The sequence below is a fragment of the Podarcis liolepis genome, assembly GCF_965112155.1.
Source record: "Podarcis liolepis genome assembly, chromosome: 4".
NCBI classification, from domain to species: domain Eukaryota; kingdom Metazoa; phylum Chordata; class Lepidosauria; order Squamata; family Lacertidae; genus Podarcis; species Podarcis liolepis.
Genome location: NC_139558.1, coordinates 73,766,181 through 73,838,269, shown reverse-complemented (window position 1 = coordinate 73,838,269; position 72,089 = coordinate 73,766,181). Strand labels below are relative to the sequence as shown.

General features: G+C 44.5%; 1 protein-coding gene and 2 long non-coding RNA genes across 3 annotated transcripts; 1 reads left to right on the top strand and 2 right to left on the bottom strand.

Annotated features, from left to right (window-relative positions):
- Positions 1-21,107: 21,107 nt before the first annotated feature.
- On the top strand, positions 21,108-41,914 carry DPT (dermatopontin). Its single transcript, XM_083500881.1, has 4 exons — positions 21,108-21,447; positions 27,638-27,763; positions 38,167-38,274; positions 39,955-41,914. The coding sequence occupies exons 1-4, from the start codon at positions 21,149-21,151 to the stop codon at positions 40,025-40,027; spliced, it is 606 nt and encodes a 201-aa protein (XP_083357007.1). The 5' UTR covers positions 21,108-21,148; the 3' UTR covers positions 40,028-41,914.
- LOC310705919 lies at positions 27,721-38,144 on the bottom strand. The gene is made up of 3 exons (XR_014525525.1): positions 36,685-38,144; positions 35,392-35,622; positions 27,721-27,810 (listed from the first exon to the last, which is right to left on the bottom strand). It is a non-coding gene; the product is annotated as an uncharacterized lncRNA (long non-coding RNA).
- LOC310705916 lies at positions 41,184-53,592 on the bottom strand. The gene is made up of 2 exons (XR_014525520.1): positions 53,549-53,592; positions 41,184-42,196 (listed from the first exon to the last, which is right to left on the bottom strand). It is a non-coding gene; the product is annotated as an uncharacterized lncRNA (long non-coding RNA).
- Positions 53,593-72,089: the final 18,497 nt, after the last annotated feature.

Genomic DNA, 72,089 nt, shown 5'->3' with positions numbered 1-72,089 from the left:
CCCACCCCGGGTGTCGGTTAGCCTTCGTTCGCCCCTGATGAAGGCAGAAGCATGGCTGCTAGGTCCTGAAACTGGCAGTTGGGAGACATTCCCACTGTCAAACAACCTGTAACGTCAGAAAGTTCTTCCTGATGTTTAGTCGGAATCTCCTTTCTTATAACTTGGAAGCCATTGCTTCAGGTCCTAGCCTCCAGAGCAGGAGAAAACAAGCCTCCTTTAGATATTTGAAGATACCTATCACATCCCCTCTCAGTCTCCTCTTTACCAGGCTAAAGCATACCCAGCTCCTTCAACTGTTCCTCATAAGGCTTGGTTTCCAAACCATTTATCGTCTTGGTCACCCTCCTCTGCACACGTTCCTGCTCGTCAATATCCTTCTTAAACTGTGGTGCCCAGAACCGCAGTCCTATTGCCCAACCTTCTCCAATCTGTGGCTGGTTGGAGTTGTAGTCCAAAATTTCTGGAGGGTGCCAGGTGAGGAAAGGCTGCTATTGGCTATTTTGTGTGTGTGTGTGTGTGTGTGTGAATTTCATTTGTGTAAACAGCCCATTATATATACATTATATATTCATTTTTCCAGTATAGCATCTATTTGTTGATGCTTGAGTACATTGGTTTTTGTTTTTTAGTATTTCCAGGTAGCATCTCATTGTGGAGAACTTTGAACATGACTTTCCCTTCCTATTGTACTGATGGAGATGTTGCTGGGAATTTTTCTGACCCTTATAGCTTTTACACTGAACTCTATTTAGATCAAAGGAAGATAAAAAATCCTGTAATAATTTTGTGTTTTTTTCTTTCCTGAGGAAGGTTTCTGAATGGTGGTGATAGCAGCTGGGAAGCCAGTGGTTTAATCTTTTATGCCTTCTTTATCTGTAAGTAATATTTCCCCACTGATTTCTTTCTGCATCATCAGGTGACCTTGACACTCTGCCAAGTGAGGTGAGCACAGTTAATAAATATTCAATTTTCCATCATTTTTGCTGGGTCAGAAAATGAACCTTATAAAGATTCAGTTGAGGGTTTATTGCCCAATTCTCCCTTTAGAGAGCATTCTTTTTGCCTTGGCAATGGAAAAAATGCAGGTAGTTCGAAAGCACATCAAAAATGCAAGTAGATAAATAGGTACCGCTCCGGCGGGAAGGTAAACGGTGTTTCCGTGCGCTACTCTGGTTCACCAGAAGCAGCTTAGTCATGCTGGCCACATGATCCGGAAGCTGTACGCTGGCTCCCTCGGCCAATAAAGCGAGATGAGCGCAGCAACCCCAGAGTCGGCCACGACTGGACCTAATGGTCAGGGGTCCCTTTATGTTGCTCCATTAGAAAAAAAAATACAAAAACCAGCGACCAAACTTTTTAAGTTCATCTTTCAAGAACTCATCTTAATTCTCGATTCAAAGTCAAAAATCCCACCCCACGTGTTTTGCTTAGCATCTGGCCTGAAGAAGAATTCTAGTGAACCTGAAAACTAGCTCACTTCTTTTTAGTGGAGATTGTGTTGCTATTGCTATTTGGATTTTTTCAGCTATGACCCTCTGAGCCATCTAAAAACGACAAAAGGAAGTGGCTCATAGTAGGTCCTCGTTTTATTTTCTCTTTCTCCTTTGTAGTAAAATGTTTGAGCAACATGTTGGCTGGATGGCAGCCAAATCACTCTGGTAGTAACCTTTTAGCCCCTTGAACCAAAGGAGCGGGGAGCGAAGCAGAAGGACTTCATATGAGCTACAGGGTGTCAGAAATTCCGAGTCTGAATGAGAAAATGCCGAAGCCACAGGAAATTCACCTATGATGAGTCACTGACTTGTGGAAGAACGTGGGAGAAAAGAACTGTTCATCTTCACGATTTGCCTCTCGTCCTCTGCTGTGCTGCCTTTCTGTCATCACCCTCAGCGCCAGTTGAAATCAGCTACAGTGTGTACATATGAAAGAAAGTGCTCTTTTGGCTTAGGAAACATGTGACTAATTGTGACTATGAAGGCTGCAATCCCAAACCCACTTACTAGAGAGTCCCCCCTAAACTAATTTAGAGTGGTACCTTGGGTTAAGAACTTAATTCATTCCGGAGGTCCGTTCTTAACCTGAAACTGTTCTTAACCTGAGGTACCACTTTAGCTAATAGGGCCTCCCGCTGCCGCCGCGCCGCAAAATATTCTCATCCTGAAGCAAAGTTCTTAACCTGAGGAACTATTTCTGGGTTAGCGGAGGAGTCTGTAACCTGAAGTGTCTGTAACCTGAAGTGTCTGTAACCCAAAGTACCACTGTACTTGTGAGTAAACATGTATAGACTTTCATCATAAGCTGATGGTTTCTGCCTATAAAAAGCAGTGAGATCCTATCTATAAGCAGTGACATAGAAGCCAATTAGCTCACTTGCTGTGGATAACTATAGTTTGCAAGCACTCAAGAGAAATACGAAGCAATATGGAAGAGGGATGATTGTGATGATGGTGATAATTTATTTATCATTTATACCGTGCCCATCTGGCTGGGTTTCCCCAGCCACTCTGGGTGGCTCCCAACAGAATATTAAAAAACACGATAAAACATCAAACATTAAAAACTTCCCTAAACAGGGCTGCCTTCAGATGTCTTCTAAAAGTCAGATAGTTGTTGATTTCCTTGACATCTGATGGGAGAGTGTTCCACAGGGCGTTCCACTACCGAGAAGGCCCTCTGCCTGGTTCCCTGTAACTTTGCTTCTCGCAGTGAGGGAACCGCCAGAAGGCCCTCAGTGCTGGACCTTAGTGTCCGGGCTGAACGATGGGGATGGAGACGCTCCTTCAGGTATACTGAGCTGAGGCCGTTTAGGGCTTTCAAGGTCAGCACCAACACTTTGAATTGTGCTTTGAAATGTAGGTCTTTCAGGATCAGTGTTATATGGTCTTGACGGCCACTCCCAGTCACCAGTCTAGCTTCCACATAGAGGCACCATAGCCTGCTCCACCTTTTCCTTTGGGAATGAAAGCCTGCTGCAGATACAAATGGTCTAGCCAAACTTACAGACATGGATTATCTCTCCATAAGACTTCTCCTGTACAATATTTGAACCTTGAGCTGTATTTGTTCCTGACTATTTGGGGCACAACACCAAAAATAGGCATTGTGCCCATGGAGGAGAAGGTTATCACTAGCTATGAGCCATAATGGTTATGCCTCTGAATGCCAATTGCTGGGAATCACAAATAAGAGAGTGCTGTTATGCTTATGTTCTTCCTGGGGCCATCCCATAGGTATTTGGTTGGCCACTGTGGGAAGATGTTTGACTAGATGGTACTTTCATCTGATCCAGCAGTGCCTTTTTATGTTCTTCAGTTCATACACCCATCTTCTACTTACCGTATTTTTCGCCCTATAGGACGCACCGGCCCATAGGACTCACCTAGTTTTTTGGGGGGGAAATAAAGGGGGGGAAATTATCCACCCCCTAGCCGCGGATATCTGCCCGAAGCGCGGGGCACTCTGCTTCAGCGTGCCCCACGCTCGGGGCAGCAGGCTGCTATCCACAGCCTAGGGAGCCCTGCGGGAACTCCTGCGGGCTCCCCAGGCTTGCTGATAGCTTCCTGAAGCCTGGAGAGGAGAGGGGTCGGTGCGCACCGACCCCTCTCGCTCTCCACGCTTCAGCGAAAGCCTGCATTCACCCCATAGGACGCACACAGATTTCCCCTTCATTTTTGGAGGGGAAAAAGTGTGTCCTATAGGGCGAAAAATAAAGTATATGTCAATGTAATGTAACTGTGAAATTATCCAGTTGTATGGGAAGTACATGAAGAGGTGTACTGGAGAAAAAGTTGGCTTGAATGTGACAAATGAAGTTGAATGTTTGAAGATTCGGAACAGATAAAAGAGAGTGGTGGAGTCTATACACCTATAAAAAAACACACTGTGAAAATGTTTTTTAATTTTTTTTTTGAAAAGTGGATTCAATTTGCCATAGCTCACCATCACCATCTAGTGTCACATTTGTATATTGCTCTTTACAACACACTTAAAACATTTTATTTGCAGTTGTGTAGCTGAGTCCGGTTTGCAAGTGTTGCTTCACATCTGCATTATCTTGAGAGGCAGCAGGCTACGGCTGGTGTTATTCTGTGAGAACCTTCTTTCCAACAACAGTGGCAGGTTTCCCATATGATTCATGTCTCTCCGATTATGTGTCTTGAGGGGCATTTCATTTTTGGAAGCCACCCTTGGTATGTTGGGAAGTGTGACAAGTCCCCTCATTAGCTGAGTTTCCCAGCTGTTGAAGTGAACAAAATATTACATTGGTAAGCCGCAACTGTCCAAAAATTATGACTAAGCCCTTAAGACTGAAATAGGTTTAGATCTTAAAGATACAGGCACCTCAGTAAATATACTGGCTCACATCCTTTCACTAATTTGGGTTTTCTTTAATACTGAACCTCATTACTTTGCCAAGCTTTCCTTTTGTTTTTTCTTTTAATAAAACCTACTTTTTATTATTATTGATTTATCATTAACACATAACCATGCAAATAATAAGAGAACCCTAAATGGAGCATATTCAGTATAAAAAAAAAATTACAGAGATGCAGTTACATATAGCCATGATTTAAAGATGTTAAGATTGCTGTGTAGTTACTACTTAAAGTTATAATAATGCTTAACATTTGTATAGTGCTTCCAAGCATTGCAAGCCCTTCACAAGCCTTATCTAGTTGTAATCTACCTATAAGGCAAGTCAATATCATTATTTCCTCTACTACAGATGGCTGAGAGAAGATAACTTGCCTAAGATCACTTAAGTGAGTTCATGGCAGAGATGAGGTTCAGACAACAACAACAATTTATTATTTATACCCTGCCCATTCCTAATAATAATAATAATAATAATAATAATAATAATAATAATAATATATTTATACCCCACCCATCTGGCTGGTTTCCCCAGCCACTCTGGGCAGCTTCCAACAAAATATTAAAAACAAAAAAAAATCAGACACTAAAAACTTCCCTAAACAAGGCTGCCTTCAGATGTCTTCTAAACATCAGATAGTGGTTTATTTCTTTGACATCTGATGGGAGAGCGTTCCACAGGGCGTTCCACTACCGAGAAGGCCCTCTGCCTGGTTCCCTGTAACTTCGCTTCTTGCAGTGAGGGAACTGTCAGAAGGCCCTCGGAGCTGGACCTCAGTGTCTGGGCTGAACGATGGGAGTGGAGATGCTGCTTCAGGTATACTGAGACGAGGAACTTTCCAATTCCTAGCTGAGTCTCTTAACTACTACACTGCACTACAGCAGTTTACAAAAAATGTGCCAAGACTCCTCGAGTTTTTATGACAACGGTTGTAACGGATATCTGCTGCCACTGTATTATGTTCACCCTACTGGATAAAGATCAAATCATATGTGTTGCTCCTCCCACTTCTGCCTCTGGCCTCACTCACCATTTGCATGTGGCCCCTGAAAGGTTAGGGTGCAGCCCTCTGTCCCCCATCCCTGCTGTATAAGCACATGATGCTCAAACTGCTGGTGCTGCTGCTCGCGTGAGTGTTGGGAGGACCGCTCCCTTTCTGCCAACTCCATCTGGCCTAGGGGGCGGGGCCTGCATTCATCGCCACAGCATAAGAGGCTTGGGAGAGACCTCCGGGACACGACTGCTGGTGCTGCTGCTCGCGTGAGTGTTGGGAGGACCGCTCCCTTTCTGCCAACTCCATCTGGCCTAGGGGGCGGGGCCTGCATTCATCGCCACAGCATAAGAGGCTTGGGAGAGACCTCCGGGACACGACTGCTGGTGCTGCTGCTCGCGTGAGTGTTGGGAGGACCGCTCCCTTTCTGCCAACTCCATCTGGCCTAGGGGGCGGGGCCTGCATTCATCGCCACAGCATAAGAGGCTTGGGAGAGACCTCCGGGACACGACTGCTGGTGCTGCTGCTCGCGTGAGTGTTGGGAGGACCGCTCCCTTTTTGCCAACTCCATCTGGCCTAGGGGGCGGGGCCTGCATTCATCGCCACAGCATGAGAGGCCTGGGAGAGGCCTCCGGGACACGACTGCTGTTGCTGCTTTGTGAGTGCTGGGAAGACCGCTCCCACTCCTGCCAACTCTATCCGGCCTAGGGGGGCGGGGCCTGCACTACCATCACAGTTTAGAGGACAGAGCAGCTACCGGCAGCAATGGACAAAATAGTTTTAAACGTTTTAATTGCTTTTAATTTGCAGCACCTTAAATGGGGGTTGTTGTTTTTTATAATATTATATTATTTCATTATCTGCTGCAAATGTTAAAGATGTTTATATATATTTTAAGGTGTTTTAAATGTGCTTTTATTGTTTATTTTGTTGTACCACTGTGAATGGTGGTTTTTATTTATGTATTTTTGTTTGTTCCATTTTGTTTTGTTTTTGGGGTTGGGCACTGAGTGGGGCGGGGATTGGTTTTGTTTGGGCATAATTGTTTTGGTTGTTTTGTTTTCTATTTGTAAATGGAGGTTAATATGAGGCTTGGGATTGCTACCGTGGTGGGGCGAGGGAGGTATGGCGGTGGGGGCAGATGTTATAGGCGAAGGGGATCGAGATATGGATATGCTCGTACCCCTTCCAATCTGCGCCCCATCCCGAGAGACGAGGGTAGGGTGAGCAAGGATTACTCACCTCCTTCACTGGTGTTGTGCAATGCCAGGTCTATAGGCAACAAAACCGCTACCCTGCGAGATTTCTTTATCTCGCAGGGAGTTGACCTGGCTTGTGTGACGGAGACCTGGGTGCGCGAAGGGGTAACTGTTACCTTACGAGAGATGGCGCCCCCGGGTTTCTCCGTCCTCCACCAGTCACGGACTGTGGGCCGGGGGGGAGGGGTGGCAGTATTAATCCGGGAAGATTGTTCTTTCAGGGCTCTACCATCGCCATCGATCCCCGGCATTGAATGTGTTGGCCTAGTGTGGGGCTCCGAGGAGAGCTTGGCTGTCTGGCTGGTGTACCGGCCACCTAGCGCACCAGCAGCCACCCTGTCAGGCCTGCTGGAGGCGGTGGCCGGCTGGGCCTTGGAGTTCCCTAACCTATTGGTATTGGGAGACTTCAACTTCCACGCTGATGCCACTCCCTCCTCACAGGCTCTGGACCTGGTGTCTTCCATGGCGACACTAGGGCTCTCCCAGTTTGTTTCGGGCCCCACACATCAAGCAGGCCACACGCTGGATTTGATCTTTGGCGCCGGTATAGACGTGATCATGTCCCCTTCGATGAAGGTGCCATGGTCTGATCACTACGCTCTGAAAGCCAGGATTGACTTTCCACCCCCACCCTGCTTAGGTGGCGAGCCGATTTGGGCTCGCCCGCAGAGGCTGATGGACCCGGATAGATTCCGTCAAGCCTTGCGGGACCTTACTCCCCCTGGCGACTCATTGACTGAGCTTGTTGAGGGCTGGAATACCCAGCTCCTGGCAGCCATCGATGAGATCGCACCTAAGCGCCCTCTGCGACCCCGCAGAAACCGGGCTCCCTGGTTTACCGAGGAGCTTCGGAAAATGAAGCGGGACCTCAGACGGCTAGAGCGAGTATGGCGGGGTGCCCGTGACGGAGCCTCAAGAACATCTTATAGGGTTTTTATGAAAACCTATGAGATGGCAGTGAAGGCTGCTAAGAAGTCTTACTTCTCGGCCTCCATTGCATCCGCTAGCTCTCGCCCGGCACAATTATTTAGTATAATTCGGTCTTTAACGTCCCTTGAAGGACAGCCAAATTTAAATAACAATCTGACACACAGCTGTGAGGCATTTGCGAGCTTTTTTGCGGAGAAGGTCCTGATGCTCCGCCATGACCTCCCTGCCAATTTGGATACAATAAAGGAACTGGAGGCCCCTCGACTGTCCTCGGGTCCAGTATTGGACCACTTTGACCGGATATCTCCAGCCGATGTGGACAGATTCCTCCAAGCTGGAAAGCCCACCACCTGTCCTCTTGACCCGTGCCCGTCATGGCTGATTAGAGCGTGTCCAGACGAGGTGCGGGGCCCCCTGGGGGATATCATCAACTTGTCCCTTGGCACCGGGATATTCCCAGGGGAACTGAAGGAGGCGGTGGTGCGTCCGCTCTTAAAGAAAACATCATTAGATCCCTCAGATCTATCCAATTACCGCCCGGTCTCGAATCTTCCATTCCTGGGTAAGGTGATTGAGAGAGCAGTTGCTGAACAGCTTGGTAGGTTTCTGGATGAAACATCTGCTCTAGACCCATTCCAGTCCGGCTTCCGCGCTGGTCATGGGACCGAGACGGCTCTGGTCGCCCTAACAGATGATCTCCGCAGGCAGCTGGATCGAGGCGGGTCAGGGCTGCTGATTCTTCTAGATCTGTCAGCAGCCTTTGACATGGTCGATCACGAACTCCTGGACCACCGCCTTGCCGACGTGGGGATCCAGGGCACAGTCCTTCAATGGCTGCGCTCGTTTCTCTCTGGTCGGGGACAGAGGGTGGCGCTTGGGGGGGAATTGTCATCACGCCACTCCTTGGTGTGTGGAGTGCCTCAGGGTGCAATTCTCTCCCCGATGCTTTTTAACATCTTTATGCGCCCCCTCGCCCAGCTTGTCCGGAGTTTTGGGCTGGGTTGCCATCAGTATGCTGATGACACCCAACTCTATCTGTTGATGGATGGCCATCCTGACTCGGCCCCAGACACGCTGACCAGATGTCTGGAAGCGGTGGCTGGATGGTTACGTGGGAGCCGGTTGAAGTTAAATCCTTCGAAGACAGAGGTCCTCTGGCTGGGGCGGGACGATATGGGATCGAGGGGGCAACTCCCATCTCTTGCGGGGGTGCAATTAGTGCCAGCACCGTCCGTTAAGAGTTTGGGTGTAATCTTCGATACCTCCCTCTCTATGGAGTCGCAGATTACAGCTATAACAAAGGCGGCATTTTTTCATCTCCGCCAAGCTAAGCAGTTGGCCCCTTATCTCTCTCGTCCTGACCTAGCCACTGTGATCCATGCGACGGTCACCTCCAGACTGGATTATTGTAACTCGCTCTACGTGGGGCTGCCCTTGAGACTGACCCAGAAACTCCAGCGGGTGCAGAATGCCGCGGCGAGACTCCTTATGGGGTCTTCGCTGCGAGAGCACATTCATCCGGTATTATACCAGCTGCACTGGCTCCCGGTGGAGTACAGGATCAGGTTTAAGGTGCTGGTTTTAACCTTTAAAGCCCTATACGGCCTAGGACCCTCGTACCTACGGGACCGCCTCTCCTGGTATGCCCCACAGAGAAACCTACGGTCTGCAAATAATAACATCCTCAAGGTCCCAGGCCTCAGAGAGGTTAGGCTGGCCTCAACTAGAGCCAGGGCCTTCTCGGCTGCGGCTCCAAACTGGTGGAATGCTCTGTCACAAGAGACTAGGGCCCTGTGGGACCTGACATCTTTCCGCAGGGCCTGCAAGACAGAGTTGTTCCGCCAGGCTTTTGGTCAGGGCGCAGCCTGACTCCCTCCTCTGGCAACCTGCACAGAATTTTGTTTAATCGGTTGCCATCAATTTGATTTTAACTAATTTTTATAATGAAATATTTTTAGAATGTGTTATTATTTGATTGTTTATTTGATTGTTGTTAGCCGCCCTGAGCCCGGCTTTGGCTGGGGAGGGCGGGATATAAATAAAAATTATTATTATTATTATTATTATTATAAACCACGTTGTGTAGATAGGTCTGAACACATCTGTCATATTGTGGGCATTCTGTCCCAACAGGAGCATGTTGAAACTAGCAGCAGCCAAGCCACCTCTTGAAACAACAGCAAAGTTTGTTGTTGTTAAAAGAAAGAAGCAGGAAAGGGGGGGACCCTCAGCCACCCCATATTTGAAGGTAATACCAAAAATTTAAAAAAGAAATCAGCTAAACCCTGGAAATCATTGAATACCCTCCTCTTTGAAATACCCTCCCCTGTGAAAGGGGGAAGAATCTCTGGCACAGCTTGAGTACTGACAAGTCTAAAAACCTAATGGAATGTGAAATCAATAGATGGTGAAGCAAAACCCCGGTGCAGAGAACTATTGAGGCACATTGGAAAATTTGCATCTCTGTAGGGAGCTGGTATCCCTTGCCATCTTGAACCTGTTAATCCTAGTAAAGAGATTCAGGAGACAGGCAGTTGGGTGACGACTCTTGTCCAAGCGGAATGTGCCGCCTCTTTGAATAGGCACTGAGTACAAAAGGCTAGACCAAGGACCACTGTAAGCTTTGACAAGATCCTACATGAGCCACATTTTCCATGTCCCTAATGCAACAACTGAAGTAGTGAACATGTTTAATGTGGCAGAAATCCAGAGGAACAAGCCTGCCAAAACAAACCCCGGCAGCCCTCCAGCAGAATGGTTTGGAGTCAAATGTTAACGTGCACAAAATCTTTAAGGGGGAATTAAAAAGAAAGAGAGAGAGAGACTCTTTTACCAAAGCATCACTATGGTCTAGTTATCGCAAACTGCCGATAAAGTGGTAAACTTGTGTCTGGATTGAACTACTTCAGATTACGGTAGAGGTCTGACATAATGGAATGCTCACTTATGGGGAAAATATCCCGTATGTCAAAAATGGGAATTCTAGGCTAGCATCCTTCACCCTCTATAGTTTCCTAGGTACAGGGTAGTTTTTTGTATGTAAGAGCATTCCATCATCTGAGTCCAAGTTGCACACTCCAGAGACAGCCTTGACCTATGGCAGCAAGTTAGCAAGACAGAATCTGTAGCAGTGTGTGTTAATGATTTTTTAAAAGTTAGAAACAGACGTCCTACACTTCCACAGATATTCAAAAATCAGTTTAAAAGGCAATTTCAAATGAAAAGGGGTGAGTGTAGAAATTAGCTCCTGTACTCTACCCATTTTTGCCTTTAGTACAGCCCACCTTGGGCATGTCATCGCCCCCTCCCGAAGCTTGCCCAAAAGGGAATATGGCCCTCAGCTTAAGAATAAATAAATCTCCACTCCGCTTTGGAAGAAGGGGCGGGATGGAAATGTGACAAATATTCCAACAAAGCAGAACTCAGACTACACCCAAATATATAATAACATGCCCCAGAAGAATAATGCTTGAATTGGTTCTGTTTTATTTTAAAAAGAAATGGAATCTCATGCACTTGCACAAAAGGCAGCACATAGATGGGACAAGCAGATGACAGGAGCTCAAGGAAGCAGTGAAGTGAAATGATTGGTAGTTGAGTTTTCTCTTGTAAAAGATAAACTTCTGGCACATTTACAAGGAAGCCGTATCCATGCATCACCTCCCGTGTGGCAGCCACATCAGACGCGAGCCACGGAAGACAGAGGAGAGACCTGAGAATTCAAGGAAGATCAATTTCGCTATGCAAATTTCCTTTGTTGTCATGAATACAGAAATGCACAGAACCTTCTCACTCGGTTAGTCTAAACTACCCATTTAGACTATAAATGCATATGACCAAACCAAGGGTCCCTCTTTATTTTTCTTGAGACAATGGTTTTCAGTGGGGGTGTGTGATAAAACTTTTCTTTGCGCACTATCTCACCATGTTTGATCAGGTCAACACACCTTGTAGAGCAGGAGAAGGTAAAGGGAAAGAACAACCAAAATGATTGAGGGGCTGGAGCTGCTCCCCTATGAGGGAAGGTTATTTAAGCTTAGACAAACGGTCAGAGGGGGCCCAATGGAGGCATTTACAATGATTCATTGTGTGGAAGAAATAGTTAGAAATATGTTTTGCTCTGTCTTTCATACTACTAGGAGATGAGGTCATCCAATAAAGATGAATGGTGGGAGGTTCAGGACAGAGAAAAGGAAGGCCTTCTTTACACAGCGCATGGAATTTGCTGACAGCTTGTATGACTTTAAAGGGGGATTAGACAAATTGAGAACACAGCCTGTTGGATCCTATCTAGTCCAGCATCCCATTTTCACAGCCTATGGGAAGCCAGCAAGCAGGCGCTGAACACAACCGCACTCTTGTAAGAACCACTATTAAGAAGCTTACTGGCTTCCATGGTGAAGGTAAGGCTATCAGTGGCAAATGGTCATGATGGCTATATATTACCCCCAGTATCAGAGACAGTACAGAGACAGTTCTTGAACTTATTCTGTTCTGGGAGTCCGTTTGACTCCCAAAACCGTTTGAAAACCAAGGTGCGGCTTCTGATTGGCTGCAGGAGCTTCCTGCACTCAAGCAGAAGATGCAGAAGCCACGTCGGACGTTCAGCTTCCAAAAAACGTTCGCAAACCAGAACACTTACTTCCGGGTTTGTGGCGTTCAGGAACTAATTTGTTTGACAACTAAGCCGTTTGGGAACCAAGGTACCACTGTATGTATCAGAATACCCGTTGTTCAGGATCATTAGTGGGACAGTACTATTGCACTCATGTCCTGCTTGTGGGCTTCTCATAAGCATCTAGCTGGCTCCCATAAGAACAGAATGCTAGAATTGGCGAGTCTTTGGTGTGATCCATCATGTGGGGGAGATGAGTGCGCTGATTTGGAGCACAGACCCAGCATACAGGGGACACAAGACAGAGGGCTTTTCTGCACTAATGGCAATCCAGGTTTTCTGAAGATTGCAGTTTGCTCTGATTCAGCAGTAGAGATGGGGTTTTCCCAGTGGGGCAAAAATGAAACAATCGCTCAGCCACAAACCTGGAAAGCCTAGGCATTTGCCTAGAAATGTGGAGCAAATGCGGAGATGAGCTTTGCACCTCCAGCTCGTACATTACCAGTCCTTTATGTCTTTGTTTGTTGCTCTCACACAACCTGCTAAGGTGGGGTCTGGCTCCTGAGATGGTACAGAGCAGATTGGCCCAATCTGGGGGCCACAGATCAGGGCCGCAAAGTGAATCGGGTGTGGGGGTGTATGCATAGTTTGACTTCTCAATTTGTTCTGCTACTGAAATGCTTTTTGGAATACTTTACTAATGTTTCAGCTGTATCTACTATCTTGTTACTGAAACCCATACCTCCATGAATACAGCAAACATCTTCCTTTGGGATGTCAATGTTAAGGTAATCGTTTATCTTCCCCTTGGATGTTCTGCTCATGAGAATAAGATAATTGATAATTTTTTAATTGTACCATGCAGAGTTGAAGCACTGATGTTCAGCGTGGCATTCCTGCAAACGTTTACATGGTTCAAAGTTCAGTGTAAAGCCTTGCAGTTTCCTGGAACTTGGATCCTATTGTTAATTTTTGAACTACGTGCGGCTTACTCAAGAAACTCTGCCAGTATTAATAGCTCATTTTAGTATAATGCTGTGGGCACACTGAGTTCAAGAAGTGCTTCAGTGAGCAATTCTCTTCTTAACGATAGATCAGAATGGGTTACCCACATAAACCTTTTGGGAGCAAGCCTTGAGCATCAAGGAATGCTACAGAGATTTCTTTTGCAAGCAAAGGTTTGAGTGTCAATGAGCTTGCTCTGTTCTGTATTATTTTTGAATTTGGTTGTCTTCATTACTGCAAATAGGCTTGTGGTTTTGCCTGAGTAATCTGACGGATAATTAGGGAATTAACCAAAGGAGGTGGATGGTTCTTAATGTTCTGGAATCTCTCTTCAGCCTTTGGAATATTATACCCGTCACAGAATGTTAGAGAGATGGAAAGAGAGTTGGGAGGAGTATGAATTTCAGTGAGTAGGGGAGAGCTATGATATGCCAGAATATGAAGATCCTTAGGGTACATCTGCCTCCTTAAAGAGCCTAACGCAGGATTAGCACCTCTGCCTGTTTTTAGAAGTCTGTCTACTCCCAATAGGCTCTGCTTATATACTTGTGAGTCAATAGATATAGCAAATACATCACAAGTCTCCAGCACTTTTTCATCCATGTTAAATCCAGTAGCACTGAATACTTTCACTTTCGGATGTAATCAGTTGATTACAAAAAAAAATATTATATTGCTAATACAAATGAAACTTATTGCTTCATGTACATACATATTGATAAGTACTTTTCCTCACCATGAAACTGGCCTTGGATATGGTAGGATTCCTGAAGGTGATTTTGTGCTATACAGGGATGATGTGAAGCAGTCATAAAATTGATTGAGAGTCAGTGGTTGCCTGTGTTTCGGAGCTTGCCAAGATGATTTATCTCCCTGCTGTGTTTATAAGTTCCAAATCAAATGCCCTGTATTTACTGATTTGCCTCTGATGCATCTAGGTTGACGTCATGGTTCCTAGATGTATCTTTACAAAGGGGGTGGCAAGTCAAGGAGGTACTGGGTGGTAGGGAATAGAGAAAAAGGGGTCATGCACAACGAGTGAACCATAGAAACTAGCCCCACTTTTGGTAGATGGATCTAATTTGGAGGGCTTTTATAGAGCCACGTTTTCTATCTGCCTGCACAAACAAAAGGAATGTATTACACTCATAAATCTTTTTCCCCTCCTTCCCACGAAAGCCAAACAGAAGGCTGGGAGATGTGCACAAGGAGCAGAAGTGGTTTCCAAGAAGATTCAGGGAAAACAAAGCAGGAAAGAATATGATGCTGTGCCAGAATATAAGTATCTCATGCCAGGGTGGGTGTGAAAGGCTTGATGACAGCAGCCATGGCCACAATGGTTTGCTATTTTTTGCACGAGTTTTCAGTTCATGCTCTTCACTCTTTCCTCTTGTCCTCAGCCATGGCATAGGGATGGGGAAGCTCTTGCTTCTTATTTCGATAAACTACAGTTTAGTGCTATGTCTGAAACCTAAATAGTTGTTGCTTAACTGGCTTGGTTAGTTGAAGGAAGCCAGATTTATAACCAGTGATTTGAAGTTTGCTCATTCAACTATCTTCAGTTAAGACTAAATTAAGTTTTTTTCTGAGTTTGGGCATAAAAGTAAGCTGTGGTTAATCTAAAGTGAAAATTTCCAATCTCCTTCTCCTGGTTGCACAGGGGGAAGGGCACAAACCTAAGGTTTGCCTGTGATTGTTCCTCTAACCACTGTTTATAATTTCAGCCCAACCCAGCCATGGACTGCACAGGGAGAAATCTAGGCCCCTTCTAAATTTTCCATGGAGATTGATGAATTGATGGGACTTCTAAAAAAATTACTAAGTATGGGCATACTCTGGTAGCCCATGGGTTTAATTAAGCCCACCAGGCATCCTAATTTGACCCACGGGCCTTTTTACCACAGTCACACCCGGCTGTTTTGTACCTGACATCAGGTGTGGATCAGGTAAAGCTATTAATCACAGCACACACCCCCCCCCCCGATTGTTTCACTGAAAGCTAGGCTTGCCTTTGTTGTTGCTTTACCCTCAACAAAAAGGAGCCTAGAATAGCAGGTATAGAGTACTGGATACAAGGGTGAGCTGGGAAATCTCAGCTCAAACATAAAGTCTTTAAGTGCTCTTAGGCAGGTCACTATTCCCTCACGGCTCTACCTCCACTTTGTAATATGTGAATGTCAAGTATCTTCCTTATTAGAATGCTACATTTAAAAATGAACAGATAATGTTTTTATATCATCTTTTCAACATTATTTTTTTAAAAAGCAACATCAAGAAATAATGTAAACAACCTTTAAACTTTGTTTCTCAAAGATGCATAAAGATGGAAGCAGATGAAAATGAGAATACTCTACACTTCCATTGCTCCAGTGTACGTAGCGTGTACATAGAGGAATTAAGCCCTTCAGCAACGCTTTCAAGAATGAAGCAATAATTGTGCTTCCCTGAGAACTACTCAACACACAGGCTGGACTCAATCTCATTCCCATGACCAGCCTGAGAATTACAGTCCACTTCTGACGCTTTAACTCAGAAGATCAATCAAGCGCTGACCTCTGCTTTACCCCTGTGGATCTGTGGAGAGTTATTAAGAGTGATTAGTTAGGAATTACCCCACAGCAGTTTGCAATGATATTATTATTATTGTTCTGTCATGGCATAGACACACTGCACAGAACAACAGGAACAAGTTTCCAGCGAAACCCTCATGCAGGAAACAACCCAACTCAATGTACAGACATAGATTTGTTCCCATGACAAGCACCAGAGCTTTTGCACATCTTAGTACTGTTGAGTAAGCACAGTGTCAGGAGGACCCAGAAGACTGGAGGTATTGGGTTGGATCAAGACTTAGTCATGCTTAGAGTAGACACTGTTCCACTGATTTCAATGTGTCTACAACTCTCATCATGACTTATGTCCGACTCTAACCCAATAAGGTTAAGAATGGACCTCCAGAACAAATTAAGTTCGTAACCAGAGGTACCACTGTAATGATATTAATAATAGTAATAATAGTAATATTAGTGACATGATAACAATGTTGGTGAAAAATAACGAAGCAAAACTGCATTATTAAGGAAAAATGCCTTGCAAATATGTATGTATTAGGCAAAACGGCAGATAAAAATGTGTCTATTAGAAGAAATTTGCTCTAAAATGAAGTGTTTGGTGGCAACTTTGACCACATGCACCTCTGATATGCATGATTTGTGGTGGTGGTGGCCAACCTTCAGCGTGGGCTAAAAGGGTTAGCCATCACATTTCCTGGATATTTCATTTGCTCATCCACATAATCTGCCATTTTGAGGTCTCCGCTTGGCCTGTTCGTGTCTTATAGTTGTTATGAATGTTATTGTGCTTTCATAGGAGAGTGTGATGTATGAAGTCTGGCTGCAGCAAAGAATGGCTCACTCTGTTCCATATCCTGCTCTGTTTGGACATTTGATACCTTGCTGTGCAATTCTAACCATGCCTACTCCAGAAGTAAGCCCTACAGAAATTACTGGGGCTTACACACAGGTAAACAGAGTGAGGATTGCAGCCTTAATTGGGAATTCCTACAAAATTAGCATTTCCTTCTCTAAGAAGAAACTTCTTACTATAATCTCAGGAGCTTTCAATGCTAGATGCAGTTTTTAACCTGACAAGATGCTGAAATATGGCAACTCTTGCACTGTATGACGTGGCAAAAAAGAAATGAAAAAGCAGGCGAGTGCTGGTGGTGGAAGAGTCATTGCTATGGTGATTAGCAGCTCTTGCAGAGGCAAACTCTCTTGGGTATAATGTCATCTTCATTGCTGGAGTTGGACATTTTTCTGTACGATGATGAGTAATCACCCAGGACCTCAATGTAAACCTAGAATGTGTTTCACTGTACAGCTAGTTAAGCATGAGGATATTATTTGGCAACGTGGCAGATTCATATTATCATATAAAATTATTGAGCAATCACAGAGACCATGTGAGAATCTCAGATTTCTTTCTTTGAAGAAGAGAAAGGGTCTGATCAGTCTTGCAGTGCAATCCTATGTATGTGTACTTAGACACATGCCCCACTGTGTTCAATGACGATTATTCGCATGTCTAACTAAACAAACTAAACAAACAAAATATGTCAAGGTGTAGGAATCCCCCCCAAGAAATGAATGGTGTCCATTTAATATTTACTGTTTTAATTATTTGTATATATTTGTATAAATATGTTTTGAATTTATTTATGAAGATAAAACTGGAAATAATACTATTACCAACACTATTATCAAGACATGGAAGCACAACTACCTTTTCTTTTTTGTAGGCTGCAAACAGACTTCACTTTCACAAAGTCTAAAAGCATTTTTTTTAAAGTTGAAAATGGAGACATTTGCAGTTCAAAACACAAAGGTCCAGGCTGGATATAGATTATAATTCCCCAGCACCCTGAGAATTGAAGCTGGTTGGAAGAGGGAGCCCTGTGCATGGTGTGTTCATCTCTCTTTCATCCCTGGGAAACAGATTTTGCAGCTTTTTCTATTCTTTCAAAAACCTGCAAATCCTGTTTTTAAGGAAGGACCATATGTCAGTGGTAGAGCATATACTTTGCATGCAAAATCTCTCAGGTTCAATCCCTTGCCTCTTCAGGAATATATCATCATCATCATCATTATTTGCAGTTGGGGGAAAATTACTGGTACTTTCAAAAACCCTGGAGAGCCATTGGCTGTTGGTTTGGAAAATACTAAGCTAGATGGATCAAGTGGCTGACTCACTATAAATCACTTTCCTATATTCCTTCCAACATCCAACAACAGGTGATAGTGAGTAAAAACATATACATGCATATGCAAGGACAAACTATCTGAAGTATCAGAATCATACCATCAGAATCAAGCCTCTGACTCAAATCACTTTCTGCCCTCTGAAAATCTGTCCCCCAGCCCCAGAAATAATCGAAAACAAAAACATACTATTCAAGTATTCCAACACTTGGCCGTCTTGAAAATGGAATTAAAAACACCCTACCCAATAAACATTGGGTGTATGGTTTCTAATGTGAGATTCAGCAACTTGCCTATATATCCACTTTTGCTTGGTAATTTTTTCATCCAGGCTGTAAAAAAAATGTTTTATAGCATTGGGCCAATGCGGTTTTATGGTAAGAAGTTGGAATGGTCTTTCTATTCAGAAGAAATCTGTGAGTATTTACTAGTAATGCAGTTTATAGGATTGTCAGAGGAGTGCCATTAAAGCTGGATAACTGCAGAATGCAAGATGCTTTTCGGGGAGGTTTCATATCCTGGAGCCGTTATAGGATTAGCATAAATTACCGCTGTTTGCTAGGCTGTCAGCATGAGAACAAAACATCAGGTGGAAACTATGTGTTTAGGAAGAGGATGCAAAATAAGCAGGTGCCACTAGGGATGGGCAGATAAGCCTATTTCCCTTCTGAGTCATAGGTCTGTCTTGTCCCAGGTTTTGCACACACAAAATTAGCACTGGCATTGCATGCATTTTTTACTCATTTTGTACACATTCTTCCTCTACAATATCAAATGTATTTCCAATGTATTTCCCCGTAAAATATGTATCTTGGTGTGCATTATTATTTTTTTAACCAAGAGTGCATTGCAGTAATTGGAGAAACACATAATCAAGCACATAATCAGAGCACGCCAGGCACTCCTGTCTTCCACTGCCTCCTGCAGTTTGGTGAAACTCATGCTGGTAGCTTTGAGAACACTGTCCAACCATCTCATCCTCTGTCATCCCCTTCTCCTTATGCCCTCCATCTTTCCCAGCATCAGGGTCTTTTCCAGGGAGTCTTCTCTTCTCATGCGGTGGCCAAAGTACTGGAGCCTCAGCTTCATGATCTGTCCTTCCAGTGAGCACTCAGGGCTGATTTCCTTCAGAATGGAGAGGTTTGATCTTCTTGCAGTCCATGGGACTCTCAAGCAAGTAGGCATGTATATATATCTGCATATAAGTCTGGGAGTGGCAAACTAGGCCAGTTCTCTTCAAAATGCAGAGCAAGCAGGGGCATCTGTGTCATGCTGGCCCATATCTTCCCTAGTATTATTTATCTTAACTTTCACAGGCAGTGGCTTTCATCTCCAAGTTCACAAGCAGCGGACTTTCCCAGCCTTTCTGCCCAAGATCTTTTCAACAGGAAATCCTACACCTTGTGCATGCAAAACACTCTACTGCCATATGTGCTCTAGAATTCAGTCTGGAGTCCCTTCAAACAAATTGCGCTTTTTGCAGAACAGAAAGCAGAATAGCAGATTTCAGGGCAAAATGCTCCTGTACTTTCTGCTGGCGGGCTTCCCATAAAAGTGGCTCTCTCAACACATGCACATTAGAAGAGAACACATAAACACTTGCTGGATTAAACCAAAGGTTTGTCTAGTTCAGCATCCTGTTCTCACAACAGCCAGATGCCAATGAGAAGACCACCTGCAGTACATAAGGGCAATAGTACTTTCCCCACTTGTGGTCTTCAGCAACTGCAGAGGCATACTGTCTGCAATACTAGAGGTAGCAGACAGCTATCATCAGGGATGGATCAAATCTGTCCATTTCCATTCTCTCTGTGTCTCATTTTCTCACTTGTTTGGTGACCCCTATTTCCCTTCACAGAGCTATGTTTCTCAGAGTGGTTAAACTATTGTTCCCCCTTCCTCGGGAACTCTGGGAATTGTAGCTCTGTGAGGGGAAATAGGGCTTTTCTAGCAACTCTTGACACCCACAGCAATTTACAGTTCTCAGAATTGTTTGGGGGAAGCCATGACTGTGTAAAGTGGGGTGATACTGCTTTAAATGTATAGTGCAAAATCGGGCCTTGGTTAGGAGAAAAGTGGGAAGAGATATGGGTAGAGGTGGCATGTTTAATAGGTACCCAAATAGTATTTTAAAACTGACAAGGAAAGGAAAAAGGACATTAGCAGGCTCATTCAACTGACCAAAGAGGAGACACATGGCAGGAGTTGAAACTAGGAAGCTGGAGGCTGAAGAAGGCAAGTAAAGTAAGCAAGTTTGTTTATTATTATTAATCATGATGTGAAATCAATTTTGCAGCAAGGGCAGCCTCAGATGTTTTTCATTCTTTGCCTCCATTTCCACGCTTGTACTTTAACACTAACTGTTCCACGTGAGGAGGATTTCAGGACGAAGTTATGGGACATGAAATGATTGGAAATGAAGCCTAATATCTGCCCGGAGACCTTTGCAGGTGCAAACATCATGGAAAATGAGATGGCGTATAACCATCATTGAGCACAAATAACCATGACTGGCTAATTTAAAAGGTGTCTGGAGGGGCCCTCAACTGTTCCACAAGAGTTGCACGTTTTATTCTTTCCTGCCTCCCCAATGATCTGTTGATTTTATCACAGGGCAGCAAGCTTACGGTGCAACAAGTTGCATAGGTACATACTTGGATCCAAGACTGTATTTTTTAATCTATGAAGGAATATTTTTCTCCAATAAAAAAGAATGTTGTTCCTCCCTCCCCAAGCCAAACAGAGGCTAGGGGTGGAATATTGCAACCTGAAGTTATTTCATTGTGATTCCTGGAATTCCAGCTTTTTGCCAAATCACGATTGCCTGCAGCAGTAGCTGTGCTTTCAAATGGAAAAGGTTTTCTCCCCCCCTCCTGTCCCCATCTCCAGCTACTGTACGAACATCTGTGATATATAACACTCACCTCTTTTTATATGGGAGCCCTTGGGATTGCAACTGGTTTATAGTCCTAGGAAATCTCAGCTCAGACAATGTCAGGAATTAATGTGCTCATAAAATTCCACCTTAAAACTAATTGAATGTTTCTGCGGCCAAGTCTTTCGCCCAGAGAAGCTCCGCTAAACGGTGACACATTGTGTTTGGAGCTAGATATTCCACATCTGGAATCCAAATGTTTGACGTGATGCTAAAAAAAAGAAAAAAGCCAGCACAACAAACCAGCAGGACACTTTGCAGCCAGAAACACAAGCAACATGGACCTCGCTCTCCTCTGCATGGTCCTGCCGCTGCTCACGGTGGCCTGGGGCCAATACATGGACTATTATGACCCGTATAGTGACTACAGGGGCAGCGACGGATGGGTCAATGTGTACCGGCAGGGTTTCAATTTCCAGTGTCCTCATGGACAAGTGATAGTGGCCGTGAGGAGTACTTTCAGCAAAAAGGAAGGCTCTGACAGACTGTGGAACTATGCCTGCATGCCTACCCCTCACACCTTGGGAGAGCCCTCAGAGTGCTGGTGGGAAGAGATCAACAGAGCTGGACTGGAATGGTAGGACACCAAGCTTAAACTTTCTTTAGGAGCTGCCATTGTGTGTGTTTGTGTGAGAGAGTATGTGTGCGCGGAACCCATGTTGCTCAGTGCCAGGCTGATGTGATGGTTAACAGATAGCAATGCATGTGGCACTAAAACAAATTAATTAAGGAATTAACGCTCTGCTTAAGCCAGTGTGAACAATCCAACAAGCTGCAGTGATGATTCTGCTATGTATTTCCATAGATGAGGCAGTCGCAACTTCATTTATTTATTGGATTTATAGCCCACCTTTACTCCAAGGAGCTCCAGGTGGCATTTTTGGCTCTTCCCATCCCCATATAACCCTCATAACAACCCTGTGAGGCGGGTTAAGCTGAAAGGCAGTGACTGGACCAAGGTCACCCAGCGAACTTCATGGCTGAGTGGGGATTGGAACCCTGGCAGTGGTGGCAAACCTATGGCACGTGTGGCAAACCTATGGCACGTATGCCAGAGTGGGCACTCAGAGCCCTCTCTGTGGGCATGCATGCCATCGGTCCATCTGCGCCATTGCTGGGGGTTGGCAAAGTGGACAGCTGTCCGTCCCCCAGACCACTGTGGGCAGGAAACTCTCACTAGAGTTCCTCGGGGCCCCCATGCCACTGCAAGCTGGAAATGGGTTATTTGTTGCTTGTACGAGCTGGAGATTGTCTGTGGTGATTGGGCGGGAGATTATTGGGCTGTTGTCAATTGGCTTCCTTGTGTTAGTTTGGTGGCTGCCTCTTGGCATTCCCCTCAAAAAAGCTCAACAAGCCTGGACAAACACACACACACACACACACACACACACACACACACACACCCTGCAACAGCTAAACAACTCATGGCACTTATTTCTCACAAAGTGCCAACACTAAGTGGGTTTTGGGTTGGGGTTTGGGCACTCGGTCTCTAAAAGTTTCACCACCCCTGTCCTGGTCCAACGCTCTAATCACAACACCACAATGGCTCCCATTCGTTTTGTTCCATTCCTTGCTTCCTCCACATTGTGAATGCTCCTTGATTTGTCTCCCTCCTTGTCTTGCAAGCATTGTACTTTTGTCCACCGGTTCAGCAACATTGGCTGGAGTTAGATGGATAATAGTTCTTGTTGTTGTTTGTAATGAGAAGAATTTTTGCTTGGCATGGCTATCATATTCTGTTCTAGCGAAGCAGCGCCAGGAAACCTTGCAAAATCTATTTGACTAGAGAAATATTCCATGTGGGGCGGGAGGGGGGAGAGCAATGAACGTACATGAGCAATGATAGCTCTATTAGAATATGTTCAGCTCTCTGAAGAAAGTGCTGTTGATCTCCCGCCAATATTTTAATGATTTGAGAGATCTGCCCAGTGATGGATGAATTTTGCAATGAAAGACTCCTGTTCCTGTTCAGTTAAGAATGATTAAAAGTCCTATCTACCACCTCAAAAGATAAGGGATATTTTATGTAGTCCGAGTTCTCAGTTTCTCTTCATATTATGTGTGCAGAACATTCTGTCACACATACTCACTGTGCACTAAATATTTCTTGGCAGAATATATCTAAACATGTCTTCTAATGGTTCGGTGTTAAATGCACTGCCTCATTTCCTTGCTTATGATTCAATACATATATATTTGTTTAAATTAAACTATAGATGGAAGAATTATCTTGTCCTTTGACTTGTGGTCAAGTAATCTCGCCCCATTCCCCCATTAGTAAGTTCTTCTTACTAAGGTGTTAAGTTGGTTGCAAGGTTCTTCACAATCTCGTTTTTACGTTACTGCCTTTAAAAATGGTGTTTGTACTAAAACGACACCACAACTTTCCCTCAATATCCTAAGACCAAAAAAGAATACTGAACAAGAGGGCATAATCTCTCACCACCCCACCTCCCCTAGGAGCCTTTGGCACTTTGTGTTAAACATGAAAATGTTAACTGAACTCAACAAAACATTTTCACATCTTTTAACTGTATTGCTCATCATTGCATATATTTTTCTTCTTCACTTTGCTCACACAGAATGTGCTTATTTGGCACAGGGTAGGAGAGGGAGACCTGCCAGTTTCTTTGCTAAAAAAGAAAGGAAGAGATGGTCTGGAGTTATGTCTTTAAAGGCGAAATGGAAATAAGAAAAAGCATCTAAATCTGGAAAAAATATGCATGTTAAGAAAGCATTAACACTGACCTCTTAAGACTCTGGCTTGGAAATACAAATGAGCATTTCCCCCCATGTATGCACAGATATTTTGCTATCGTTAGCTAATATTTTGCCTAGAAATGCTGATGGAGTCTATGAAATAAAACAGGCCTAGATGACTCATCATACCAAAGGATGTACATTTATTTCCCACCCTTTTCTTAAGGCCTGGGTTTAGGAAGTAATATATCTTTGTGCCATTTTATCCTCACAACAACCCTGTGAGGAAGGCTAGGCTTGTTGAATGGTCTCTTTAAATTTGAAGGTTCAATATTGTTCCACAAGATGTGTATGTCTTTAAGGGCCAGAGCAAATAACTTGTTCCAGTTTTACAGCTGTGAAACAGTATAGCAGGTGCTGCTAAGTTGTGTTAATTAAGCTGTGTCAGCAATTGGGTATAGTATATAAAGAGCAGCACCTAGCTCTCTCACTACCCTGGGGGCGGGATGGGTTGGTGGTTGGGTCTGGCTTGTTGATGTATTTAGTGTAAAATGAGTTTTTATTTATTTATTAAAACCTTGTTATTTTTGAGTTCCTTGTAATGCGTGGTCTCCCCAGCAAGCTTTCTGCAGTGCAACTAAACGGCAAATAGCCAACAAGGCTAGGCTAAGAAAGAGCTGGGACAGCTTTATGAGCCTCAGTTCTCCCACTTGCTAGCCTAGCTCTCTCTCTACTCCACCACACTTTCCCTGTGACTGGGGCCACCAATGATGATTTTGGTAATGCTGCTAAAACTTGCAGAGGCAGTTTTACTAGTGGTGACAGCGGTACACAAGAGTGTGTAGCCACAAGCAGTAACAGGTCTACCGTACTGCCTTCTACTCTTTTAAAAAAGCATTGCTTGCTTCTACCTACGCAGCTGGCGATAACATAAAATGTTCCAGCACACCATCATAAAATTAGGTCACATCCACTCCAGACATTTAAAGCACATGGCTTCCCCCAAAGAATCTTGAGAACTGCAGTTTCTGAAGGAAGCTGGGAACTGGGGACCCACACCCTGCACAAAAGTAGTTGTGGGGGCGAGGAGAAAGGGCTTGGCACTGAGGGAGGCTAGTATGGGGCAAGGAGTGCTGGAGCCTGGGCAAACACATTACAAACTGGAGAAGGGATGCAGCTCATTGGTAAGCAAAAGGTCCCAGGTTCAGTCTGTGGCATTTTCAGGTAGAGCTAGGGATTGCCCCTTGACTAAAACCCTAGCAAGCCTCTGTGATTCTAGGCTGTACTGAACCAGATTGACTGATGGGTCTGCCAGAGTGTAAGACAGCTTCCTTTGGTCTTTGAAAACTGTTATAAGAAAAAAAAAACTGCTCTCTTTCCCTTATGGGGTATTCCGGAGCCCGTATAGAGTCCTTAAGTGGGTTCCCCATTGGTAGAAGAAAATAACAGAGGCCAACCAGAGTATACTGAGAAGCAAAGTGGCTAGTAAGCCTGGCCTTTATTAAAGGAATTGTTGCAACAGGGTCCCCACTCATCACATGCAGGAGGGAGGGGAACCCTGAACAATGGTGCCCAAGCCCTTATATAGACTTTTGAAATTGCCCACCCTGTAGCCCAAGACCACCCCCCAAAACATCACAGAGGGAGGCGGTCTACAGCAGAAATCCTGTTTGCCAGGATACCTGATAATGGTCAGTAATTGCATTACCTGGGCAGTCTGGCCATTCTTTTGTGATGGTTAATACTTTAGTTCCTGAATCCAGGTCACAGGCTCACCCTATTCATACACAAATATGCCCTTAAGACAGTATTTGCAAGTAAAAAGACAATGGGAAGGCTTTCCTCATTTGCCTCCCTTACTACAGAGGAATATTTGAGGTCATTGGGAGAGTCAAAATGGCTTCAGGATTGCTCTCCCATACTGTTGCAGACACGTTTCATATATTTAGATATGTGTGCATTTATGAATATTTATTCTACATCTGAGACCTTTTTTTTTTAAACAAAACCATATCCAAATGCAACTATCTTCGTTCACCCCTTTTTGCTGACAAAGTTGAAAGTGAGTTAAGGGGGAAATGACTGGTTAACAATTCAAGGCTATAGAGCCATTTGAGGTCATGTTCCTTTGGAATGTCTGGCTTACTTATCCAAGCTGAAACTGAAATCCTTATGTGGAAGTTTTACCTAGTCTTAGCACCTCACCCCACCTTTGTACCGTTTAATGATTTAAAAAACAAAACAAAAAACTTCCTTGATGGCGGCACTGGTGACTGCGAAGTGATAGATGAAGCCATTAGCCCCAACTGCTATTTGATGGTGATATGACACAGTAACCGTATCAGCGCTTGAGAAAGAAAAGCACATGAAACAATCATCTTGAAAGAACTGCATGGCTTTTATGGTAATAGCTGAGCAAAGCATCCCTAGTTTATCGGCTGTTTTGAAAAACAGAACACAGGGATTTCTGTGAAATAGTGCCAGCAAAAGAACTGTCACACAGTGGTGGCACTATTAGAAGTGCTAATAGATTTGGTTTCCATGACAGGCAAATAGATCTTTAAAAAGCACTTATTCCTAGTTTACAGCAGCATTTCACTTTTGGAAGAATTTACACCTTTGCCAGCAGCCCCTAGAGACTGCAGATAATTTTCTTAGTGCATGTATGGTAGACTATCACAAAGGAAGGAGAATCATCATTATTAACTATTATTGCGTTATTGATTCTGCTTATTTATAAACTATTTCATAGCTACAAGCTATCAAAGCGATGTACAATAAGTTAAAATGAAATACAAAAGATAGACTGCAAAGACAAAAACCGTTTATAAGATATGCAGTTAGCAATCCATAAAACAAATAGCTTATGGGAAAGCCTTCTTAAACAAAAATATACTTAACCTTCAAGGCACCAGGAGCTTGTCTGATTTCAGCTGGTAATTGACTCTGGAGGGTTGGTTTCTGGTACAAACTAAGAGGAACCTTGTGGCGTGCACAGCAGTGCCCTATCTGAGGAGCACAGTTTTTGGGCACAATTTTTGGGCAGGCATACAGCTACAGGTATGAGACCATTTAAAACATGAGAAAAAGTTAAGCTTCAAGGGTTGGCGCTGTTGGGGAGTCACCAATGTCCTGTGTACTCAGGAGGGTTGGTCTTCCCATCACAAAATGTCAGCTGCAACTACCAAAGCCTGGTAGTCCTTTCAGAGTCTGGGTTGCTTCTCCATATTTTGCAATGTCGTTTGCTAGCAAAGAAGTGTGCATATAAATGCATAGGTTACTGAGAATACCATACAAAAAATGCAATACATATGGGGAAATTGCTTTACAAAAATGTGTTTGTGAGGCAAATTTGCACACAGAAGGTGACTATTAGGAGAAATTTGCACTAAAATATTGATGAATTTTCATGAGGACTTTTTTAAAAGTTGCAAACTGATGTAGAAAATAGAATGACCTGGGTTGCACGTCAACCCAGTCTCTGAGTAGTGCTAGAGTCCAGGGGTTCCATGCACTCACCGTTTCCTTGGAATGAGAGATAGCGGGGACTGTGGTGTCCTTTAGGATATGTGGTTTATTTACACATATATACAACCTGAGCCTAAGATGGAGGTGCTCACAGCATTTACACTTTCTGATAGTCACAGCCTTAGAATCAAACAGAAATCAAGCATGTCTCTCACTCTCTGGCTTCTACCTGCTTCTAGCTGAAGCCCCAGGACTCTCGCTATTGCCCTTCTAAGTAGCAGTCAGGTGAGGAGAGGGAAAGGCTCGCTCATTTGCCCAGAGGGCACCATCACTTCTTTTGCTACATTAATGGTGGTCCTTAGGTAACAACTATGCCCATTCTCTCACACAAAAACTTGCCTGACTAACTCTGCAAACTCACAACAATAATATTGGAAAATTAGGAACCAAGAAATACCAAAATAGTCATATTTGCTCATCCCTAGTTGCTAGATTCCAGTACTCTGCAAGAAAGTGTTTACAGGCATGTTTACAACAACAACAACACTGCTACTACTAGTAGTACAACTTATTTTCATTATCATTTTTCTCTTCAGGTATCAAACATGCTCAAATAATGGGTTGGTGGCAGGATTCCAGAGCCAATATTTTCCATCGGTGCTTGATCGAGAGTGGCAATTCTATTGCTGCCGCTACAGCCGGAGATGTCCATATTCATGCTGGTGAGTTCACAAAAGTGCACTGAGTTTTTAATGCATTGAGAGCATTTCTAAAAAGAACTCCAAGATCGTTCCCTTAAACTCTAAAAGAAATAAAACCTTTCCAGAGATGTACAATTAATATTTTGTAAATGATTCCTCAGAGAAAGCCTTCTTAAATAAAAACGCCTTCAGTAGGTACCTAAGCATCAAATACTATGTGCCTGTCTGACTTCAGTTGGTTGACCCCAGAGGGCTGGAACTGTAATACAAAAAAACCAGTTTTTAGTACAAACTGAGCTTTAATATAGAACAAAACAGGGTAATTTGATGTATCACAAGCTGAGCAACTGGGTTGTTGATATAGCTGTCCAAATTAGAAACCAGGATGATTTTTGTCTGTGCAGCTAAGATGAGCACTGGCAAATTGCTTCCTTAAATGGACTGACCAAAGGTGATTCAAAGTATCATAGACAAACAGAACTACAAAGGAAGTGAAGTTTTCAATTAGATGTGCACAAGATGTTTACTTGCCTTTTAGTGGGCCAGCTGCTGACCTACATGCAACAACAATGCATACAAGTCCAGAATAAAAATTGCCTTGCAGATAGGAGGGGAAGTAATCTTGGATTTCCCTTCATAAAATCTTCAAACATCCTTCCAAGTGTCGGCTGATGTTCTGCACCTGCGCGTGAAGCAACAGCCCTGCCAAAAGTCTTCCTTGTGAAGGAGGTGCTCTCTGCTTTACTAGCGAAGGTCATCATTAAGGCCTTTGCTTACATTTATGAAGGAACTGGTTTTGTGCCTCAGTGGGACAAGTCACGCTACTGTATCATTCAATTCAGTTGTAATCTTGGAGCATCGATTTGCCATGTCAATTGAAGGCTCTTGCCTGGCAGCTTCGGATGCTGTTAATATCTGAAGCCTCACCTCCCTGCTTCTGCCATCCTCATGAGTGTGTGCTTAGGTATCCATCTCTATCTATACACATGAGAACATAAGCAGAGCCTGCTAGATCAGGGCCAATGGCCCATTAGTTCAGCATCCTTTTCTCACAGAGGCCAACCAGATGCCTGTAGGGAACCTGTAAGCATGAGCTGAGTGCAACAATATGTTCTCTATTTCTGAATCCCGGTCAATGGTGTTGTCCAACCCACTTTTTAAAGCTATCCAAGTTGGTGGCTGTCACTACTAGCGAATTCCATAGTTTAACTATGCAGTGTGTGAAGAACCATGTTCTTTTGTCTGTCCTGAACCTTCCAAAGTTCAGCTTCATTGGACATCCACGAGTTCTAGTTTTATGGGAGAGGGAGGAAAATGTTTCCCTGTCCACTTTCTGCACTCCACACATCAGTTTATATACTTCTATCACCCCCTCCTTTGCTCACATTTTCTCTGAACTGAAATAACTCCAAATATTGTAGCCATTCCTCATGGGAGAGTTGCTTCAACCCCTCGCTTGCCCTTGTCTGAGTCTTCTCCAGCTCAACAATGTCCTACACTGTGCACAGAATTTACCCCTAAGACTTTTCAGCAAAGATACATGTCAGGGAACTGCCATCAGAGCATCAGGTGGTGGAGGGACTCAGGCAGGATGAAAGAGACTCAACTGCTGAAGCAGGGACCAGCAGGGGGAGGAGTGGGTCTCTGAGGGAATGCGAGCAGGAGGGAGGGCTCAGGGAGGCTTCCAGCGAGGACAGTGGGGAGGTATCGGAGTCTCCCATAGGGAGACCCACACCTCGCAGGAAACTGTCACGCCGTGAGTCCAGGAGACGCGTTTCTGTTAAGGAACTTCTTTGCTGGAAACGCTTCCGCAGACAGCCACTGTCGGACTCTACTAGTGACTAGAGCAGACATGTCTGAGGAGCTCCGTCACACACGGAGGTTTGTGGGGTCGCACAAACTCTGAGGGAGCACATTTTCAAGCACAAGCAGCTAATCAAACCCTCACAGCAGTCCGACAGTCTTTGTACGCTGCCTGTGCAAGAGAAGGCATCATGAGCGAACCAACCGGAACCGGAGGAGCAGGGGCTGGAGCTGGTCCAAGCTTGGAAGATAGATACCGAGCGTTGGAGGTTCAACTGGCCCTGCAGACGGCGAGGTTGGAGGAGAGAAGGGCTCAGGATGCAGACAAGAAGGGGAGAGCCACGCAATTCCCCAGAAAGGTACCTGGATTGGTGCAGAAATTCGGGGGGGACCCCAAGGACTACCATGCTTTTAGGACAGAGATGCAATATGCCCTTAATGTGCAGTTCGATGAGTTCCCTGATGAGGAATCGCGAGTTGCTTTTGTAATTGGGCATCTTGAGAAAGGGGCTAGAGACTGGGTTCGACCCCTAATGGCAACGCACAATGAAATACTAAAGGACACAATGAAGTTCTTTCGTGCAATGGATATCATGTTTTCCAGCGATATTGAGGAAGGGGTGGTGCGCAGACAGTTAATGGCTTGTAAGCAGGGAAGTCGATCTGTCCGTGAATATTGGACTGAGTTTACCATGCTGATTCACAGACTGAGTTGGGATTTATCGGCGGCACCCGTTCAAATGCTATTTGAAGAAGGTCTTTCTTCGGGGGTGAAAGACGAGCTGGCACGGAGCCCCAGGGCGGAGTCTATGGATCAGCTGACCAAATCTGCGCTGACCATAGGAGCGCGGCAGGAGGCAAGAGCCTTGGAGAGGCGGGAAGGGAGAGGGGAACGTTGGAAGGAGTTCCGCATTCCAGACATTCCTGAGCCAGCTTTCCCGCCGGCAGAGCCGATGGAAATCGGAACAGCGCGCGCGCGCGCATTTTCAAAAACCAGCGAGGGAGCTAAGAAGGAGGGAAAGGGCCCCCGGAAATGCTATCTCTGCCAACAGCCAGGCCACTTTGCCAGAGTCTGCCCCCAGAGGAAGGAATGGCAAGGGATGGTGGGAGCTGTTGAGGGGGGAGAAGAAGGGGGAGCGGAGCAGGTAAAAGCCAACGCCTGGTTGCCACAATTGGGGCACTGCAGCCAGGCCAAAGAGCAGTGAAAGTGCCCGTGCCAGAAGCTCCTCGACCTGCTCTAGTGATTGAAGTGTCGCTAGAGCTGCAGAATGGGCACCCCCTAAAAATAAAGGCGCTATTGGACTCAGGCAGCTCCTGCAATTTTATGAGCAAGGAGTTTGCTGCTGAACACCAGATACAGACCATCCCTTTAAGCAACCCCCTGCAGGTGACCACGATTGATGGCAGGGAGTTGTTGGGAGGAGGAGTCCGCTTGCAGACTGTCCCAATGATAATGAGGGTGGCAAGGCACACAGAACTGATAGCGTTTAATGTGGCCACCCTGGGAGGCGCTCCCATTATTTTGGGAATGAGCTGGCTAGCTCTACATGATCCGCTGGTTGGCTGGCATCAAAGAGTGGTGTCCTTTGGTTCAGCACATTGCCTAGAACACTGCAAAGGGGAGAAGGGTTCAGCAGGGGCCCAAGCCACCCTAGCAGGGACTGAAGTAATGGGGAAGGTGAAGGTACCACCACAGTATGCAGATCTCAGCGACGTGTTCAGCGAGAAGGAAGCTGACCAACTACCACCTCATAGACCCTTTGATTGTCAGATCAATTTACTCCCTGGAGCACAGCTTCCTGTAGGCAAGTTGTATGCCATGTCAGACAGAGAAATGCAGGAGTTGCGAGAGTTCATTGACAAGAACCTGAAGAGAGGCTTCATCAGAGAGTCCAAAGCCGCAGGGGGGAGCCCAGTGTTCTTTGTGGACAAAAAAAATGCGGACAAGCCGAGACTTGTATGTGATTTTAGGCGGCTGAATGCAGTGACTGAACCGGTGGCGTTCCCTATGCCCAGAATTGATGATATTTTGACCAGGGTGAGGAAGGGAAAGATTTTCACAAAGCTGGATCTAAGGGGGGCGTACAACCTGATACGCATAAGGAAAGGGGATGAATGGAAAACCACCATGTTTACCCCTTTGGGGGCGTTTGAATACCTCGTTATGCCATTTGGATTACAAGCAGGCTCCGCGTGTTTTCAATCTTTTATGAACCACGTGCTGGGCCCTTTGCTCTACAAGAATTGCGTTGCCTTTCTAGATGATGTGTTGGTGTATTCTGAGAATGAGGAGCAACATGTGAGAGACGTCAGAGAAGTGTTGAGCAGACTGCAAGCCAACAGGCTGTGGGTCAAACTGGAGAAGTGTCGGTTCCATACCAAGGAGGTGGAATTCCTGGGGTACCGCCTGTCAGACAAGGGATTGGCCATGGATCCCGGCAAGGTACAGGCAGTGCTGGAATGGAAAACACCCAAAACCAAGAAGGATGTGCAGAGGTTCCTAGGGTTTGGAAACTTTTATCGTAAGTTCATCCGCAACTTCGCCCATCTGACGGCGCCCATCACTGACTGTCTCAGCAGTAAAAAGAAGTTTGTATGGACGGCGGAGGCGGAGCGAGCGTTTGAGGAACTGAAAAGGGCCTTCGCCTCTGAAGAACAACTTCTGCATGTGGATTTACGAAAGAAGCTAAGGGTTGAAACAGACGCATCTGACAGAGCCATAGGGGCGGTGCTTCTTCTGCAGCCGGGGAAGGAGGAGTCAGAGTGGCGTCCGTGTGCCTTCTTCTCGCGGAAGCTGAACAAATCCGAGAGGAATTACACGGTGTACGACCGAGAACTGCTTGCTATTCATGAGGCGTTCCGGAGATGGAGGCATCTGCTAGTTGGTGCACAACATAAAGTGCAAGTGTGCACGGATCATAAAAATCTAGAGTACTGGAGAACGGCGCGAGTGCTCAACCAAAGGCAGTTGAGATGGGCCCAAGAGTTCTCCAAATTTAACTTTGAGATTTGTTATGTGCCAGGCCCAGAGAATGTTAGGGCGGACGCTCTCTCACGCAAACCTGAATATTTGGAGGGGGAGGGAGCACCCGAAGAAACCCATATCATTCCAGAGGACCGCTGGGTGTGTGGGGCGACTTTGGTGGGGCAAAGGGAATTGGTAGAGGGTACGGTGCAGGATGCATACGCCCAGGGGAAACTCAGGGATCTCAGAGGGGAGGAAGACAAATCCGGTGGTTTTGAGGAGAGAAATGGGGCATTGTATTATAAGGGAGCGTTATATATACCTGAAGGGGAATTGAGGGAGAAGGTACTCAAGCAGCTGCACGATAGCCCCACAGCAGGGCACTTTGGGCAACACAAAACCATGTGGCTGGTTACCAGGGAATTTTGGTGGCCCAAGGTCAGGGAAGATGTGCGGGAGTATGTGAGAGGGTGTGAACAATGCCAAAGAGCCAAGGGGGAGAGGCAGGCGCCGGCTGGTTTATTAGAACCACTGCCCACACCTGAGAGACCGTGGGAAGCAGTGGCAATAGATTTCATGACTGATCTGCCAAGGTCTAGAGGGAAAACAGCCATCATGGTTGTAGTAGACCTGTTAACTAAAATGGCCCACTTCATAGCCTGCTCACATGCGGTTACAGCAGAAGAAACCGCCAAATTGTTTGTAGAGAATGTGTTTAGGTTGCATGGCGCCCCCTTGAGGGTGGTTTCAGACCGAGGGAAACAATTTACTTCCAGGTTCTGGAGGAAGCTCATGAGCTTACTGCATGTAGAGGTTAATTTCTCGACGGCCCGTCATCCTGAAACCAACGGGCAGGCGGAAAGAGCAAATGGGGTTCTCCAACAATATTTGAGGTGTTATGTTAATGACAGAGAAAATGATTGGGTGGAGAAGTTGGCGTTGGCAGAATTTGCCTACAACAATGCAGAGAACGTGTCCACGGGGATGAGCCCCTTTTTGGCTAATCACGGGTGCCATCCCAGAGCCTTCCCAGGGGGGGAGGGGGAGAACTGGAGCGTTCCAGCTGCAGAACAGTTCGTGGAAGAAATGGAAGCGATCCATCGCCAGCTCCAACTCAACTTAAACAGGGCTAAGGAGGAATATAAGAGGCAGGCAGACAAAAACAGGAGGGAAGGTGAAACCATCAGGGTGGGGGACCAGGTGTGGCTGTCAACCCAAGGGTTGCCATTCAAAGGAGGTTGTAAGAAATTAAGACCCAAAAGGCTGGGTCCGTTTGAAGTCATACAGCAGGTCAATCCAGTGGCTTTCAGGCTCCGGTTACCGAACCACATGAAGCTGCACCCAGTTTTTCACAGGTCGTTGCTGTCACCGTATAGAGGAGACAGTGAGGGGAGGGTCACTAGGGGACCAGCAATGGAGGAGAAGGAACACAGCTACCATGTAGCGGAGATCCTCGATTCCAGGTGGAAGGGAGATCAAGTAGAGTATTTGGTAATGTGGGAAGGGGAACCGGAGTCGGAAAACACCTGGGTTAGGGCCGAGGATGTCAATGACGAGGTTTTAATAGAGACTTTTCATCAGAGGTTCCCACGTAAACCTCAGCCTGTAGCGAGGTTCCGAAGGGAATACTTTGCCACCACCGACGAGGAAGAGGAGTTGGAGGGGTTCCCAGATTCTGAAGAGGAGGAGGATGCAGCTGGCCAGGACGACGATCGATGGAGAGAATTGTTCGAGACGTCAGAAGATGAGGAAGATTCGTTTCGGGGTTTTAGCCCTTCACCTCCCAGGGGGGAGGAATTGGGAGGGGGTGAGGGGGGCCCTGGAGGGGAGGTGGATGTCAGGGAACTGCCATCAGAGCATCAGGTGGTGGAGGGACTCAGGCAGGATGAAAGAGACTCAACTGCTGAAGCAGGGACCAGCAGGGGGAGGAGTGGGTCTCTGAGGGAATGCGAGCAGGAGGGAGGGCTCAGGGAGGCTTCCAGCGAGGACAGTGGGGAGGTATCGGAGTCTCCCATAGGGAGACCCACACCTCGCAGGAAACTGTCACGCCGTGAGTCCAGGAGACGCGTTTCCGTTAAGGAACTTCTTTGCTGGAAACGCTTCCGCAGACAGCCACTGTCGGACTCTACTAGTGACTAGAGCAGACATGTCTGAGGAGCTCCGTCACACACGGAGGTTTGTGGGGTCGCACAAACTCTGAGGGAGCACGTTTTCAAGCACAAGCAGCTAATCAAACCCTCACAATACATTTTATCATAAAACCTTGTTAAGTGTAGCCTCCTCCTAGTATTTCCATTTTACAAACTAGATACAGTTGAACCTTGGTTGACGAACGCCTTGTGACGCCTTGTGCAGGAGCTTCCTGCAGCCAATTGGAAGCTGCGCCTTGGTTTCCAAACGTTTTGGAAGTCGAACGGACTTCCTTTACAGATTGTGTTCAACTCCCGAGGTACCACTGTACTCACTTTGTGTTAGAGCTGGCAGACTGGTCCAGCAATTTCTGTGTTCAATCAGGATTTGTGCAGAGTCCCCGAGTCCACATACTGACTATTACAGTACTGTGTCATTTTATGAAGCCAAGCAAACCTTGTGCTCAGAATCCTGTTGGTTGGTGTCTTAATGGTCTGACCTTGCCCACAAACAGCTATTTGCATTTCCTTATTATTATTATTCATTTAATTTGTATATTGCCTTTCATCCGTAGATCTCAGGGTAGTTCATCACAACATACCCTCTTTATGACACAAGTCTATGCTTTTGTTAAGCCCATGAAGTTCAGAGGGATTATTTGTACATCAATGTGCATAGGATTACAGCTTTAAAGTGTAATCTTATGCACCTCTACTCAGAAGTAAGCCCTGATGAAGTCTATGGGACTTACTTGCAGGCAACTGTTCCAGAACTCCAGCCTTCATTTACTAGGAACCTGTGAGATCTCATTAGTGCTGAACGTGGTTGTCTTGTTCTTTTATATGGGACAGTTTTATTATGCTATCAAAATATAATCTTGGAAGGCAAAGTAAGGTATTTCCCTGAGAAAGGCTCTAGCAATCAGCTACATTTTATGGTTCTGTGATGAGAGGCCAGCTGTTCTATAACTTCCAGCGTTAGCCTGGAAGGAATAAAGAAGAAAGCTAAATAGAGAAGTAGCAAATTCTTTGCAGATGTCACTGCGATGTTGCATCTATCTGTAAATCTATATAGGTGGAGGGAAATCTCAGTCCTCAGCTTGAAGCAGTCTGAAAGATAAACAGCATTTGGAATGCTGTTTATAATAATTTCCCTGCTCCAAGAAAGCAGGGCTGCCGAGGTCCAGAAAGGTTTGGCTGGTGCTACAGCTGCTCTTGCTCACCATTGCCTGTCCAAGCAATGACCACATTTACCAAGACCTTACAGAATTATGGACCCTAGCGGATACAACCGTTTCCTCTACACAGTTTGCCATTTGTTAAAGGCGTTGATGTTCATGGACTCTTTCACTGGCAATGTCAGTGTCCGGAAAATGGAGCAACTGCAGAATACAGCTGGTATCCCTAGAAGGGAATGGAGGAAGTCTCTTTTGCCCTTCTTCATGCCTCCTTCCAAGGAGAGAGCCTTGCTCAAAGGCTGCTACCCTTCCCATGTTGCCCTCAACATGGCTTCTGGCCACTTCTGGTGATTTTCAACACAATGGCCTAGAAGGAGCCAATGTGCAGCTGGTCCCCCTCAATAGGAGCAGGGAGAGAGGTGCTTTCTTCTCCTTCTTCCCTCCTCCTGAGGAGAGCTGCCATGGCGCTGATACTGCTGCAGGGCAAGGAGGAGGAATGACCACCTGCACCTTGGGGCCTCTTCTCTCTCCTATGCTGTGATGAGATGCCACCTCCTCAAATTTGCTGCCCCAAGCAAATGCCCCGTTTCCCATAAATACATCATTGCCTACCTGGGAATGCCTGGGATTGCACCTGGTTGGTTATTATGAGAATAGGGTGCTGGGTGAGGTGGGCCATTGGTCTGATCCAGCAGGTTCCTAAGGACTTTCCATATGCAAAGCAGATGCTCTACCAATGAGCTACAGCTCTTCCAAGGTTTCTTGTGTTTGAAGATGACACAGACATAGCAGGAAGCCTGAAAGGCAATTGTACATCTCCCTTCCATCTTCCACACATGCACACCACATGGCAAGAGAGAAACTTACATAGTACCATTGCTCTCTCTATAAGGCATGGGAGATAAGTTCCCTTTTAAGAATTTTGAGCCGTTCCAGAATTTCAGAGTCAGTTGTTCTTGTTTGTGTTTGTTAGAGAATGTTCTTCTATTACTGGCAATGTTTAGACAGTGCACTGAATGGTCTTTTGAGGGCGGGGGGATGAGAAAAAAGAGCCAGGAAATGATCTGTAATTAAACCACATCTGCTATGTACATGACATAGTAAACTACTAAACAGAAAAACCAAGTTGTGGAATATATGTTTAATTATATAAAAAATAGGGCAATTTCAGTGTGTCTATAATCACCGAAAATAGCTAAGGGCTTGTAGACAGAGAGACTCCACTCAAGTAGAATAACCAAGTGAGACACTATGCTCTCCTCATTTCCATTCCTGACTCTGACACAGGCTTCTTGTGTGTACTTGGGCAAGTTGCCTAAACTTTCTATTTCCCTTAATCATTTGACCAAATGGTGCCTTGCGGACTACAACTCCCATCAGCCCCAGCCAAAGGGTGAGAGGGGTCTCACAGGGGCTGAATTTTTGAGGATGCCCAGCAACCCTTAAAAAGGTAAAAGAGGAGGAAGAGCAGCAAATCCAGGCCCAGTACAAAAAGTGATTCCCTGGGCCAGTCTCTAAGAATGCCCTGAGTAGCTGTAAGACATCTGTATCTGATGAAGCATGAATGGGTAAACCAACATGCTGCACAAATGCAGACAATGTTGTTGTTGTTGTTGTTTTATTTTGCCCATCTGACTAGGTTGCCATAGTGACTCTGCATGGCACATCACATGTCACACATCCAAAGCATTTTCTTTTCATTGAAGAAACTAGCAAGAACTAGATGAAAAGTACTGAAGACAAGAACTGACCAAGACACAACACACTCTCTCTCTTTACATTGCTTTAATTTATTTGTTTATTTGGGTGGGGAAATGTACTACCAATGTTAAGGTAAGGGTGGGCATCATGGCAGCGAGCAGCATAGTATCCATTACAGATTTACATCCATTTTAAAAAATTGTCACCCATCAGCTTAATATACCGACCATAGATGGATCAGGTGCGTTTCAAGCAGGTGCCTAAATGCCAATACTGTAGGTGCCTTCCTGCTGTTCATTGGGAGTGCATTCCAAAGGGCTGGTGCTACCACACTAAAGGCCCTGGACTTAGTAGACACGAAATGGACCTTAGGAGAAGACCTTGCTCCAACAGAACCATCTGCTTAATGCTACATTGAACACAGCCCCTCTGTGTTTGTCAAGAGCAGACATGAAATCACAGGATACAGGGAAACTATCCACACTTCAGTTCAAAGTGGGTGTAATATACACTAGGTTAAGTTACATGTGTGAACAGGTTTTTCAGTGGGCTGACAAAAGCAAGTCATAACATTTGAAGCATAACTGTTCTTACTTTTTCTAGAGAAGGCAAATAACTTGGTTTCCCCCCACTCCTCCTGTTTAAAAGGTTGACAACAGAACACCCAGAACACTACGGGGAAGATATGGACATGATGATGTATACCTATGATCATTACATCCGTGGAGCAGCCACAACTTTCTCCGGTGTGGAAAGGTCAGATACAGAAATTCTCTTGAAACCTGTGCTGCAAAGAAATGGTTTGTTACATTGTAATATTTTCCCCCAAAAAACAATGGTGTGGAAGGTACAACATAGACCAAGGGAGGAAGACACAAGTTCCATGATGATCCCTCTTCATGCATTCACTGAGCTGGAGGCAGAGTGGCAATCTAGCACTTACCCAATCAGAGCAGTATGGGACTTTTGTATCCCGCCCCCTTCTTATCCCTTAACCAATCAAAGCAATAAGGGACTTTCCGTACCCCAACCCCTCCAATGCTTGCTTTGCTGATCCTCCTCAAGGAACCCTAATTGCAGGGGCAGAGGACTTCAGCTCAAGGGCTGATTGTAGCCCTCTGAGACTCTCTATTAGGCTCCCAATAGACTCCACCCAACCCCCCTACCAACACCACAGCCCTCACCAGCCCTGCTCTCCTTGAGTACGTTTGCCAGGCTGCAGTTTGTCCTTGAATTGTGATAATTCTTCTTTTGCTTGTTTGGAAGGAGGATTGGGAGATGTGAGTAGGTGGGAATGGAGTGGGGAGAGACCCCTGATTGTTGAGTGTCTCTGGAAGGCACCCTACTCTACAAAGGTAGAGGCCACACATCCATTACCCTGCCTAATTTACGCTTCTGGCCCTAACCACCACTTCTATGTGGCCCCCAGAAGCTGGCCCATAAAGGAATGTGGTCTGAAATTGTATTGTAGGCCTAGCAATGCCTGGTCACATTTGCAGCTTCTCCTTTGGCTGAGGGCAGGAGTATTCTTCATTTCCAGGCAAACTCTGCCCGCCTTCTGTTTTTCTTTTCTTTTTTCACTTTCAGAGAAAATGAGGTCAAATTTCATTGAGAGCAGTAAAGGACTTGCATTGTACTAAGGCATTTTTGTATTTGAAACAAAATGCCAAAAATGATGCCTTCTCCCCTGTTCATTTTTAATTATGGGAAATGTCCACCACATACCGAGTGTCTCTCGCCAAAGCATCCATTTCTGTTTGCTTCATGGCAATGCCTCCTCTCTCCCATTGTTTCCTGGAGAAAGCTAATGTCTAGAAGTACCCTAAACATCAAATTAAGGTTCCTCCAACAACCAGAACCCTGGCATTTAGGATCGAACACCCAATTTTTGTTGAAGTTTCCACCTCCAATAGTTCAAAATCATGAGATGATGATGATTAAATCATTACCTGCCTTTCACAAGCAGATCCCAGGGCAGGTTACACTCAAAATTCAGAATTAAAAACAGTTACAGATTACAGCCACAACATACAACTCAGGTGTCAAAGGCCAGAGTAAAGATGTGCGTCTTTAGCATTTGCCAAGAGCTGTATGTTGAAGTACCCAGACACACCTCTGTGGGGAGGGAATTCCACACCTTAGGGGCTGCCACAGAGAAGGCCATGCCTCTGGCTACACCCTCTGAACTTCCAAGGGTGGTGGAACTACCAAGAGTTGATCTCAACCCCCAGGAAGCTCTGTAGGGAAGAAGGCAGTCTTTTATATATTTTGGGCCTAAGTCATTTAGCTAGAGATGATCAAGTTGAAAGAAACGAGCAAAGTTCATCCTGACAGATCGCAAAACAAAAACAAAAACAGAAGCCCAACCAGAAGCCTTGCTCTGTTGCAATGTTCTGTCTTGGTCACCACTTGTTTCCTCTATCTTTTCCCTTGCAGGGATCGCCAGTGGAAGTTTATTATCTGCAGGATGACGGATTTTGACTGCCAGTTTGACAATTTTAAGAAGTGAATATGTGCCATGCTTCTGGGGGTGGGGTGGTAGGGGGGAATGAAGGTAGAGGGGAAAGGAGAAAAAAATAGCAAAGGCAATATATAAACCATACACCAGTTTCTTTGCAGATGAGTAAGAATGACTCTTCTGCGAAGAGGGCTGCGAAAAACACTGAGCTCAACTTTACAAGACAGGCACATCCATTTGGCTCTTAATTAGGGATTAGATGGGCTGGGTTGATTTACATAATCTCTGCAGAGCATGTGTGCAGAGTACTTCCACTTCCACCGCTTCCTGGCCCTTCAACATACCTGGTGGATGCAACGGCAGGGGACCCATGTTAACACTGTAGTGTGTGTATCTCTGCCCTTCACTGGGTCACTTCCAGCACTGACCTGAGAGTATGGGTAGCTGCCTTGTGTGTGTGTGCCTTTAGACAACACTTTGGACCATTCCCTTGATTTTTTGATTTTTATTTTTTATTCACAGCTACTTTACATTGTTTAGATGCTTTCTGATATAAACCTAGATGAAGCCATTTCCTTTGCTGTCTAGCTCACCTGTACAGATGCGTCTTGATTTTGCATGACATCTTTGTATCCACTGCGCCCCGTTGTCAGTTTACAAAAAGGAACACCAAAACTCCCAAAACTGTGCTTTGCTGATGTTTCAGAGCTAATCATTTGCCAACAAATGCTACCCGTGTGCATGCCTCCATCAAAATAACCCAGAGCAGCAAGCCAAACCACACAGGATGTTAATCATGCCCCTTCGCTTGGAGTCCAGACTTCTTATTGCACAAACTAAGCAGTGTGGCAACTCAATCCATATTGAGTTCTTGGTGCAGGGGCAGGAAGGGGGCTTTAGCTCTCTGTCCCCTGCTTTAGTCTCATTGCCCTCCATGCCCACAATTTGTACTGGGGAGGAGAAGCAGCTGAGCAAATAGGAGCTCCCCCACCCCCCCACAAAAGTATGTCAGGTTCCCTCATCATCTCGACTGGGAATGCAGTGGTGGTGATATAGGGCTGAAGCTTCCCTACCCCTGATCCAACTCAGGACCCCACCATGTCAATTTCTGCAAAAAATAAATAAATCCTGCTCCCAGTGCCAAAGAACATGATTAATGTTGTGCCTCTAAAATTAGAGGATAGCAGAGGCATTCCCCCCCCCCCCCATGCCACAATTTTGCAACCCATGCAAATATATCACATTCATATTATCTGTTGTGGGGATCCCTCCCCCCCCCGATGTTGTTTACCTACAACTCCCCTCATCCTTGGCCATTGGCCATGCTTTCTGGGGCTGATGGGAATTGTAGTTCAGCAATATCAGGAGGATCAAAGTTTCTCCACACCTGTAATAAAGGATGCCAGAGATTGCTTATCAACACCATTGCCTGAAATATGATCACTTCTACAATTAATATGTCTAAATTTCAGGTGAACTTGGAAACGGTATCAAGTTGTGTTTTTCTTAATGTTTCTTTTGACATCCTGAATAATCAGAGGCCCACGATGAATAAAATAATACCAACCATCTCCAACTTTTAACTAAAAAGGGAATATAGAGTTGCAGTTTTGCAACTGAACACGATTGTGTAAAACTGACGACATCCTGATGATGTGTGCTATGTAAGTCAAATGTGGGGTATAACTTTATTGGGCATTAAAAGTGTGACCATGTCCCTGTAGCTGGTGACAATTTATTCTATCACAGGAGAGGATTAAATAAATTTAAAAAAGGGAGATACTTAAGAACCCAAAGACAACCCTGTTGAAATAAACTATGCAACTTACTCCAATTGCCTGTATTAGGATATCTTTATTATGTCCGGTATTTACAAGCACATTGTCAATTGTTATCCTAATCAACTGAAAAAAATAAAATAATTTGGTGATGCAGTAACTTTAAAATATTCTCTCTCGCCCCCCAACTACCGTATGTTTCTACAATTGCTGGTTGCCAAGAAATAAGTCAATTGTGTTCTTGAGGACTCCAGGGAAAGAAGCAACATTCAGTTTTCAATCACTGACAACAGGAAATATAACTGCTGGCAGATGGAAGCATTATAACTTGTTCTCTTCATTTGACATACCAGGGGTGGGTGGGGGTCATAGCCAGAAGTTTTCATGGCCAGAGCCAAGAGGAGCAAAGATACCCCTTTCTCTCTGAGCTGCTTCCTTTTATCTGAAAAGGAAAATGGAAATGCCATGTTAGAACTGGCCTTATATCACTGTAGGCCCAATGGTGCCTCACACAATGGGTCCCTCATTTAAAATAAACAAAAGAGTTGGACACTTTCTCTTTAAGTAGTGATGCCCTGAACAAGCACAAATTTCTGGAAAAGACGAGAGACTGCATGAATTTGCAGGCGATAAGATTACAGATGCCTCTGTGAAGAGCAAATGACTCAGTATGATACTGCCGAAGACCTGCACTTTGTTCACAAACGTTTCCTTGTTTGTAGAAGAGCCTCAATGGATTTGTTCTAGCCTGCTTCAGAGACTTTATCTCACTCTAGTCCCTTGCCAGCTCCTGCTGCTCGCCTTGCATGTGGCTCCTCTCTGTCTCTTTAAACAGTTGTGCCTTGTCCATTGTAATGCTCAACTGCAGCAGCCTAAAAGTCACAGGAAGTACTGTATGCATCCGCCGCTCTTTTTCTTCATCATGAGTTGTCCCAAATCACTCGAACATATGGAACATAGGAACATAGAAAGCTCTATGGTGCCAAGTCCGGCCTACTAGTCCATTTAGCTCAGTATTGTCTGACTGGCAGAATGAAGCAGATTCACAAGGCTTCAGACAGGGGACAATTCCCAGCCATGCTGCCTTCAGGTAGAATTTATAATGGCCAAACTAGATGCAAAGCTAATGTGTCTTTGGGGGTTGGGGGTGGTGGCACAATTTTAAGCACATTTGGATTTTTGAGCAAGTCCTATGGATCAGCCCTCTGCCTGGGACAGATACTATGCTTTCCCAAGGGATCTGTGTAAAAGTCAGATCCAGTAGAATTAATCTGAGTCTTGAAAAATTCATTGAGCTGAAAGAGGAAGTGGTAAAAAGACTTACTCTTCTCATTTCCTCCCCTAACTCTATGATCTGTTCAAGGGGGGGGGGAAGGTATCCATCACCTCATGATGACTAAGGAGGCAGTGAGGGGTGGGTACCATAGCTGTCAACGTTTCCCTTTTTTAAAGTAAAATTCCCTTATTCTGAATAGGATTCCTCACAAGCAAAGGGAAAAGTTGACAGCTATGGTGGGGACTCAGAGGCTTCATGGGCACCAGGGGAAGACCTCAAGGAGACCACAGTGCCCCTGGGCACCATGTTGGCAGTCCCTGCAGTGTCATACCATCCAACTTTTATGGAGCCCAAACCGGGTCGTGTGTCTTCCAGGCCGTGCTCCCAGGTGAGTCACATGGCCTGTACCATGCTCTCAACCCAAAAAGTAATTTTTTGAGGTGAGAGCACGACCTGAGATTGTGTGAGATTGTGGCACCCAAAATGGCCACCATGATCTCGTGTGGAACTGTATTGCAAAGTCTGGATATGCACAAATTTTGAAAGGTGTTTGTGTGTCGATTCTTATATTGTTTCAGAAAGGGCAAATTTGATATGCAGTGGTACCTTGGTTCTCAAACAGTTTGGCTCCCAAACACCGCAAACCCGAAAGTAAGTATTCCAGTTTGCAAGCTTTTTGGGAAGCTGAATGTCCGACGCAGCTTCTGTGGCTTCTGCTTGAGTGCAAGAAGCTCCTGCAGCCAATCGGAATCTGTGCCTTGGTTTTCAAACAGTTCTGGGAGTCGAATAGACTCCCGGAACGGATTAAGTTCGACAGCCAAGGTACCACTGTATTCACCTCTCTGTGTGGACTGAATTGAATTTCTGCCCCATCCCTACCCCCGTCTAGGTGTCTGTCTCAGTTTTACAAGTCTCAGACATGGTAAGGCAGAAGCATGTAATCAAGTGGAGAACACTGTGGGAAAATCCAGACATTAAGATTGAAGACTTGCAGATGATAAGCTGGAGAAGGTTCAGAGAGACTGGTCCGATGAGCGCCTGATGCTTACAGAAATGTTATCAGAACTTCGTGTATCTCTTGCTTCCCATTGCAGCTGGAAATAGCTTGCTAGCCTCTTCTCCCCAGAGAGATTGCAACAGCCCTAGAACTGCCTGGCACTTGAAAGGACATGGTGACATGCAAATTCTTCTTCTTTCCATTTCTTTTTAAAAAATAATAATAGCTGTGTGATCACTCTGGAGTCTGGGAGACTTGCAAAGCTACAACTGCGCGTTAGCCGAACTGCTGGCTCTTATAACAGAAAAAGGAACTGATTTCTCCTGTTAGTAACAATACAAATGGGAACCAGGAGCGATTTCACTGAATGGAGTGAAATTAATTTGAAATTAATGGAATGTAATTTCCATTCAGTGTAGTTAACCTAGTGTAAAATTAGTGCTAATGAGATCAGCACTGGGGATGGGCTCTGGCTCAGAGCAAGAGCACATGTTTGAATGCAGAAGCCTCTAGGTTCAATCCCTCACATCTCCAAGCAGGACTTAAAAAATACCTGAAAACCTGGAGAACCACTACTAGTCAATGCTGACAATAGTCAACTTGGTATAAGGACATTTTCTCTCATCCTAGTCAGTTCCTCAGAAGAAGCCAGTGACTACGCTATGGGTTGATTCTAGAGGTTAAAGGTTATGGGAATGCAGTCCTATATTCACCCACCTAGTAGTACTTTACTTATTTCTGAGTAAACAGGAACATAAGAAGCTGCCTTATATCAAGCCAGACCATTGGTTCATCTTGTTCAGTACTGTCTACATTGACCGACAGCAGCGCTTCAGGGTTTGAGGCAAAGGACTTTCCCAGCTCTATTTGAAGATGCCACTGATTGAACAGTGACTTTCAGCAGGTCAAGGATGTCCACCACCACTAAGCAACGTCCCTTCCTATTCAATGCAAGCCTAATAACTTTTACTCAAAAGCATGTTTTGCTATATTTAATTCAGCTTTCTCACATTGCAACAGAAGTAAGCACCAATGGGTTGCATGGGATTTACATCCAAGGAAATGTGTAAAGGATTGTATCCTTAACCTCCTTGGTTCTGTTCAAAGCCATTGACTTGTTTGGGCTGGGTAATGTTATTATATGGCTTATGCAGAACATCAACATAGGCTCTCCCTACTGAGGTGATATCTTATTCTATGCCATCACAGTTATATCAGAAAGTATTGCACAATAGTAGTGATTTGTCTCAATGAAGCCAATAGTATGGCTCTAGATGACAACTAGACACAGATCTATGTCAAAGAGTTTGCTATCAGACAGAAATTCAATGAAGTACTAGCAAGCTCTTTAAAAAGCACATCTGTGTGTGGAGTGCGGAGGGGAGGGGATAATCCTTCAGCATGGTCTTTTTACGGTGCCATGGGCTGCTGATTGACCATTGCTTTTGCTAGGAAGGATTAATAGTACAGAATAACTCTCTTTCATACACAAATTATTCTATCTGCATAGGAGTACATTGTTGTCAAAAGGCTCCCCTACTCATGGAGGCCCTTCCAAGAACAACTCAAAAGTAGAATCATAGAATCATAGAATCATAGAGTTGGAAGAGACCACCAGGGCCATCGAGTCCAACCCCCTGCCAAGCAGGAAACACCATCAGAGCACTCCTGACATATGGTTGTCAAGCCTCTGCTTAAAGACCTCCAAAGAAGGAGACTCCACCACACTCCTTGGCAGCAAATTCCACTGTCGAACAGCTCTTACTGTCAGGAAGTTCTTCCTAATGTTTAGGTGGAATCTTCTTTCTTGTAGTTTGGATCCATTGCTCCGTGTCCGCTTCTCTGGAGCAGCAGAAAACAACCTTTCTCCCTCCTCTATATGACATCCTTTTATAGAGGATTTATAAAAGTCTTAATGCAGTGTTAACAGCTCAGAATAGTTGGTTGATATTTCCTCTCAAGTGGGTGAGAAGATAGTTGGCCATTGTTTTTGCTGCCTTGGATATCTGAGTGAAAAGTAGCTTATAAATCCTGGCAACAAACAAATAAATAAGCCTCTCTGTCGGCTTGAACAATAACCTGCCAGAGAATGGGGAAGGTGAAGACACATCTCAAGCTATTGGGTGTGGGATAATAGAAGGATGTGTGTGAAGATGAGAAGAAAAGACACACTGAAGAAGAGTATGCCTTTGCCTACTGTTGGCCTCCATGTTTGGCAGGGATGGAGAACATTTGCTCTTGAACTATAACCTCCATCATCCCTGATCAATGGCCTTGCTGGCTGGGGCTGGTGGAATCCAACAACATCTAGAGGCCACAGATTCCTCAGTCTTGACTTGGGGTGTACCTTGTATAAAACATATATTACAACAATAGTTGAGGTCCTTCTGAAATGTCTTCTTCAAAGAAAGATACTACTATCTGTTGAAGTTCTCAACATTCAAGGAAAGCACACAATACTATGCTATCGATTACGCAAATTATGGAAAGTTGTTAAGGAAACATCTGCACTGTACATCTCCAGTACCTTTGACCTTACTCCCCACCCAGTTGATCTGGATGAACTGAAGCAATTCTTTCCAGAAGGGTTAAACTACAATTAGGGACGTGGGTGGCGCTGTGGGTTAAACCACATAGCCTAGGACTTGCCGATCAGAAGGTTGGCAGTTCAAATCCCAGTGACAGGGTGAGCTCCCGTTGCTCGGTCCCTGCTCCTGCCAACCTAGCAGTTCGAAAGCACGTCAAAGTGCAGGTAGATCAATAGGTACCGCTCCGGCGGGAAGGTAAACGGGGTTTCCGTGTGCTGCTCTGGTTTGCCAGAAGCAGCTTAGTCATGCTGGCCACATGACCCGGAAGCTGTACGCCAGCTCCCTCGGCCAATAAAGTGAGATGAGCGCCACAACCCCAAAGTCGGCCACGACTGGACCTAATGGTCAGGGGTCCCTTTACCATTACTAGACTACAATGAATGGCATCAGCATCTGGGAAGGAGTTATCAAAATACTTCCACATACACACTGTTCCCAAAAAAGAAACATATATTTGCAGTTCCCAACAATAAACCCTGGAGAGAATTGGCTTGGGGCCTCCTCTAGATTAGCATTTGAAATTTCGTAAAATGAGATAACCTTGCCAGGGAGTCACAGGACTCCCAACTGGCTAAGAGGAAGCTAGTGCCTGGCACAGCGATGCTTTTGGCAGAACATCAGCTGGTTCTCAGGAGAAGTCTTTAGATTTCAAGGGACCAGCCCTCAGCTCTCAGTTGGCTCTAAGTAAACAAATCTATTTCTGTTTGCTAAGATTTATCACATCAGTGGGAGGTTCCAGCTGATCTCTTTTAAACAGTACCAGTTTTTCGTGTACCGTGGGATTGTTTGGTGAAATTTCAAGAACTGCATAATTTCAGGAATTGCAAATGCATGCAAATGCATGCAACGAACGCAAGGCTCAAATGCAGATTTCTCATGCTATGAAGAATCCAGTTATTCTCTTCAGTTGGGCACTCTGTTACATTTTGTTCATAAACATGACCGGGGCAGGAATTACCATGTATTACAGAATTGCAACCTGGAGGGAAATCATTCTTAGTTGTGATTTGGGGGTGATATCAGTGCTTACTTGTAGCTCAGTAAGACATGGCGACTACCTATGATGGCTATACTCTGCCTCCACAGTTGGAGGCAGTAATGCTTCCATTGCTGGAAACCACCAGGAGAGGAGAGTGCTCTTGTCTTTGGGCCCTGCTTGCTACTTTTCCACAAGCATCTGATTGGCCCTGTAAGAATAGGATGCTAGCCGAGTTTGCCCATCGGCAATGTCTAAGCAACACGATGACCATGTACATACACAATAGACAATCTTTATAGAATTCCTTCAAACCATAACAAGTACAAAATGAAATCTTTAGTCTCAAAGCCTCTGAAAATCTTTAAATGAAGCAAGGTACCAGACTTTGTACGATGAAAGACAAGCTGTGAAGCTTTCTGTATTCAGCAAATATGATGTCCAACACTGAACAGTGATTCTGGATATTGACTACTGTTTCGTAGAATTCTTCATCAGCGTGGTGGGAGGATATAGAATTGCTTCATAAACTGAAAATAAAATGTTACTAGTTTTCCCATTGGCCTGATCTAGGAGGCTTTTCTTAGGATCTTACGACATGTCTTTATTGGTTATATATTTACCTAGATATGTATTTTATCATAATGTCTACATTTTGTTCTAAATACACACTTTTAAAAACACATTCATTGAACATTTTCTTTTGAGCCAAGAACTGTACAGTGGTACCTTGGGTTACAGATCCTTCAGGTTACAGACGCTTCAGGTTACAGACTCCGCTAACCCAGAAATAGGACCTTGGGTTAAGAACTTTGCTTCAGGTTGAGAACAGAAATCATGCGGTGGCAGTGGGAGGCCCCATTAGCTAAAGTGGTACCTCAGTTTAAGAACAGTTTCAGGTTAAGAACGAACCTCTGGAATGAATTAAGTTTGTAACCAGAGTTACCACTGTATCACAAAATTCAGGGAACTGTGAAATCTAAAGAATAATTACACTCCAATCTGCATATGAGTCTGGGAGGCACAAATTAGGTCACTTTGCTTAAAGAATGTGGACCAAAATAAATTCTCCTCCATCACTATCTACACTGTTTCATTTCTGACCCTGATTTTCTTTCCTATCTAGGAACAGGAGAAAGCATATCACCCACAGAGTCTAACTTGCTTTCAGCAGACTAAAGTCAGCAAAAAATAAACAAAAGACTTGTGCAGGTGTGAGAGGTGGATAAGGGGACTAGATTGAGAGACTTTAAAAACCAACTCAGCCCGCAGGGTCAACCCAGCCACAGAGGTGAACTGGGAGTGATAGTTGCCTCAGTCATGTGAGTATCCTGGAGAGGGGGAGATTGCAAAAAGTAGCTCAAGAGGTCTGGGGTATAGGCACAGTTGCAAACAGGAGGAAATATGGAAATGACAGGCACAAATAATGAAAATAAGAAAACAATCTTACAGTTGATTCTTTAATGTTATTTTATGCTACTCAACATACAACAAACTGTGAAGGCTGGGTAGTTGGGGCTGGATTTTAATTTGCCTACAGCACCAAAAAGCTTGGTCCAGCCTTAGCCTGGTGCTTGCACATTGTGAAGATTTCCTTTGAACTGTGTGTGTGTGTGTGTGTGTGTGTGTGTGTGTGTGTGTGTGTGTTTGCTTAACAAATCAGGAAGCACTTTAATCCCCACCACAACCAATTGTCTTACATTGGCTTTTGAATACTATTTGGCATTAGGCTTCGGGACAAAATACAAGAAGATTGAAGACTGTGGAAAAGTGGAATGTCCCGGTTTTCGAACGTTTTTTGAAAGCCGAATGTCTGATGCGGCTGCCAGCTATTGTTTGGATTGAATTCAAGAACCAAGGTTCCACTGTATTCAGAAGGATGCTGCCTCTGATCATGCAGGCAGAGCACAGACATTAAGGCCAGTAGACATTGATAGCCTTATCCTCAACATGTTGAGTCTCAAAACCGGGATGTGCGTCTTCCCGACTGTGTCACAAGTCACGTGACCTATGTGACATTGTGGAACCCCAAATATGTACTTTGGAGAGGGTGGTTGCAATCTTGCATGAGAGCAAGGCATCCAAATGTGTGTTTTGGAGTACTATGCAAGATTGTGGCCCCCACAAAAGTGCTTTTTTTGGGGTGGGGAGATCGTAGCATGAAATCGTGCAAGATCGTGATGGCCAAAATGGTTTCTGTGTTCTTGAGTGAAAATATGGGGTGTCCCAGGACACTTGTGGGGTATGCATGGAGACAGATGTTTAGCCACAAAATCAAACGTTCTAAACTGGACAGCTCTAAGCAATGGACTTTAACATTCATCCCTATCTGGCAACTAGGATTCAGGTGAAATGGGAAGACTCAAGATAGAGACTAAGGAAAGCCACATTCATTTGGTAATGAGTTTGCTCAGTGAATGCCAAAGATGGGGACAAAGATGAAGGAGTTTAGAATTTAGGAGTGGTGATAGAGCAGCAGACCTGGTGAAAATTTTTGTATACTGTAGTGTTCAGTGAAATAACAAAGAATGGCTGTCCTGTACGGCCAGGTGTGTACAAAAATACAAGTTGTGAAGAATGGGGTAATTTTGCAATCAATAAACTAGATAGCCAAGAGAGCCTTCCAAGTGACTTTATAAATGAAAATGTTAGCCTTCTGGATATCAGATACCTGTCCGACAGGAGAGTGGCATGCCAAGCAAAATGAAGCCCCTGGGTAGTTTTGATTTATCCCTTTAAAATCTCTGTTTAGAAACTCAGATCAGAGAAACTGGGCAGAGACATGAACAAAAGGACAATAAAGGGACAGACATGCAGGCAGCAGGGATAATAAATATGAATAAGATAGGAAGAAAAGGAGTCCAGTAGCTAGGTAAGCTATATTTAAAAGTTAGATTTGGGTGTTTGTGGATGCAAACTAAAAGCTACTTTCTAGTGTGCTTCCCCCTATAATACTTGATATATGATGCTTAGGGGTGGGAGAATCTGACAGCTTTGGTTTCTCATTTTCCCAATCTTAGAATAACAGAATTGGAGAGTAGGAAGGGATCCCAAGGGACATCTACAAATGAAGAGGACAGAACAGTTAAATTACTCCATGTCAGCGTGTCTTAATAACCATTTATGCATCGAGTGGCATCCATAAAAGAACACAAGACTCTATAATGTGGAAGCCTCACAGGAGACAGGGTCCCCTCTCCATTTTCTCAGCACAGACATGCCTTCCTAAGGCAGCGCAAACTTGCATCGGCATGGAACTCTGCTCTTGAAATCTTACTTCGGTGGTGCCTTTTAAAAGACGCTGTTTCCACACTTTGCCAATGAGGCAGCAGTGAACTGACCTTGGGGGCTCAGCTGCAGCATTTTGTTTCATTCCACATCAGGCAGTTCAATTTCTAAAACTGTACCCCCATTCTCCTTATTAAGAGGATCAGTGAATGAGTGTGGATATGTGAGTTGTTTTTGCCAAATAGCTCTACCAGGCTCTCTGAAACCTATTCTTATCTTAAACTATTCTTATTTTACTAACTGGCCAAGAATTGCTGACAAATGCACTCTGACCAGATCCAAATGCAGCCAATTGCTTTGAACCAGAGCAGCGGTTGCGGCGTTTCGTTTCAAGAGGGATGCCCTTTTTGTCTGATAGTTTCCTATTATATCGGCAGCTGCTGCTGCAGCTGAGTCACTCTTCTTGTGCTGAAAGTCTGCCACAGTTCTTGGGGATTCTGCAGAGTCATAGGCTGTGCTGAAAGGATACTCGTATGAGCAAATGTACAGCAGGAGTTCACCTTTCAAAAGGCAGTGGGGTGATGTCACAGAACAACTTTCTTCCTGATCTTAACACAAGTGAAACAACTTCACCTAGAAAGGAATTGCATTCACTTTCAGAAGGAATGTATGATTTCTTCTATAACTGCTGTTTCTCCTTTAATTAGCTACTAATTGTGACTCCTCTCTTTTAAGACCTGAAGAAGCAAGTCCAGATGTGTTTCCCACCCTCCTGCTTCTGAGTATTGTAATATGTACAATTGTTTTAAGTGGAGTTGGGAGATGGTTTTTTTTAAAAAAATAAGCATTATTTTAAAAAAGAAACATTTTTAAAAAAATAAACATTATTTACTTCAATCTGAAAAATGTTTATCTTTTATTGGAATATGGTTATGTATTATTTTTATTAATAATAATAAAAGCCTTCCACATACATGTCTCAAGGAGATGTGCAAAATACAACAAAAACAGTTAAAACCAATTTAAAACAACAAAGAAAATAACAGCAGATAAATCTTCAATCCTCAGATGTAGTGCTAAATTTTCAATAGTCCTCCCTCCTTGTACATAGTTGTATTTATATCTGTATAATGAATTGGTTACAGCAACTCCATCATTCTAAATGAATTATTTGTTTTTCTTTTGTCTTAGAAGATATTTTATTTGTGCAATGGCATTTGTATTTTATGTGTATTTTAGCATGTTATTTTTTGGGAGGAGGAAAGATTGAAACCTGTACTCCAAACTGAGTCTGGATAAGAAGAGGAGGAGGAGGAGTAGTTTTGATTTGATATCCCACTTTATTACTCCCCTAAGGAGTCTCAAAGCGGCTAACAATCTCCTTTCCCTTCCTCCCCCACAACAAACACTCTGTGAGGTGAGTGGGGCTGAGAGACTTCAGAGAAGTGTGACTGGCCCAAGGTCACCCAGCAGCTGCATGTGGAGGAACGGGGACGTGAACCTGGTTTACCAGATTATGAGTCTACCGCTCTTAACCACTACACCACACTGGCTCTCTAAGGAATAGGCAACCAGCACAACGGGTACAGTCTTGCTATATTGGTGTCCTCCAATGTCTAACACCCCCCCCCCATTTCAGCAACTGTCTTCTGTGTCCACTGAAGTTTCTTTAAGGGCTCGAGTAGAAACCTGCATACAGAGGAAGTCCAACAAGCCCATTAGCGTGCAGTACTAGATATATGAGTATCTCAAGCACATTACAATGGAACAGGCCTTCTGGGTATCAGTGAAGGAATCACGATAACACTGGGAATGAGTGGCTATGACTAATTAGTTAAAAGGCACTTCTAAACATAATTATGCAGTGCTGGAAAACTAAATGCAGCTATAAAAGACTTCTTGCTGAGAAGAAGCTTGTAGAATAATGCACAGTTGCCTTCATTTCCATGGTTACCCAGGTGCACATTAAGTCAAAGCAAAGTCAAAAACATGGGGGCTAGTTTCTCACTGCTTACCTGCTCTTTAATCTTCAGCTCGTGGGTCAAATGGATGGTAGAAACTATAATAAAATTAGTAGAACTTTGCACTTGGATGGGTAGAAGCAACAGATGGTCTCCTGTTTTAATTGGCGGTATAACATTTCAAACCTCTTTCCTTTCCCTGCCCCCAAATGAATAAAACTAAATTCCTGTTCTATAGCTGAACTGAAATTTTGCTACCAAATCAAAAATTGGAAATTTTCAAATTTGACTTTTCAATCCAAATCTTGATGGTAAAATGTTACCATCTTGGCACTTCAGATAGATAGATAGAGTGCTTTTTTTCTTTAAAAAAATGTTTAGCGGTACTCTCATTTTCCTACTCATATTGAAATACTGCCCCTCAATGAGGCCAAATTTAGATTCACAAATTTTTTAGGGGTATGTGTACCTCTGCGTACACCCAGAAATAAAGCACTGGATAGATAGATAGATAGGTAGATAGATAGATAGATAGATAGATAGATAGATAGATAGATCATCAGTGTTAAACATATAACATGCCATTTGTAAAATCATGCCCTATTTAACTTCAAGAGTGGCTGCTAGCCATGACCTCTCCTCAGGACCAAGGCAATAGGACAAATGAGGGCACAAATTTGCATAAAAATTGCATGTGTTGATTTCTAGGTAGAGATGCAAATTTAGAAATACTTCTTGTAATTTAAATAGAAATTCAATTTGTCTCACCATGGTAGGGAAGAGAGCCTGTGGAAGTAGGGAAAAGAGCTTGTCAACAATGAGCTGACAGTGTTCCCCGGTAGTCAACCTGCATATGATATTAGGTAAAGGTAAAGGACCCCTGACGGTTAAATCCAGTTGCGAACGACTCTGGGGTTGTGGCGCTCATCTCACTTTACAGGCCAAGGGAGCCAGCATTTGTCCGCAGATAGTTTTTCTGGGTCATGTGGCCAGCATGACCAAGCTGCTTCTGGCGAACCAGAGCAGCACACGGAAATGCTGTTTACCTTCCCACTGGAGCAATACCTATTTATCTACTTGCACTTTGATGTGCTTTCGAACTGCTAGGTTGGCAGAAGCAGGGACCGAACAACGGAAGCTCAACCCGTCACGGGGATTCGAACTGCTGACCTCCCGTTTGGCAAGCCCAACGCTCAGTCGTTTACACCACAGCGCCACCCACGTCCCACACTGCATATGATATTAGTCACCATTAAATGCAGGGATTGATTTATTGATTTATTTACAAATACCCAGTGCAGAGAGGGGGGTCCAGTTTGGGTGCATGAGGATGACGGGAAGGGGGGGCTTTATCTGAGACCCCCGGGTATAGGGCAGTATATAAATTCAATAAATAAAGAAAATAACAAATTGTTCCTTCCATCTGCCATTTGCCTTGCTTTATATTTTAGGGGTAGGGGGACCTATATCAACTAGAGAGCTACATTCCCTCAAGGGCAGCCTCCCACATGCCTCATACCAATGGCTTGTGTGGCAAAATAGAGCATGACTGGACTCGCATCGTTCTCCATTCTCCATCCATGGAAGCAAAAAGTATTATCACAGTAACAGTGACATGTTCCAGCCCAAATCACTAGAGGAGCAGGGCCAGTGAAGGGTGTGGCCTGTCAGGAATGGCCTGGACAGAGCCCTGAAAGTCCTCTGAGCTGGGAGTTTCCCAGCCCTGCCCTGAAAGGTCCCGCAAAAATGGAGGCCTCCTACACCAGTTTTTGGTCTCCCTTCAGTAGAAGTGCCCCTTCGGAGGAATGTGGATGCTGCATGAGACATAAGAAAGAAGCAAGATTGTTGTTGTTTTTTTCTTTCTTTCCATTTTTGTGCTCTCTGTGGCTCTCTGGCAGAATTAGTGGGTGTTCCGTTTTCAATTGCAGGAGTGGGAGAAAGTGGAGGCAGATGTCAGATTGTTTAGAAGATGTCTCTACTAGAGCGCTGGGATATGATGCGCAGCAGCTGTTCTGCTGGCCACTTTCTCGTTTTTACACTCCTTACGGTCAGGCATTCATTCTCTCCACAGCAGATGGCTGGGGCGGGGGGGGGGGGAGCAGCAGCAAGATTTTATTTATTCTTCTCCTGTAGAGAGAAAATAATAATAGCCGTCCTCAGATATCTTAAGGGCTGTCACATGGAGGAGGGAACATGCTTGCTTTCTGTGAACCGCCCTCAGACCTCTGGATATAGAGCAGTATATAAATTCAAAATAATAATAATAATAATAATAATAATAATAATAATAATAATAATAATAATTATTATTATTATTATTATTTTCTCCTGCTCTGGAGGGTAGGACTCCAGTGGCTTCAAGCTGCAAGAAAGGAGGTTCCGACTAAACATCTGGAAAAACTTTCTGACAGTAAGAGCTGTTTGGCAGTGGAACAGTCTCCCTCAGGAGGTGGTGGACTCTCCTTCCTTGGTGGTTTTTAAGCAGAGGCTGGATGGTCATCTGTCATGGATGCTTTAGCTGAGATTCCTGCATTGCAGGGGGTTGGACTAGATGACCCTGGGGATCCCTTAAAACTTAAGAGTCTATGATTCTGTCATTTCCTTCTATTTCTTTTTTTGTTCATTTATCAGAATGCAAGTTTCATTTTTTGAAAACCCTACTTTTTTCTTGTTAATTCTGTTTTTAATCCAGAATTCCAGTAACTTTCTGCCCCCTGTCCTTGAACTCTGAAGAATTCCAGCCTAGCTCTTACAGACGGCAGATGAAATGGGAGATCTGGATGGTGCCACATTGATATAAAGGCGAATCTTACCAGTTGCTGGGTAAGTGGGGAGCGCACTGTTGCACTCAGGATCTGTTTGAGGGCTTCCCATAAGCATCTGGTTGGCTACTGTGAGAACAGGATGGTGGGCTAGATAGATAAGTCTAATTCAGCTTTTCTTATGTTCTATGTTCCTTTGGTAACTAGTGGTCATCAGCTGGGCTGCTATCTCTATACTAAATCAATCGACACAAGAGAATATCACCAAGACAACTATCTGTAAACAAGCAATAAACGTCCATAAGGAGGTTTAACAAACTGAAGGACATTCTCCTCTTTCTATGTACCTCCTGATGGAAACATGCGGATGGGGACAAATATACCCCTGCTTTAAGTCATTTACATACCCTCTTTTCTTGTATATTATTTACTACAATGCTCAATGACTAAGCTCTTTAGCGATGAAATGTCAAATTACTGGAACGGCATCCGAGCACTGAACCACTGGTATATCAGAACTGGACTCTCTATTACTGCATTTGCAATTGTTCAAGATAAAATCTATTTTGGAAAGAGTAGAAATGAGCACTGAACCACTGATATATTACAAGTAAACTCTTTATTTACTGTGTTTGCTATTGTTTAAGATAAAACCTATTTGAGAAAGAAACTACTTTTGCCATTTTTGTGGATGTTTATTGTTTGTTTACAGATAGTTGCCTTGGTGATATTATCTTGTGTCGATTCCAACAGTCATTGTATCACCACCCTGTTCATTGTTATATCTCTATATTAGGCCAAGAAGGAAGGCACTTGAGGAAGGGGACTGAGCTAAGTTTGCAGTTTTTGGAAAACAAGATGCTAGACTAGATGCTACATTGGCCTGCCCTGATCTAGCATGCTCCAGATCTTAATAATGTGGTAACAGCATTACAGAACAATTTTTTAAGTAGAATGATGTTTGGACAGTCCAGTCTAAATCCACCGCCATTGCACTATCATTGCCTCAAAGACACGTTACAGAAGACACCCACATTAAAAACCCCACTTTAGAGGGGCTTCTATGGGCAATAACATAACTTTAGCAGCTTGCATCTTTTCTTCCAGCTAGACAGATTTTGCAACAGAGGTTTCATATAAAATGCAACAGTGGATGATCCAAAGAGCCAGAACTGTTCCCCACTGGCTGTTCAACGGTGTAAGTTTCAATGGGCCTCCCAGAGTCAGCTGGTTGATTCTCATTAATCATGTGCCAACTCTGCGTGATTCAATCACCACTGCAAATTCCCATTCATCTCTACAAACAGGTACTCTCTGTGCTCAAACTATAATTAGATGATCACTGGGGATGGAAGCCACCTGCTAAACAGGAGCTGGCTTATGTTGGCCGTTGCAACTTTTGTTTTGTTTTCATGCAAGAGCAGAGAGGAGATGGGCCACTAATGGCGCAACTGTTGTCCTTCCGCTGGCTGCTAATATTATGTTGACGGATGTTCTTTGAGAGGGAATTATTTTATTGAGAATCTGCAAGAGACACCAGGAAGAGCACCAGAGGTGTGATTCTGGTTTTTTTAACCCCCTTTCCCCCATTTCTTTTCAAAATGCTTTAGTGAGAACTGTAAGCCATTCCAGAGCCTGGGAGAGAGGTGTTCTGATGAAGTAAAATAAATAATGAGCAAAGTGTAGGACTCAAAGTTGGGGTGTTGGGCTAATTCATCATTTACCATTCATTTAACAAATCTATACGCCGGGGAGTATGGGATGTTAGGGAGGGCTAAACCAGGTGAGGGTAGCCAAGGACTTTCCCTGAATGCGAAGACAGGCTCCAGAGGATTGAGCGAATGAGACCAAAAGTGGGTCCAACAGTCAAGAAGGCAGTTTCTGCATGTACTGTAGAGGGAAGTGAGGGGCAGATATGGCTCATCAATCTGGGAAGGTAGCCCATCCAGGAAAAGGAAAATTCTGATCCTAAACCTCTGCTGCCTTTCAGGATATCTTTGGGAGAAGAAGAGGCTAAGGAGTGAACCCTACACAAATCCGGAGTGGAATCCCTAAGACGGTTGGATGGCGCCTTATACACCTCCTTCTGGCAACTCCTGCAGCCAAGCTGGTGCCAAGTGTATTGCTCTGCTTTCTTTAGGACCATATCAGTGAGGCAGCCCAGAACCTCCATACACACTGCCCAGGCATGTGCCCTAAGGATATCAGTTTGGTGATGCTAATGCAGCGTTTTGACTTCACCCCTTGAAGCGCACTCCATTGTTTCTTAAGACCAACTGATGACGACGACGACGTTTTTCAGGGCAAAACTCTGAAAGGCTCACAACTATCATCCTATCTGTTTGTGCTCTGCTCTGTTTCCTTTTTTTCACGAAATGAATTTCTTGACCCCCTACTGTATAGCCTTTCTTGCATAGGGTTCTCTCTTCCCCTTCAAGCCTCCTCTGCTAATCCTCTTGGACTCTGTTCCATTCTCACATTCTTCCTTTCCATCCTCATAACTATTGCTTCCCAGTCTCCCCAGCTTACTAGAAGAAGACTGGGAAGCGGATGGAATCTCAGCTTCTTTCAGCCTGACCTATAAAGCCTTTGGCACCTTTGTTATTATGAGAAACAACAGCTGCAAAATCCAAAATATGGGCGGGGATGTGTGTGTTGTCCTTGATCCAGAAGGACTTTTAAGATTTCCTGTCCCACAGGCCCTGTTTTCCAATTTCAGGAACAGAAAGGGCATGGAAGAACGTTAGGATTGATTTCTTTTCTTTTTGAATAAAATTAGCAGATTACAATTAGGTCAAAACAACCTTATCAGAGAGATGAGGTCATCAATCCTTACTGAGCTGTGTCTAAACAACTGAATTGCATGTCCCTGAAACAGTTACATCCGTATCTGCTAACAATGCTCTGCAAGTTAGGAAAGTAGCTATTTTTTCTCCTTCCATGGACCCCTTCTTGCTCCCTGATGTCCTTCAGGCTCAGGCACACCCCTCACACTTTTTTTTTTCCATGACACCATTCGCACATGGCTGGGTATGTGAGAGAAAGGCTATGCCAGCACAGGTCACACACCTCCTATTTGCACAAGGATGCAATATAAACCAGTGTGGTGTAATGGTTAGAGTGTTGGACTATGACCTGGGAGAGCAGGGTTCGAATCCCCACTCAGCCATGAACCTTGGGGCAGTCACCATCTCTTAGCATAACCTGATTCATAGGGTTGTTGTGATGAAATGGGGAACCACGTACACCACCTCAAGACCCTTGGAAGATAAAGGTGGTATATAAATGTAAGAAATATATATATATATATATATATATATATATATATATATATATATATATATATGACTAAAGTGATGATGAATTTGATCCAAGCATCCTCCCAGATGCTGGAAGATATACGGACTCTGACCAAGAGGCTGACCCAGAAAGCCATGGTGGCCCTGGGATGGACAAACAACGTTGTGGTGGAAGCGCATCAGCCGTAGAAACAGTGCCAAGATCAAACAACGAGGACTCGTTTGCAACATTAGATACAGGCCTTTCCCTTGCAGAAGATGAAGCACTAGTATTACATCTGCTCAACAGCCAAAGCTAATCCCCCCCTCTTATTTTTGTCTTTGTATCAGAAAGGCACCCAGCCAATTTGGTTGTCAATAAATATTGCCACAGACATTTCTGAGATCGTGGTCTGTCCAACGAATGACTCTTGTCCAGGATTATTAATTGTCTTACTTTAAATGTTGTGAGGATCCTATGCCCTTTTAAAATGTGTTTTTTTGGGGGTGGGGGTTATTGGGTTGTTTTTAATTTGATTATGTATTTTGTGGTTTTATATTATGATTTTATTCTGTGAACCGCCTTGAGACCTCCAGGTATAGGGTGGTATAATAATAATAATAATAATAATAATAATAATAATAATACAGTGGTACCTCGGGTTAAGAACTTAATTTGTTCCAGAGGTCCGTTCTTAACCTGAAACTGTTCTTAACCTGAAGCACCACTTTAGCTAATGGGGCCTCCCGCTGCTGCCGCACGATTTCTGTTCTCAACCTGAAGCAAAGTTCTTAACCCGAGGTACTATTTCTGGGTTAGCGGAGTCTGTAACCTGAAGCGTCTGTAACCTGAAGCGTTTGTAACCCGAGGTACCACTGTAATAGACTTTTATCAATCCCTCATCCATGCCAACTTAGATGCCATAATTTTGAGTGTCAGAGATGTGGTTTACAAAAGAACAGAACTGACGTGGTTCAGGTGTGTCGAGCTGTTTATTGGTTTGAACCATGTGCAAATTGGAACGGCTTCAGTCCATTGTGGTTTCAGCTGTATCAGAAATGACAATGGTTTAATTCCTAGATTTTTACACATCTGTAGGTCTTGGGCATGGCTTATGATGTTAAGATCATATCAGTAAAAAAAAAAGTAACACCTGAAAAACTCTTTCCAACAAAAACTACCCTGAAAGCGAGTTCCATGGTTGTGTACTAGATATAGGAGCTCACTCCTAGGGGCTGTGGGGGCTTTGACCCCCACAATAAAATAATCGAGGGGCCGTGGGGGCAATCAAATAAAATATTTGATAAAATAATAAAATATGTGAGGGGGCAGGCCCCCACAAAGTTGATGGGCATTCCCATTCAAATGGTGTGTGTGCACTGCATCATGTGATTGATTATGTGGGGTAGGAATTACCTCAGCCCCCCACCAGTATTATATTCAATTTGGCACCCCTGGTACGAAATATGAAGAAAGCCTCTCTAATTGCCCAGACTTGGTGTATTTTAAGGAATAGTTATGATCAGATGTTCAGAGAAATGGAACTGGGGCATAATTTAGGAGCCACCCTTTCAAACAGGGTAGTCCCAGGAAGGCACTGCAGAGCATAAAAAGCAACAACTATGCAATCGTTTATTCGCAAAAGCCCTGAAGAGGGATTCCACAATGAAACATAAAACATTTACGAGCATACAGTGTAAGACTGAAGAGAGATTATTGGATTATACAGGGTTATAATAAATATGAATATAATACTCAGAAGCACAATAAGCTTGGTATCAGCATTCTCATTTCATTAAAAAGCTGTACTCTTGGGTGAAGATTTCAGATAAAGACAAAAATGAGACAAGGTGACTGTCTGGTGCTGAAAAGCAGCTCTCCACTGATCATCTTCATCATGTCTAGAGATGGACAACATTTGCTCTACTTGAGAAACAGGTACCCACCTATTTCCCCCTGCTGGGCAAATAGCTGGAGCAACACCATCTTGTTTGCGGCTGTTTGTTACCTCTCCTGGCCGCCATGGAGCATCTCAGGTTCCCACCCGACCCAATTTGAAAACTGGCCAATCGGCGGTGGCCTGGGGGTGGGGCTTCGGGAGTGGACCTGAGTGCAGCAGTCTTCACTCAGGTCCACTCCCCACCCATATAAGGTGGCCAGCCCTGCTCCTCACAGTGAAGCCAGCCAGGAGCTTTAAATGTATGGCACAAATGTGGCCTTTCACTGGCTACATTCAGATTGCCAAGCTGTTCATATCCGACAGTGAAACATGCAAGAGGATTGTGTTCAGTAACTAGTAGCCACTAGCCCCCAGTCACCCTTAATGCTGGTTTAAGAATAAATTGTCTGTCTGCAACAGTTAAAGAAACGTATTTGCATTAACAATAGGAAATATCAGAGAAAAAGGCAATCTTACTTGATAGCCTCAACAGCACGTAAAATGCAGAAGGAATGTCCAGAAGATATCTATGTACCTAGAAATATTAGGCTATAAGGGAGAACTTAACACTATAGCTGTTCCAGGAGATCTGCAGAAGACCAGAGATTGCTTCTCCTGCATTTGTTTACAGATATTCCTGCCTCTTTTCACAAAGAAATGGGAAATGTAGCTTCATAAAAATATTGTTCAAGTTAAACAGCCGTATCTATACAGAGAATGAGTGGAATTAAATAAGGCTCTTTCCTGCATTCTGCACAGCAGCAAGCCAAATTATCCAGATTTACAGAAATGGTTCTTAATATTCTTCAGAGCATTTCTGAGGCTCATAGATTGTAGGCAGCAACCTCCTCCTTTAGACTCCAATTACTTGTGCAAAATAAGTCCACCCAGCTGATGCTTATGCTTGTTTAGAGGTGCAGAATGCTGACCCCTCTTGTGGTAGAGATCAAATGAGAAATTCTTCTTGTGTATTTGCAGAGAGTGCGCCTGTTGTTTACAGCTTCCCCTTCAAATTTAGAAACAGGGACTTTTCTCCCCCTGCTTTCTTCTGGCTACAGAAAGGTCTATAGCTATTTCAGTCCATTGCAGAGATGCCAAGGGACATGATATATTTGGCAGCCTCTTGAGCGCTTGGCAGGAAGAACATTGTAAGTCTCCAGATCTTTTGGAGGACACATTTCTTAGGGATGCTTCGAGTAGTAAGCTTCACATTGCAAAATATCTTTCACTCTACCACAGTTTTTAAAAACCGCTTTCTTAAAATGTTGACCAGCGCTTAGCTGTTCAGGAGTGTCTCATTGGACTGTGTACATAGAAGGCCCATTAAAGTCTATGAAAGGAATAGATGCTTGCTGTTGTCTAAGTCTAAGTTATCTTACCATGGCTATGCTAAATTTGGAAGATTGCCCTGCCCATTAAAGGACAGTGTGATGTCACAGGTTAGAGAGAGATACTGCCAGGCTAGGATGTGAATTTTCAAAAGTAAAGAGGATCATTGCCATATAGCTATGGTTTACACTATTATTGCGGTAGGTACAATTCAAAACAGGGGATTATCCTACAGAGCAGAAAGCAGGAGTGACAGTACTGTGTAACCCAGTGATACAAACTGAGATATCCCTTATCTCACATAGGCTCTGGAGTCTATTGTCCCTCTTGGCTTGACATTATGGTTTGCCAAACAATGATATGGCTTACTTCACCTGTTCAGTGGTGGCACCCGATCTTTGGAATGTCCTTCCCAGGGAGGCTGGTCTTGCACAGACACTGCTATATTTTTTGGTTAAGGTGAATACCTCTTTTATTTGTTCCACTTTTTAGTTCTTTTTTATCCTGTTTCAACAAAATGGGTTTAAAACTTGGTACTGGACTTAATATTTGGTTATTTGTTATTTGATATTTAGTGAATTGATAAATTAATTGCTATTTAGCCTTTTGATTTGTGAGCTGGCCTGGGAAGTCTCTAGCAGTGAAGAGTGGAATAAAAGTATATAAACTAACCATGTAAGGCACCTCGTTTCTACACAGTCACATTAGCCAGTGGCCCACTGCTGTGGACCTTGCCTCAGCCTTCTATGTAGCTTCCAGCCATCCCTGACCCTGATGCAGTTCTCCTGCATCTCACTCCTGGGGCCAACAATAAGAAGCTGTCTATTTTGGGTTTTCTCAGTTTATGCCAAGTTTGGTAACTCTATCTCAAGAGGCAACCAAACCAAGGCAAAAAAATGAAGCCACACCAGAGTAGTGTTTTGGTCCAACATCTTGAATCAAAATGGCGCCCAGCATCTAAACATTGACGAAGACTGCCTCTCCCACCTCAGGAACCCGTGTGATGAATTTGGCAATGATATCTTGAGAGTCGTCCGAACACATGGAGAACAAACATACCATTTCCCACAATATATGGTAGATATAAAAACAGTGCACACATAAAATCATTTCCAGTTCAAAATGGATGTGAACTGGGATTAAGATTTTAAAAGGAACATTTTTAGCAGGTGCCAAAAAGGCAATAGAGAAGGTGCCTGTTTGGCATGCAATGGAAGGGTCTTGGCATGCAATGGAAGGGTAGATGATGCCATAGCAAAGGCCCAATTCTGACATCACATGAAATGGATCTATATATAGAATAGTATCTACAGGATACCTTCTAAAGTGGAACACGATGGTTGATTGGGTGTGGAGGGGTTGAGATGATCTTTTAGGTATCCAGATCTCAAGTATTGTACAGAAATACAGTACTTCTCACAACAGTGGGGAACCTGGTGACCTATGTGCTCTCCAAGTGCTGATGGTCAAGTTCAGACCTCTGCTATCCCTGCACATGGATTACCCTTCACACAGAGGACAGTCCTCTGTTAAGTAAGGAGATGTGGCCATCCTGCTTCCATCTGGCACTGAATCAAAACTGCTGCCTGATTATGGCCAAGCGCAGCCTTCCCAGAAGGGGAAAAGTCGTTCAGGGTTGCCTGATGGCCTTGGTCAGAACTGCAAATTGCTTAGATGGTTTGGGACTTTGTCTCCCTCATCTTATTCTTGACATTGCCACTTTAAAAATACACATTGCAGGGGTTGAAAGAAGGAACAAATAATTCCTTGGCATGCCAGCTGCTTCAGTTAGTCACCATGTACTCAGCTCATATTGCAAAAAGCTAAAATGTACATGTGAGGCATCTCCAGACCTCGGCTGGCTTTGCTATTATTCTCTCCCCAAGAAACCTTAGAAAGATGAGGGGTTGCCTCTTTTCCACGTTTCAAATATCTGTATCTCATCTCCCCCTGTGCACAGGGCAGCTGAGTTAAAATAATAAAACTGACAGAGGCATTCTAAAATAATGATTAAACTGCTGAAATACAGCAGGAAAAACACACCCACACCTGGAAGACAATCCAACACCACAAATCCACAACTCCTTCCAAGGTGAAACCTGTCCTTGCTAGCATTGTGTACAACTCCACTGTGGGGCACATCCATCCAAATTATTTTGGGTTGCTGCAACCCTGTGGGGTGCCACAGGGTTCTGTCTTGGGCCCGGTCTTATTCAACATCTTTATCAATGACTTGGATGATGGACTCAAGGGCATCCTGATCAAATTTGCAGATGACACCAAACTGGGAGGGGTGGCTAACACCCCAGACGACAGGATCACACTTCAAAACGACCTTGACAAATTAGAGAACTGGGCCAAAACAAACAAGATGAACTTTAACAGGGAGAAATGTAAAGTATTGCACTTGGGCAAAAAAAAATGAGGGGCACAAATACAAGATGGGTGACACCTGGCTTGAGAGCAGTACATGTGAAAAGGATCTAGGAGTCTTGGTTGACCACAAACTTGACATGAGCCAACAGTGTGACGCGGCAGCTAAAAAAGCCAATGCAATTCTGGGCTGCATCAATAGGAGTATAGCATCTAGATCAAGGGAAGTAATAGTGCCACTGTATTCTGTTCTGGTCAGACCTCACCTGGAGTACTGTGTCCAGTTCTGGGCACCACAATTCAAGAAGGACACTGTCAAACTGGAACGTGTCCAGAGGAGGGCAACCAAAATGGTCAAAGGCCTGGAAACGATGCCTTATGAGGAACGGCTAAGGGAGCTGGGCATGTTTAGCCTGGAGAAGAGGAGGTTAAGGGGTGATATGATAGCCATGTTCAAATATATAAAAGGATGTCATATAGAGGAGGGAGAAAGGTTGTTTTCTGCTGCTCCAGAGAAGCGGACACGGAGCAATGGATCCAAACTACAAGAAAGAAGATTCCACCTAAATATTAGGAAGAACTTCCTGACAGTAAGAGCTGTTTGACAGTGGAATTTGCTGCCAAGGAGTGTGGTGGAGTCTCCTGCTTTGGAGGTCTTTAAGCAGAGGCTTGACAACCATATGTCAGGAGTGCTCTGGTGGTGTTTCCTGCTTGGCAGGGGGTTGGACTCGATGGCCCTTGTGGTCTATTCCAACTCTATGATTCTATGAGTCTATAAGCAATGGAATGGTTATTCTGCACAGGAAGACTTCTGTTCCACTTCAGGATAGAGATAGAATGTTCAATCAGAGTTCATGGGAGTATCACATTTACAGCTCACTCCTTTCCCTTGAGTTATGCCAACTGGATGAGGCTAGGATTGCACTTAGATCCCCTGAACTGGGGTAGCTCAAAGTTCTGGTGATGTAGGCAAGTTATGATGGAACTGTGACATAATTCTACATCACTGCAACTATGATGGAGGGAGAGAGGAAAGTTGAAGACATGGTAAAAATAAGTTTGGAAGAATAGTCTGGAGTCTACCTGTGCCAGCAGAAAGCTCTGACAACAAGATAGATGTTTTATGTACCTAGACAAAGGGAAATTGGGCAGCCCGAGGCAGTTTCTTTGTCCCCACCCCCCACTTCCATCCTATATATCACTTGGTCCATCAACAGAGGACTTTCATCACACAGCAAAGGAGAACATGAAGCCCACTGCATATAAACAACTGCAGCGCAGAGTGAGCTACACCAGCTCTGCCACTGAGTGTGTGAAACTATATGAATGACAAGTGGGCTCTCTGGGGAAAGGGAGCATTTAGCACAAATGCTGCAATTTGCACAAACATCAAAGAGCTAAGAGAGAGGGGGGAGAAGAATGAACAACATGCATCTTCTAAGAGCCTCCTTGCAGGTACCTTCCACTAGGATTCCAGATGCAAACCTCCACCAGGAATATCAGTTCCACAGCTGGGGCTGCAAGGACAAGGCAACCCACATAAAAAAGCAAGAGAAGGATCCCCTGGAAGGTGAACTCCTCAAAGCAGAATGCCTCCCCCCCCATACTGAGCCACTTTGATCCCTGGAACCAGCACTGTTACAAGTTCCACATAATAATCATTCCACATTTTTCAGAAATAGATATTTTAGTCCATGCTTGGGAACTCCTTTCCTATTGACACCTTCATCGTACTCTAATTGGCACCTGACATGTACTTAAATCTGGCTTAAATTTAGCTTAAAGATTTTTTGATATGTTTTGAATAGCTGTTTTTAATTGTCCCCCCCCCAATTTCATTGTTTCATTATTTTTGAAACACTTTGAAGTGTGTGGTTTTTTTATAAAAGAAAACACACACACACACCATCAAGGGGTATATAAATTTTATGAAAGAATACCTCCCCTGCTCCGCTCCAGAAAAGAAGCTGAGTACTCAAAACACTAGTCATGACCACCAAGCATCTCCAATCTACCTGACTCCTTAATGATAAGCAGAAAAAACCATATCCATCAGGGAAAGATGTTCTGACACTCTTAGCACAGTTGATATATTGGAATCTGGCCTAGCGCATTCTTCCTTCCAGAGACTTAGCACCTGATGTAGGTAGGTCAAGGTTGCCTCTTTCTCCTCCTGCACACCTTTTCCAGCACAGCCTCCTATCAGGTGACTGAATGGCACTATAATAAGGACACGTTCCCTCGGGTCTGTGCTCCTTGTCTGGTGCAGAGCCAAACTACTGGGCTTCTAAGGTCTGCAGACACTTGACACTGGCCTGTGGCCAGGATGGTCTCTCACAGCTTCCATTTCTGCCACCATTCCACTCACACGAAAGATCTTTAATCTCCAGTTCAGATCTCTCCGTGTCCTTGGCTTGTTGGTGGTGTCTCAAAGGCTGTTCAGTCTCAGCCAACTGCTCTTCCAGAGAGGGTGGCATGCAGCTCGAATTGCTGCTTTTCTGAGTCACCTTCTATGTACTGACCAGGTGGATTCCAGATCCAGCAAGAGCAGCTTCCCATCATTGCTACCTAGACCTTCTGCAGACCCTCTTGCATCAGAGGAAGAGGCGGAGCTTAGGTGTTTAGTGGCAAACCACAAACCCCTGTTAGTCTCAAATCTGCCCTCTGCTGACTAGAGGCATGCAGGGTTGCTGGCACCCAATGCTGGCAATACCATGAAAGAGGACATGACATTGCATTGCTGGGGAGAGCCACACAGTTTGGTCTGACACCACCATATTGGTGGGGTGGAGGTTAACCTGTAGGGCAAATAGCAACCTTGGGAAGAGGATTTCAATTAGGAAAATGGCATGAGGAGAACAGTTATCCCTTTCCGCCTGACTACTAGTAATGCTAGAAAATTCAGCTAACACCAGGGCAAGTGGTGCCTGGGGATGGAAATAAGATGCTAGGAGGACAGTGCTGGGTATTTATTTTATTAAAAATTGCTTGATTTCACTGCTTGATTGTAAAAAAATATATATATACAGTAAAACAACACACATTCAAAGCAGTTTACAAAAAAAAATTATGAAATTATCAGTAAAAAAACAAACCAAAACAGTTTGTTCCTCAGCAACGGAGCAAGTGCTTTGCAAATGGCATCTTTAGTTAAAAGGTTTTGCGGAACCAAGGCTAGAGAAGACCTGTGCCTGTGTAGTTGCTGCCACTGAGGGAGATGAAGCAAGTGATTGAAAAAGGTACCTTTATAATAATATGCTTGTTGGGCCAGAGACAGAGTATGGCCACATTCACACCTATCATTTTCAGCACTATGATACCACAAATCCCCCAAAAGCATTCTGGGAGCTGTAGTTTGTTATGGGTGGTGAGAGTTGTTAAGAGATGCCTACTGCCCTTCCAGAGCTACTGTTCCTGGAGTTCCTTGTGAAAAGGGATTAGCTGTTAAACCACCTGGGGAATTGTAGCTCTGAGGGTGGAAACAGGGGTCTCCTAGCAACTCTCAGCACCTTTAACGAATGACAGCTCCCTTTGGGGAAGCCATGCCTGTTTAATGCTGCTTTAAATGTATGGATGTGGCTGAAGACAGCACAAGACCCTAGTGCCCAGGAGACTGGCCATGCCCTTTCTGTCTTTACACCGAAAGAAAAAGAGAGGCTTCCTTAACCCCGCATTTTCCAACACAAGCAGGCACATCTCAGTCTTGAGAGCTGCAAATGTGAGTCACCACCAGCCCAGTGATGACTCACGGCTCCTCCTTCTGTCTCAGATTACAGAGAAGTACAGAAGTACAGAAGAGGAGGAAGGTCGGGCTGAGGACAGCCGCAACCAAGCCACTCGGTGCTGTCAGGGAATTTCTCGGCCTCTTGCCGCGTCAACACTCGGATCATGAATCTTTCACGTTCGGCAGTTGGCGTATGGTGAGGAAAGAAACAACCGCACGAGGGAGGTGACAGGAGGGGAGGGGTTTCTCCCTTCTTCCTGCCCGAGTCGTTACTGACAGTTGCTGTGGCCATGCTCTTCCCAGCAAATTAAAGCACTACAAAATAAGTAAGGTGATATCTTTTATTGGAGCAATGTGGGCAAATGGTGAGAGTAGGGACAGCTGGCTCATCTTGAACTGGCAGGCATTTCTGCCCACAGGGTGCCTCTTCCCCTAACCTCTGGGTCCTTCTCTTAAAAGGAATCCTTTGCGATTGCTGTAAAAGGTGGGATTTGTCAGTGCAAATCCACATTTTCCTTATGAGTACCACAGAAGAAGGCTCAGGCACCCGGGCACTGAAGGTGGTTGCCCAGAGGCAGAATAAAAAGGACATGGGGAGAATAGAACCTTCTGGAAGAGACTCCAGTAGTCTACAAGGTGGAAGGATGGAGCTCGACTCACCACAATATAATAATAATATATAATTTATTATTATTATTATTTTATTATTTTGTTTTCTGTACCCCACCCATCTTGACTAGGTTGCCCCAACCACCCTGGGCAGCTTCCAACATATATAAAAACATAATAAAACATTATACTTTTAAAAACAAGGTTGCCTTCAGATGTCTTCTAAAGGTTATATGTCCTTCACATCTGATGGGAGGGCGTTCCACAAGGTGGGTACCACTACTGAGAAGGCCCTCTGCCTGGTTCCCTGTAGCTTCACTTCTCATGCTTCTTCTCATTGCCAGAAAAGCATCCATAGCACCAAAACTGGTGCTTTTCTTCCAATGCTAACAGCAAGTGCTTAAGACCCACTGAAATTAAAGGGAATAAAGCTCTCACATGTGCACCAAAACTTTCAGTGGAAAAAATTAAGGATGCTTAATCTCCTCTGCATTGTGCTAACAATGTTGGCCCATCTAGTCCAGCAAGCTGTTCTCACAGCGGCTATCCAGATGTCTGTGAAAATCCTCAAGCAGCATCTGAGGACAAGAGCACTCTCCCCTCTTCCGGCTTCCAATACCTGGTACAGTGGTACCTCGGGTTAAGAACTTAATTCGTTCCGGAGGTCCATTCTTAACCTGAAACTGTTCTTAACCTGAAGCACCACTTAGCTAATGGGGCCTCCTGCTGCTGCCGCACCACCGCTGCACAATTTCTGTTCTCATCCTGAAGCAAAGTCTTTAACCTGAGGTACTATTTCTGGGTTAGCGAAGTCTGTAACCTGAAGCGTCTGTAACCCAAGGTACCACTGTACTCAGAAGTGTGATGGCCTCCCACTGTGGAGTCAAAGCACAGCCATCATGGCTAGTAGTCATCATCAGCCATCTTCCCCATGAATTTGTCCAATCCTTTTTTTAAAGCCATCTAAGTTGCTAGGCTGTTTTATTGATATTGTTATTATATAACAGAGTGCATTATATCCTTATCCTGTTTACGGTGTTGCCCCAAATTTATCTCCCTTCCTCCCCGAGTAAGGCCTTGTCTGAAGCACAAGGGACAACAAGCCGTGTTTCCTTAGCGACACAGCCTGTCTGAAGACCGCTTTTCACAAGGCCGGAGCACTTGGGCAAAGTGGGTGTTTCAAGAGGGTGCCGTCGGTGCCTGCGAGGCGTCCTGATTGTGGGTCGTATTTATAACCCACTTCACAGGAGCAGCAATGATTGCCGAGAGGGTACAGTGGAAAATCTGAGGCAAGAGTTAGAGCTGGGTCTGGGTGCTCTGCAAGGGAAAGTCCCCAATCAACTTGTTAGGAAGGAGTTGGGGGGGAGGGGAGTGAAGACTCATTGCTGCTGCAAAGTCAATTCACTCAGAGGCTTTTATTTTAACAACAAAGGGTCAGGTTTGCACAATGGCAGCCATGCATGGTTGGGAATGAAAAGTCCACTGCTTAAAAAGTCTACCCGTTGCACAGGCTTACCTGCCTATCTTGTATTTACAAGGGAAGTTTCCTCCATATTCCTAGGTGGACTATTTGTTCTACCCCAGAAGTCATCAACTTTTCTCTTTTGGGGGCCGGTGGGCACTTCAGAGTGATGTTGTGAGGGTAAAATAGTGAGGACAGAAACATGCACATGACCTGGAGCTTCTTGCAGGGGAAAGTGGTATGTAAATGTAATAAATGAATAAACAAACAAATAAGCTTCTGAGAAATTACTGTGGGCTCCAGTCGCAAAATGACAGTGTGGAGACATAGCAATAAATGACTGCACAAAAAGCGCAGAGGAATGGTGCGGGCTTGAACCCTGTCTCTCCCCAACCAGCAACTCCATCAGTGGCTCATGAGGATACCTCTGCCTTGTTCAGAACTAATGGGAGAGTATGTGTCCAGTCCTGGCAACCCATGAAATGTGGACACGTTTAAAGGTGTGTGTTCAATGCAGGAAAGGCAAACAGGAACTGAACACAAAGAGCATGCAATCTCTCACACATTGTGGGTTTTGAGTGGATATTTACTGAGGCCTTTCACGGATGCCATAGGTGGTGCTAGCCAGCACACGGGCACCACACTGGCAACCCCTGGCCCACCCTGAGTAGCAGCAGCTCTCTGTGGTCTCAGGCCAAGGTCATTCTCTTCACCTGCTGCCTGAGCCTTCTAAACCAGAGATGGTGGGACCTGAACGCTGTATCTTCTGCACACAAAGGATGTCCATGATCTCTGGGCTAGGGCATGCTCACAAAGTCAAGGCCTTTCCTTCCTAATGCTGGCAATTGTTTTCTGAGCCTTATATCACTTCAAAACTTCCATCCAATTATCACCGTGTACGTTAGAAACGTTTATGAATTGGCCTCGCTACGCAAACCGGTTCCTGCCAGCCGCAATTGGCTCTGAACACGGAGGGAATTTAAAGCTCATTACTGCTGGCCACCCAGCCAAGCCGCCATCTGATTGCTCTGCCTGATGCCCAGATCAATTTTCAGCTTGTGATGAAAGGAGTTAAGAATAAATTACTGCCATCATTGTCCACTTTTTTAAAAAACAACAACAACCCAACAACAACCAAAAGCAATGATCTGGTTACAGGATGGAGCCATCAGACAACTTATTTGCCATGCGGCCAACCCTCATGTGTTCTGGGCCAAAGCTGGGCCCTGTTTGTTGTGTATGGTGGATAAACAGGATTATATCCCCATGGGATTTTGTTAATCTGCACATCTTTATAAAATTGCGGGCAAGTAAATAATAGTGCCCAGGACTCTTAACTCCCAGTCCTAAACCACAATAGTAGCATTTGATCACTGCTATTTGAGCACAAGAGTGGCACTTATTTCTGCTCTGAGCTCTTATCATGTACAGTGGTACCTTGGGTTACAAACACTTCGGGTTACAAACTCCACTAACCCGGAAGTAGTTGCTCCGGGTTATGAACTTTACCCCAGGATGAGAACGGAAATTGTGCGGCAGAGGCGCAGTGGCAGCAGGAGGCCCCATTAGCAAAAGTGCGCCTCAGGTTAAGAACGGTTTCAGGTTAAGAACGGACCTCTGGAATGAATTAAGTTCATAACCCAAGGTACCACTGTACATGTCTGTTTCCTGCATAAACTCGGTTGTGTGGTTGTGGCTCAGTGATTCAGCACCATCTTTTTCATCCAGAAAGTCTTAGGTTCAATTCCCAGAATCTCCAGGTAGGGCTGGTAGAGACCCCACCTCCGTCTGAAACCCTGGAAAGCTGCTGCCAGTCAGTGTTGACAATATTC

What these genes read in the sequence shown, in the direction of transcription:
- DPT (XM_083500881.1), top strand. Translation starts at nt 21,149, where the DNA reads ATGGACCTCGCTCTCCTCTGCATGGTCCTGCCGCTGCTCACGGTGGCC. An exon ending in AACAGAGCTGGACTGGAATG is followed by an intron (nt 21,448 to 27,637) that starts GTAGGACACCAA and finishes TTTTCTCTTCAG; the next exon opens with GTATCAAACATGCTCAAATA. An exon ending in AGATGTCCATATTCATGCTG is followed by an intron (nt 27,764 to 38,166) that starts GTGAGTTCACAA and finishes CCTGTTTAAAAG; the next exon opens with GTTGACAACAGAACACCCAG.